The sequence below is a fragment of the Papio anubis genome, chromosome 7, assembly GCF_008728515.1.
Source record: "Papio anubis isolate 15944 chromosome 7, Panubis1.0, whole genome shotgun sequence".
In the NCBI taxonomy this organism is placed as follows: Eukaryota; Metazoa; Chordata; class Mammalia; order Primates; family Cercopithecidae; genus Papio; species Papio anubis.
Window position 1 is genome coordinate 113,747,793 of NC_044982.1, and position 61,708 is coordinate 113,809,500.

At 48.1% G+C, this 61,708-nt stretch overlaps 3 protein-coding genes across 16 annotated transcripts; 2 read left to right on the forward strand and 1 right to left on the reverse strand.

The window, feature by feature from the left end:
* The first annotated feature begins 9,981 nt into the window (after nucleotides 1-9,981).
* COX5A (cytochrome c oxidase subunit 5A) lies at nucleotides 9,982-29,588 on the forward strand. Of its 3 annotated transcripts, none has more exons than XM_009210650.1 (5): nucleotides 9,982-10,230; nucleotides 19,112-19,228; nucleotides 22,511-22,632; nucleotides 26,039-26,161; nucleotides 29,421-29,588. In XM_009210650.1, the coding sequence occupies exons 1-4, from the start codon at nucleotides 10,131-10,133 to the stop codon at nucleotides 26,150-26,152; spliced, it is 453 nt and encodes a 150-aa protein (XP_009208914.1). In that variant the 5' UTR covers nucleotides 9,982-10,130; the 3' UTR covers nucleotides 26,153-26,161; nucleotides 29,421-29,588. The 3 variants fall into 3 exon arrangements, with proteins under 3 accessions (XP_009208914.1, NP_001266444.1, XP_031523612.1); XM_031667752.1 differs by lacking the exon at nucleotides 9,982-10,230 and adding an exon at nucleotides 10,321-10,456; NM_001279515.1 differs by lacking the exon at nucleotides 29,421-29,588 and having other exon boundaries at nucleotides 10,131-10,230; nucleotides 26,039-26,152.
* Nucleotides 29,589-42,691: 13,103 nt separating this feature from the next.
* Nucleotides 42,692-52,307, forward strand: FAM219B (family with sequence similarity 219 member B). Of its 7 annotated transcripts, none has more exons than XR_004185092.1 (6): nucleotides 42,692-43,401; nucleotides 43,623-43,710; nucleotides 44,758-44,835; nucleotides 45,261-45,463; nucleotides 47,765-48,598; nucleotides 51,558-52,307. XR_004185092.1 is itself a non-coding variant. In XM_009210651.3 (5 exons), the coding sequence occupies exons 1-5, from the start codon at nucleotides 43,188-43,190 to the stop codon at nucleotides 47,818-47,820; spliced, it is 639 nt and encodes a 212-aa protein (XP_009208915.1). In that variant the 5' UTR covers nucleotides 42,692-43,187; the 3' UTR covers nucleotides 47,821-50,501. The 7 variants fall into 7 exon arrangements, 5 of the variants coding, with proteins under 5 accessions (XP_009208915.1, XP_003901266.1, XP_009208916.1 ...); XR_002523127.2 differs by lacking the exon at nucleotides 51,558-52,307 and adding an exon at nucleotides 49,893-50,512; XM_009210651.3 differs by lacking the exon at nucleotides 51,558-52,307 and having other exon boundaries at nucleotides 47,765-50,501.
* Nucleotides 52,251-60,714, reverse strand: MPI (mannose phosphate isomerase). 6 transcript variants are annotated; one of them, XM_003901215.3, is made up of 8 exons: nucleotides 60,624-60,714; nucleotides 60,057-60,184; nucleotides 59,118-59,318; nucleotides 57,914-58,055; nucleotides 57,393-57,575; nucleotides 54,125-54,298; nucleotides 53,233-53,441; nucleotides 52,251-52,940 (listed from the first exon to the last, which is right to left on the reverse strand). In XM_003901215.3, exons 1-8 carry the CDS (start codon nucleotides 60,643-60,645, stop codon nucleotides 52,722-52,724), a joined length of 1,278 nt encoding a protein of 425 aa, XP_003901264.1. In that variant the 5' UTR covers nucleotides 60,646-60,714; the 3' UTR covers nucleotides 52,251-52,721. The 6 variants fall into 6 exon arrangements, with proteins under 6 accessions (XP_003901264.1, XP_031524327.1, XP_009208911.1 ...); XM_031668467.1 differs by having other exon boundaries at nucleotides 59,118-59,334; XM_009210647.1 differs by having other exon boundaries at nucleotides 60,057-60,272; nucleotides 60,624-60,666.
* Between the last annotated feature and the right edge of the window lie 994 nt (nucleotides 60,715-61,708).

A 61,708-nucleotide genomic window follows, 5' to 3' on the forward strand; every position in this document is an offset into this window, starting at 1 on the left:
TATAATCCCAGAACTTTGGGAGGCCAAAGTGGGCAGATCACTTGAGGTCAGGAGTTAGAGACCAACCTGGCCAACATGGCGAAACCCCGACTCTACTAAAAATAAAAATTAGCCGGGTGTGGTGGCAACCGCCTGTAGTCCCAGCTACTTGGGAGGTTGAGGCAGGAGAATCATTTGAACCTGGGAGGTGGAGGTTGCAGTGAGCAGAGATTGTGCCACCCTACTCCAGCCTGGGCAACAGAGGGAAACTCCATCTCAAAAACAAAACAAAACAAAACAACAACAAAAAAACAAAATGAAACAACAACAACAAAAAACAGATTACCTGGGCTAAACTCTAAACCAACAGGATCAGACTCTCCCAGGAGGGACCCGGGAATATACATTGTAATAAGATCTTCAGCTGATTTTGATGGTTCATCAACATTATCTCTGAGATGTTATGTAGCCACATTTATAGTGGTAAGATAGGCACAAAATTAAATCCCCTTCTCTTACTTTTCACCTTCAGTGATGGTTTGAACAATGTTTCTGGAGAGAAACACTGTTAAAGAACTGCCACAGGCCGGGCGCGGTGGCTCAAGCCTGTAATCCCAGCACTTTGGGAGGCCGAGACGGGTGGATCACGAGGTCAAGAGATCGAGACCATCCTGGCTAACACGGTGAAACCCTGTCTCTACTAAAAAATACAAAAAACTAGCCGGGTGAGGTGGCAGGCGCCTGTAGTCCCAGCTACTCGGGAGGCTGAGGCAGGAGAATGGCGTGAACCTGGGAGGCGGAGCTTGCAGTGAGCTGAGATCCGGCCACTGCACTCCAGCCTGGACGACAGAGCAAGACTCTGTCTCAAAAAAAAAAAAAAAAGAACTGCCACAGTCTGGGGTGGTGGCGCAACCTGTAGTCCCAGCTGCTGGGGAGACTGAGGCAGGAGGATCACTTGAGTCCAGGAGTTCAACACCAGCCTGGGCAAAATAGCCAGACCCAGTGTCTTAAAAAATAAAAAGCAAAACAAAACAAAACTGCTAGGAGCTGCCCACTAGAGGTGGTGCTGGGAAATAGAGCCTCTAGCTCTGGGCTCAGGTAGCTGGAAGGGAAAGGAGGGAGAACATTTTAGGAGAGCAATTAGTGGACTGCAAGCATAAAGCTACCCCACCCGAAGCCCTGGTTCTCAATGGAGATGAAGGAGGAAGGCTCAGCTCAAACAGCTACAAAGACGCATCTTGCTTTGTTAAGTATATATATATATGCTTAACAAATTCTGATAACGGGCCTTGGCAAACACCCCACATTCATCTTCCCTATTCCCACTGAAGGCTACGAGAACACCTATTGTATTAGAGTCCTAGCTGCCATAACAAAGTACCACAGGACGGGTGGCTTAAAACCCAGAGGGGGCCTGGCGCAGTGGCTAATGCCTGTAATCCCAGCACTTTGGGAGGCCAAGATAGGCGGATCACGAGGTCAGGAGATCAAGACCATCCTGGCTAACACAGTGAAACCCCATCTCTACTAAAAATACAAAAAAGTTGCTGGGCGTGGTGGCAGGAGCCTGTAGTCCCAGCTACTCAGGAGACTGAGACAGGAGAATGGCATGAACCCAGGAGGCGGAGGTTGCAGTAAGCCGAGATCGCGCCACTGCACTTCAGCTTGGGTGACAGAGTGAGACTCCATCGCCAAAAAAAAAAAAAAAAAAAAAAGAGGGCATTAGGATATAGGATACAGACACGTGTTCACATAGAGGAAAGACGATGTGAAAACAGGAAGAAGAAGATGACCATTTATAAGCCACTCACAAGAAACAACTGGGCTGGATGTGGTCCATAATCCCAGCACTTTGGGAGACTGAGGTGGGAGGATTGCTTGAGCCCAGAAGTTCAAGGTCGGCCTAGACAACATAGAGAAACACCCTCTCTACTAAAAATACAAAATTAGCTGGTCATGGTGGCAGGTGCCTGTAATCCCATCTACTTGGGAGGCTGAGCCAGGAGAATCGCTTGAACCCGGGAGGCGGAGGTTGCAGTGAGCCGAGGTTGAGCCATTGCACTCCAGCCTGGGGAAGAAGGGTAAAACTCCATCTCAAAAAAAAAAAAAAAAAAGAATGATTTGTTCATCAAGGGAGTGGGTTCACCCCCTCTTGCATTCTCTTTGCCATTCCACCATGTGATGCCTTCTGCCATGGGATGATGCAGCAAGAAGGCTCTCACAAGATGCCATTGATATTGGACTTCTCAGCCTCCAGAAATATGAGCCAATAAATTTCTGTTCATTATAAATTACCTGTACAAAAATTTGCTGGGCAAGGTGACACATGCCTGTGGTCCTAGCTACTCAGGAGGCTGAGATGGGAGCATTGCTTGAGCACAGGAGATCAAGGCTGCAGTGAGCCAAGATCACACCACTGCACTCCAGCCTGGGTGATCCTGTCTCAAAAAATAAATAAATAAATAAATTACCCGGTCTCAGGCATTCTGTTATGGTAGCACAAAACAGACTAAAATATCCCCATCTCACAACTTGCCCTGCCCCGCTACAATTTTACAACAAGAAAATGCTCTTTTAGAGAGCAACAGTAAGCATTTATTGAGCCGTTACTGTGTACCAGCCAGGACACAGTGTTTTATGTACATTTTCTGAGGTAATCTTCCCAACAATCTATTAACCTATTAGGTAGGTTCCATTATTATCCCATGTTTCATTCGTTTTGTTTTTTGTTTTTTTGGAGACGGAGTCTTGCTCTGTTGCCCAGGCTAGAGTACAATGACGCAATCTTGGCTCACCGCAACCTCCACCTCTCGGGTTCAAGCGATTCTCCTGCCTCAGCCTCCCCAGTAGCTGGGATTACAGGCATGCGCCATCACGCCCAGCTAATTTTTGTATTTTTAGTAGAGACAGGGTTCTCCATGTTGGTTAGACTGGTCTTGAACTCCCAACCTCAGGTGATCCGTCCGCCTCAGCCTCCCAAAGTGCTGGGATTACAGGGGTGAGTTGCCACGTCCAGCTATTCTCATTTTTTAGACAAGGAAACAGTGGTTCAGGGAATTGGAATAATTTGCCCAAGGGCATAAGGCAGAACTGTCGTTTAACAGCGATAAGGGTGTCATTCTCTTGGGTGCCTTTTTTCATTGTCTCAGTTTTCGAAGCAGTCTAGTATTGAGATCCCCTTCACTGGAGATGCTCAAGTAGGGGCCTGAGGAAATGGAAACAATGTAGACTTAGTAGACTAATGGCCTCAGGGGCCACCTTCAGTCTTAAAATGGTAGGATTCTTTTTTCCCCCCGCCCTCTTTTTCCTGAGCACAGGCTTAATTCCCACCAGAGAAAATAAGAGCTTTTCTAGTCTGGTGCGGTGGCTCATGCCTGTAATCCCAGCAATTTGAGGGACTGAGGAGGATTGCTTGAGGCTAGGAGTTTGACACCAGCCTGGGCAACAAAACAAGACCCTATCTCGACAAAAATTAGCCGGGAATGGTAGTGCGTACCTGTAGTCCCAGCTACTTGGGAGGCTGAGGTGGGGAGGATTGCTTGAGCCCAGGAGGTCAAGGCTGCAGTTAGCCATAATTCTGTCACTGCACTCTAGCCTGGGTGACAGCATGAGCCTATCTCAAAAAAAAAAAGAAAAACAAAAAAGAAAAAACAAAAAAAAAAGAGCTTTTCTTGCATGTGAACTTACTTTTACTAGAAATTCACATGGTGGAACAGTGTCTTTGTCCTCGCAAACTCCTCAGTAACGTCATTCCATCCTACACACATATCAGAGGGAATGCCTCATCACCACTTTTCCAGAATGAAGGCCCTGAGCTGTAGCAGAAAGTTGATACGCTGATCCACTGGTGATGATGACATTTCTGAGCCATTAAAAGTCCAGCTGTCGTGTTTTCAAAAAGAAGCAGCAGCTTCTCCAGAGGGACAGCGAAGGATTTCAGGGTAGGAAATGGCAGGAAGAGACAAAAGACCCTGAAGACCTTCGGTGAGAACCATGTATGTCTGCTCTGAGCCCATCAGGGAAGGTGTACCCTCCAGCAATGGGACGGGCTTCAACCTGTGGACAAATCTGGGGGCCCCCCTGCCTTAGTGATATGGTAGGCTGAATTCAAAGATAGCCCCGGGATTCATGCCCCCTGTGTACATGCCCTTGTATAATCTCCTCCTCTTGAGTAGGGGGCAGAATCTGTTTAGATATCATTCCCAAGACTAGTCTACTAGTCAGTCTACTTTGAGTGAATCAAAAAGTTACCCTGGTGGGCTTGACCTAACCAGGTGAGGTTCTCTCTTTTTTTTTTTTTTTTTTTACTGAGTCTTCTTCTGTCCCCCTGGCTGGAGTGCAATGGAGAGATCTCAACTCACTGCAACCTCTGCCTCCCGGGTTCAAGCAATTCTCCTGCCTCGGCCTCCCAAGTAGCTGAGATTACAGGTGCCCGCCACCATGCCCTGCTAATTTTTGTATTTTTAGTAGAGACGGGGTTTCACCATGTTGGCCAGGTTGGTCTCGAACTCCTGACCTCAAGTGATCCGCCAGCCTCGAGGTGAGGTCTTTAAAAGCAGGTGAAGTGTCAGAGAGACACTTTCCTGCTGCCTGGAATAAATAAGCTCCAAGATTGTAAGAAGGGTCTACGGAGGGAGCCATGTTGAGAGAGGATATCACGGCACTCTTTAGGAGTTGAGAGTGTCCTTGGCTGACAGCTACCGAGAAGAAATGAGGACCTTGTCCCACCACTGCAATGAAATCAATTCTGCCAACAACCTGAATGACCTCGGAAGAGGCCTCTGAGCTCCAGATGAGACCTCAAACCTGGCCGAGATCTTGATTTCAGTCTTGTGATAACCAGTAGAGAATCCAGTTATGCTATACGTGGACTTCTGACCTACAGAAACTGAGGGGTAATAATGAGTATTGTTTTAAGCTGCTTAATTTGTGATAAATTGTTATGAAGCAACAAAAAATTAACGCAGGCAATTAGGGCTGTGAACTGCTCTCAAGGTAGCAGAGAATTCAGAACTGACTGAAAGATAAGCAAAACCTACCTACAGTACTGATGGGGAAAGAACAATTTCTGGAGTCAGAAAAGTGGGGACTGAAACCTAAGTACCACTATTTGTTAGCTGTACGATTTTTGGCAAGTGTCCTTTAAATCTATTCCTTTATCAATAAATTAGGGATAGGCCAGGCGCAGTGGCTCACACCTATAATCCCAACATTTTGGGAGGCCAAGGTGAGAGGATCACCTGAGGTCAGGAGTTCAAGACCAGCCTGGCCAACATGGCAAAACACCGTCTCTACTAAAAATACCAAAATTAGACGGGCATGGTGGTGAGCACTGTAGTCCCAGCTACTCGGGAGGCTGACGCAGGAGAATAACTAGAACCTGGCAGGCAGAGGTTGCAGTAAGCCAAAATCACACCACTGCACTCCAGCCTGAGTGATAGACTTCACCTCAAAAAATAATAAAATAAAATAAACTTTAAAAATAAATTAGGGATAAAAACTTATCTCACAAAGTTGTTATGAGGCATAAATGGGATAATAGTTTGTGGCAGGTAGTGGCACATTGTAAATTATAGTCATAATTGTATTTTAAAAAGCAAAAAAATACACCAGTAGCCAATCTAAGTGACTGTAGGCAAAGTGGAGGGACTCTGACAGCAGGGAGACCAGTTGGGATTCGAATGCAATATACCCCAGTGCTTTCTTACTTGCTTTTCTTACTTTTCTTACTTTCTTACCCTGACCTCATCCTAAGCTTCCAGCACTTGGAGATTTGATGAACATTAACTGAACTGCAGGGAGGTCAAAGATTTCCCCGTTGCCTTTGGCCAGTGTAGGGGCAGAAAGGGGTGATCCTTTTCCTCCCCATCATAAGGGTCATGGCTGACACTCCCATAACGAAAGATAGGTTAACAAGAAAAAAACCATAACAAGTTTATTGATCATAGTTTTATGTGACATGGGAGGCTTCAGATTAAAGACCCATAGATAGAAGGAAAATCGTCCATTTTTATGCTTAGGTTCAATAAAACATACGTAGATTTGTGATTGGACAAAAAGGGTCCAAGCTAATGGAAATGGATTGAGTGGGAAAACCCAGCAAAGCCTGTCTGTTCAAATCCTTCTGGCCTCTCTTTTGTATCATTTCTTCCTCCCTGTCCTCCCTACTATGGGGTATGATCCCTCTGGAATGAGTGTCTTAATTTCTTTTCTTTTCTTTTCTTTTTTTTTTTTGGAGACAGAGTTTTGCTCTTGTTGCCCAAGCTGGAGTGCAGTGGCGCAATCTCGGCTCACTGCAACCTCTGCCTCCCAGGTTCAAGCAATTCTACTGCCTCAGCTTCCCAAGTAGCTCAGATTACAGGCATGTACCACCACGCCCGGCTGATTTTGTATTTTCAGTAGAGACGGGGTTTCTCTATGTTGGTCAGGCTGGTCTCAAACTCCAGACCTCAGGTGATCCACCTGCCTTGGCCTCCCAGAATGCTGGGATAACAGGTGAGCCACAGCCAACTTTAATTTCTTTTTCTTTTCTTTTTTTTTTTTTTTTTTTTTTTTTTTTTGAGGCGGGGTCTCGGCTGTCGCCCAGGCTGGGTGCAGTGGCGGGATCTCCCAGCTCACTGCAAGCTCCGCCTCCGGGTTCACGCCATTCTCCGGCCTCAGCCTCCCGGTAGCTGGGACTACAGGCTGCCACCTACAGCCCGGCTATTTTTTGTATTTCTTAGTAGAGGCGGGGTTTCACCGTGTTAGCCAGGATGGTCTCGATCTCTCCTGACCTCGTGATCCGGCCCATCTCGGCCTCCCAAAGTGCTGGGATTACAGGCTTGAGCACGGCACTTCCCGGCCCTTTTTTTTTGAGGCGGAGTCGCTCGCCACCAGGCTGGAGTGCAGTGGCGGGATCTCTGCTCACTGCAAGCTCCGCCTCCGGTTCGCCATTCTCCTGGCTCAGCCTCCCGAGTAGCTGGGGCTACAGGCTCGCCACCTCGCCCGGCTAGTTTTTGTACTTTTGAAGTAAGGGGCGGGGGTTTCACCGCGTGTTAGCCAGGATGGTCACCGATCCTGACCTCTCGTGATCCGCCCGATCTCGGCCTCTCCCAAAGTGCTAGGATTACAGGCTTGAGCCACCCAGCCCGGCCTTCTTTTTTTTTTTTGAGATGGAGTCGCACTCTGTCACCCAGGCTGGAGTGCAGTGGAGTGCGATCTTGGCTGACTGCAACCTCCACCTCCTGGGTCCAAGTGATTCTCCTGCCTCAGCCTTCGAGTAGCTGGGATTACAGGTGTGTGCCACCACACCCAGCTAATTTTTGTATTTTTCGTACCGATGAGGTTTAACCATGTTGGCCAGGATGGTCTCGAAATCCTGACCTCAGGTGATCTTCCTGCCTTGGCCTCCCAAAGTGCTCGGATTACAGGCATGAGCCGCCACACCTGGCCATGTTTCCTTTTCTCTTTTTTTTTTTTTTTTTTTTTTTTTTTTGAGACAGTCTGCCCCAGGCTGGAGTGCGGTGGTAGATCTCGGCTCACTGCAAGCTCGCTCAGGTTACGCCATTCTCCTGCCTCAGCCTCCGGTAGCTGGGACTACGAGGCAGCCCTGCCTTGGCCCAGTTTTTTTTTTTTGCATTTTTAGTAGAGCCGGGGTTTCACCATGGTGGCCCAGGATGGTCAGATCTCCTGACCTCGTGATCCCACCAGTCTCGGCCTCCCAAAGTGCTGGGATTACAGGCTTGAGCCACGCGCCCGGCCTTTTTTGAGGCCAGTCTGGCTCATCACCCAGGCACGGAGTGCAGTGGTGCGATCTTGCCTCACTGCAACCTCCACCTCCTGAGTTCAAGCGATTTCTGGCTAATGTTAGTAATTTTAGTAGAGATGGGGTTTCACCATGTTGGCCAGGCTGGTCTCGAACTCCTGACCTCAAATGATCTCCGGGCCTCTGCCGCTCAAAGTGCTAGGATTACAGGCGTGAGCCACCGTGCTCGGCCTTAATTCCTTTATGGCCAACTGTTACACAGAAAAGCAAAGAGGTTATAGCAATATTTGTAGGCTTTATGGCTGGCTTTGGGGCAAAGGGGTTCTACTTTCTATGACCCTCTCTTGGGGAGGAGGGCTTCTATTTTCTGTGGCATGCCTGGAGGGAGAGTAAGGGGCAAGAGACAAGAGGGCAGAAGGTCAGAGAGAAACTGCTTCCTAGGCCTTCACTTTGTGGCATTGTTTTCGAAGCCTCAACACTAGGTTGGTGGGAAAAGGTGAGGGCAGGTGCTTTGAAAACATTTTGAAAATCCTTTCCCAGCTAGCTTCCTACCCACTGAAACCCTGTGGGGGCCGGAAAAAGGGCAGATGCTGAAGCCCTGGAGAGTCGGCCTGAAGTGAGGAAGTGGCATGTGAATGTCCATCTTTTCTTTCCTCAGTGTGCCCAGGGATAGAGAATGGGAGACAGCAAGACAGAACAGAATGTCTCGTTAACTCTGGGCAGCATCCAGATACTTCAGGCCTGGAAGTATGACTGCCCATGAGAACATAAAGGTGGGATGTAGCTAGTGAGATCAGATGCAACAACCTTGGACCTTGATCGACCCTATTTCAGAGCCATCGTTGATTCAGGAGCCCTCCTGTAGGAGATGGGGCAGAAACATTCAGGTGAGAGTCCTCGGAACTGAGAATGTGGCGAGAATATCCTTGACTGTCAGCAGCAACCTAATTTCTGAGTCTCTTTCCTGATCTGTGAAATGAAGTAGTTGAACTCATTTTTTATGTAAGCTGGTTTGTGATATAAGAATATGGACATGCCGGGCGCGGTGGCTCACACCTGTAATCCCAGCACTTTGGGAGGCCGAGGCGGGTGGATCACGAGGTCAGATCGAGACCATCCTGGCGAACACGGTGAAACCTCGACTCTACTAAAAATACAAAAAAAATTAGCCGGGCGTGGTGGCGGGTGCCTGTAGTCCCAGCTTCTAGGGAGGCTGAGGCAGGAAAATGGCGTGAACCCGGGAGGTGGCAGAGCTTGCAGTGAGCGGAGATCACGCCGCGCCACTAATATATAATACTAATATATATTAGTACATATATATGTACTAATAAAGTCCCTTACATATAGGTTTTTTTTTTTTTTTTTTGAAATGCAGTTTCGATCTTGTTGCCCACGCTGGAGTGCAATGGTGCAATCTCAACTCACTGCAACCTCCACCTCCTGGGTTCCAGGAATTCTCCTGCCTCAGCCTCCCAAATAGCTGGGATTATAGGCATGCGCCACCACGCCGGGCTAATTTTGCATTTTTAGTAGAGACGGGGGTTTCTCCAGTTGGTCAGACTGGTCTCGAACTTCCGACCTCAGGTGATCCGCCCGCCTTGGGCTCCCAAAGTGCTAGGATTACAGGAGTGAGCAACCGCGTCCAGCAGCATTTTCTCCCCATTCGTTGTTTTATTTTATGCCACAACGAGAAGGCGGGGCTAAGCAAAGTAGGTTTTTGTTTTGTTTGGTTTTTTGGGATGGAGTTTCGCTTTTGTTGCCCAGGCTGGAGTGCAATGGCACCATCTTGGCTCACCGCAACGTCCGCTTCCTGGCTTTAAGCGATTCTCCTGACGCAGCCTCCCGAGTAGCTGGGATTACAGGCATGAGTTGCGCCACCACGCCTGGCTAATTTTGTATTTTTAGTAGAGACGGGGTTCCTCCATGTTGGCCAGGCTGGTCTTGAACTCCCTACTGCAGGTGATCCGCCCGCCTCGGCCTCCCAAAGTGCTGGGATTACAGGCGTGAGCCACCGCGCCCGGCCGCAAAGTAGGTATTTTTATTATAGTTTGTTGTTATTGCTGTCATTCCTATTTTGAGGTGATTAAGTGCCCTCCTGGGCCTGACTCGAAAAAGTGCACAGTCGGTTGCTCCTCCCTCGCCTCCATTCCTACTTCCAGGATGGCGGCTGCAGGTCACCTGACAAGAGACAAGGCGGGACGCCAGGCTAACAGTTTGTCCTCGGCGCGCCGCCGTAGCCCGCCGGCGGCCGCACGGTGGCCCTTCTCACCCACGCGCCAGAGTCGCAGTGGGCGGGCCTACGTGCTCCGCCCGCCGTGCGCCTGTCCGGCCCCCGCTAGCTCCGGAGTAACCCGCGAGCTCACACCGGCTTCTCTTTACCCTCAGCCTGCGCGCCGCCATCGCCGTCATGCTGGGCGCCGCTCTCCGCCGCTGCGCTGTGGCCGCCACCACCTGGGCCGGCCCTCGAGGCCTGCTGCACTCCGCCCGGACCCCCGGCCCCGCCGCGGGTAAGGTCCCTGCTTGCCACTGCCCGCGCCCTCGTGTCCTTGCGGTGACCTGGGCCCCCGCCGCCACTCCGGGGCGGGCTGTCCCCGGCCCAGCCCTTGCCTACAATGGTTACTGAACCCTGTGACCGCGGGCCGCCCTGGCCGCCGCTTCGAGTAGTGGAGGACCTGAGAGCGGTCCCCCGGGGCCTCCCTCCGGGCAACTTCCTGGCTCTGCCACCGCGGACAGGTCAGATGTGGACCTACTGTGAGCGCCGAGGAGGGGACGCAGCGCTCCCCTTCGGTTCCCGGGCCATGACCCTGCCCCGGCGCCGACCCTGCGGCCGCCTGACCGAGAGTGGCCGCCGCCGGCCTGCAGCGCCTCGGCGAAGGTGACATTGAGCCTTCGGGCGCGCCGCTCAGGGTCCGAGAATACAATATGCTTCCGTGAGGAACACAGAATTATACTTTTTAATCAGACATTTCTCGGTTAGCGTTTAGTGTGTCACCTTCACAGCCTTTTCTGTCATTTTTAGGGACTGCTGTGCCACGTTCTCATTCTTCCACGTTTAAAATAGATCGACGTGTGTGGTTGTTTCCTGATCTCCGGAAGTTTTGATAGGGCTTATGATAAAAATATCACTCTTTTGAAAATTGAATGCCACAGACTCGGGAATACTGGGTTTTGCAAGCATAGGAACGCTTCTTGTTTTTTCCCCTTTGGAATAGAAGCCTGATTGCTGGAGTATGAGACGTGCTGCTGATTCTTACTTTCTTTCCCCTTATATGTGTACTGGGAGATTTTGAGTCCACCACCGTAGAATAATTACAGTAATTGTACTTCGCTCTTGGTCCGTGATGATTATATAAGCTACATTTTGAAATTTAGCTCCGATGCATCCATATTATATTTTATTTTTGAACCCGCATCACTGGAAACTGTGCATGCATATTTAAACATAAGAACTCAGAAATTCATTTCAGGGTATGCTGAAGTTAATTTAAAAAAGAACTCGGCCGGGCGCAGTGGCTCATGCCTGTAATCCCAGCACTTTGGGAGGTCGAGGCGGGCGGATCACCTGAGGTCAGGAGTTCAAGACCAGCCTGGCCAACATGGAGAAACCCTGTCTCTACTAAAAATACAAAAAAATTTAGCTGGGTGTGGTGGTATGCCCCTGTAATCCCAGCTACTCGGGAGGCTGAGGCACAAGAATCGCTTGAACCTGAGAGGCGGAGGTGGCAGTGAGCCGAGATCGCGCCATTGCACTCCAGCCTGGGCGACAGAGCGAGACTCCATCTCCAAAAAGAAAAAAAAGAATTCAGAAACTCAAAACTAATAAGGTTGTTGCCTTGACTAAGTGTTTTAACACTTCAGAACCTAAATAATATGTTTTGCTTCATTCATTTTAGACTTTATCTTTTATCATTTGTCATAGAACCGTAAGGCTGGAGGGTACTTTATTTTTGTTTATTTTTAAAGTAGAGACGGAGTGTCCCTATGTTGAACTCCTGGGCTCAGGTGATCCTCCCACCTCAGCCTCCCAAAGTTTGGGGTTATAGGCATGAGCCACTGCAGCCAACCTAGAGTGTGCTTTAGAGATCGTGGAGACCATTTTATTGTATAGAAAAGGAAACCAAAATCCATCTTGGGAAACTGAATTCTTGTTTGTTTGTTTTTTTGGTTTTTTTTTTTTTTTTTTTTTGAGACGGAGTTTCGTTCTTGTTGCCCAAGCTGGAGTGCAATAGTGTGGTCTCAGCTCAAGCGATTCTCCTGCCTCAGCCTCCAGAGTAGCTGAGGTTACAGGCACCTGCCACCATGCCCGGCTAATTTTTGTGTTTTTAGTAGAGACGGGGTTTCACCGTGTTGGTCAGGCTGGTCTCGAACTCCTGACGTCAGGTGATCCACCTGCCTCAACCTCCCAAAGTGCTGGGATTACAGGCATGAGCCACCACGCCTGGCCGAAACTGACTCCTTTTTAATGGTGGAACCATTTTTGTTTCTTATAGTTATGTTTGGGCCATCCTGATGTTTGTTCAGATTTTGTGTTTTGCTAAAGTAACAGTACAATTTACATTTTTCATCCGGGCACAGTGGCTCATGCCTGTAATCCCAGCACTTTGGGAGATTGTGGTGGGTGGATCACCTGAGGTCAGGAGTTCGAGACCAGCCTGAACAGGGTGAAACCAGTCTCTACTAAAAATCCAAAAATTAGCCAGGTGCGGTGGCATGCACCTGTGGTCCCAGCTACTTGGGAGGCTAAGGCAGGAGAATTGCTTGAACCTGGGAGGCAGAGGTTGCAGCGAGCTGAGATTGCGCCACTGCACTCTAGTCTGTGCAACAGAGTGAGACGCCATCTCAAAAAAAAAATTTTTTTTTAATTAATTTTTTTTTTTCTGGAGATAGTTTCACTGTGTTGCCTAGGCTGGAGTGCAGTGGCACCATCACAGCTCACTGCAGCCTTGACCTCCTGGGACTTAACTCATCCTCCTGCCTCTGTCTCCCAAGTTGCTGGGACCACAAGGGTGCCCCACCAGTTTTATTTTTCATATTTTTCATAGAAACAGTATCTCCCTATGTTGCCCAGGCTGGTCTGGGAACTCCTGGGCTCAGGAGTGCCTCCAGCTTCCCAAAGTCCTGGGATTACTTTTTTTTGTTTTTTTTTTTGTTCTTTTTGTTTTTGAGACAGGGTCTCACTCTGTTATGCAGGCTACAGTGCAGTTGGCACAGCTCACTGCAGCCTTGACCTCCTGGGCTCAAGTCATCCTTCCACCTCAGCCTCCCAAAGTGCTGGGATTACAAGCGAGAGCCACTGTGGCTGGCCTCAATAACTCGTTAATGTGCCCTCATTCCTAGAGTTACCACCACCAAAATGTTCATTCTTTGGGCCTGTCTGGGTTGATTATGTATTAAATGGAAAACTATCCTATTTAACTAAATTTAAACCTGAAGGATTAATGAGCCCTTTTATTTTTCTATATATATTAGCCTTTTTTGTTTTTATTTATTTATTTGTTTTTTTGAGTCGGAGTCTCGCTCCGTCGCCCAGGCTGGAGTGCAGTGGCCAGATCTCAGCTCACTGCAAGCTCTGCCTCCCGGGTTTACGCCATTCTCCTGCCTCAGCCTCCTGAGTAGCTGGAACTACAGGCGCCTGCCACCTCGCCCGGCTAGTTTTTTGTATTTTTTAGTGGAGACGGGGTTTCACCATGTTAGCCAGGATGGTCTCGATCTCTTGACCTCGTGATCCGCCCATCTCGGCCTCCCAAAGTGCTGGGATTACAGGCTTGAGCCACCGCGCCTGGCCCGCCTTTTTTGTTTTTAAATGGAGTGCTTAACTGAATGCCAAAAAGCAGTGTTAGAAATAGCTTTTTAGAATGAAGCCCTAAAAATGTCCTCATTTTTCACAGCTGCTTCTTTTTTCTTTCTTTAGAACTTTCAGGTTACGTAAAAGCTCTGAGTAATTGTTTTCCAAAATAATTTGCCTTACAAGCTTCAATACTAGGTGGAGATCCTGTTCTTAAGTGGTGTGGGGTGTGTGGGGCAGAGAATGCTAGTATAGTTTACCTAAAAAAATATTAAGCATGTGGAGGATGTGTCCATAGCTAATAGAATAGATCCTGCTCTCCCCATGACTGGATTTAACAATATAATTTAAATCGTGTGGGGAGAGTCTGTTTTACCCCTTCAGAAAGAGATGTATGGGTTTTAAAATTTTTATTTATTTTAATTTATTTGATAGAGAGTATTGCTCTTTCACTTGGGCTGGAGTAGAGTGGTGCAGTCATAGCTCATTGCAGCTTTGTTGCCCTGGGCTCGAGGGATCCTCCTGCCTCAGCCTCCTGAGTAGGTGGGACCACCAAACCCCGCTAATTTTTAAAGTTTTTTGTAGAGAGTGGGGGTCTCTGTTGCCCAAGCTGGTCTCTCAGTCCTGGCATCAAGCGATCCTGCCTTGGCCTCTCAAAGTTCTGGGATTACAGGCGTGATCCACCGTGCCTGGTCTGTTTTATAAAAGAGTTTTTGTAATAGAACCAGTTTGTAATTTGGCTTCCAGAAGACATGTGATCAAATCCTTGAAGGTGGTGATCTCCTTGATTTGGAGTTGCTGTTGCTGGTCATCTTATTCACAGTTAGGAAACAAAGAATTGCACTCATGTAGTCAAATCCATGCCCAGCAGTGAACAAAAGGAATTGCGCTTATCATGAAGCAGTGTTCTGGATAGGACAGGTAATTACCTCTAGGGAAGGAGTACGTAGACCTTTTATTGGGTAAATACTTAGAAGTGGAATTACTGTGTTATATGGTAGGTTTGTGTTTAACTTGATAAGAAACTGCTTAAACAGTCTTCCAAAGTGATTGTATCATTTTATATTTGCATTTTAAGTATTCAGTTAAGGCTAGCTTTAGCTTTTGAAAAAGGTAGCTCATACATTTTTTTTTGAGACAGGGTCTCACTCTGTCTCCCAGGCTAGTGCCGCTGCTTCTGGCCCTAAGTTCTTGATAGTAGTGTGTTAGACGGTTGTTCTAATCTGTGTGTGTGTGTGTGTGTGTGTATATATATATATATTTTTTTTTTGAGCCACCGCACCTGGCCTTGTTTTCTGATATATTAAATTTGTATATTAGTCTTGTGAGACTTATTCAGTATTCATGTAGTTTTGATTAAATGTTCGCACTTACCAGATATATTTAGGTGTGGAGATCCATTTTTGTTGTAGAAATTAAGGCCGGGTACGGTGGCTCATGCCTGCAATCCCAGCACTTTGGGAGGCTGAGGCAGGCAGATCATGAGGTCAAGAGTTCGAGACCAGCCTGACCAACATGGTGAAACCTCGTCTCTACTAAAGTTACAAAAAATTATCCTGATGTGGTGGCACATGCCTATAATCCCAGCTACTCGGGAGGCTAAGGCAGGAGAATCACTTGAACCTGGAGGTTGAGGTTGCAGTGAGCCAAAATTGTGCCATTGCACTCCAGCCTGGGCAACAGGGTGAGACTCTGTCTCAAAAAAAAAAAAAAAAAAAAAAAAGAAATTAAAACGTATTCACTTCTAGTCCATTTATGTACATATTCCACTTCATTCTGGGCTTGGATTATGTAGGTAATTTAGGTCTCTGGGAAGATCTTTTCTGCTTTGGTTTTTTTCCTACTCTTCCTCCTGCCCGTTACTGCATTAAAGATATGTAGGATATTACTAACATTTAAATTTCAGAATATTCTTAGAACAACAATGTTGAGAGGTTTCTGGGTGAAGTTTAAAAAAAAAACTATATATATATATATATATATATATATATATATGTTAAAGCTGGGCACGGTAGCTCACGCCTGTAATTCTAGTACTTTGGGAGGCCGAAGTGGTAGGATTCCTTGAGGCTAGGAGTTCAAGACCAGCCTGGGCAACATATCAAGACCCCCATCTCTAAAAGTAAATAAGTGAAAATACTTTAAGTCTTAACTAGAAGTTACACCACACATATCTAAAACAGATAGTAGGAAATGTGATTTGAGATAGGTTTCATTTCTTTAAGTTATGATTTCTATAAATAGACAATCAACAAAGACATTTTTAGATAAGGATTAGTTTATAGCTACCATTTGTTTAATACTTACTGGTGCATAGTGTTAACCTACTTGTTTTCACATTTAATCTTTATAATCTGCTAAGGCGGGTAGTGTCCCCATTTTACAGATAAGGAAAATGAAACTTCAGTTAATTTTCCAGGGTCAAACAGTGAGAGTGAAGAGCCTAGAGGTATCTGGGCTCTAGGCTGTGCTGCATCCAATACCCCAAGATAAAATTTTCTGCCTCCTCTTATCCCCCTACCTGTTGCAGAGGCTGTTCAGAAGGAATTCAGATTTCCAAACTCAATTCAGTGTCCATTTGACAAGAGGAAAGAAAAAATGGAGCCGGGTGCAGTGGCTCACGTCTGTAATCCCAGCATTTTGGGAGGCTGAGGTGGGCAGATCACTGGAGGTCAGGAGTTCGAGACCAGCTTGGGCAACATGGTCAAATCCCGTCTCTACTCAAAATACAAAAATTAGCCAGGCGTGGTGGCACACACCTGTAGTCTTAGCTACTCAGAAGGCTGAGGCAGGAGAATAACCTGAATCCAGGAGGCAGAGGTTGCAGTGAACTGAGATTGTTCCACTGCATGTCAGCCTGGGTTACAGAATGAGACTCTCGATCTCCAAAAAAAAAAAAAGGAAATGATTTTCATACCATACTGTAAAGGATGTATTGATTGGGAGTCTCTCCTAGCCTTCAGAATGCTGCAGGCAAAAAAACACATGAAAATAGTTGTGTATCCTGTTTTCTTGACAGTGTTACATTTAAAATATTTCTCTTTTTCTTTGAGACGGAGTCTTGCTGTGTCGCCCAGGCTGAAGTACAATGGCGTGATCTCAGCTCACCTCAACCTCCGCCTCCCGGGTTCGAGCGATTCTCCTGCCTCAGTCTCCCGCATAGCTGAGATTACAGGCGCCTGTCATCATGCCCAGCTAATTTTTGTATTTTTAGTAGAGACAGGGCTTCACCATGTTGATCAGGCTGGCCACAAACTCCTGACCTCAGGTGATCCACCCGTCTCAGCCTCCCAAAGTGCTGGGATTACAGGTGTGAGCCGCTGCGCCCAGCCCAACATATCATTCCTTATAAAACAGCTATTTTGTATTAGGTATAGATTAGAGTGTATATTCCCTTAGGGGATTTATCAGAATCTTTAGGGAAGGGACTATCAAATAGTTTGATAAAGCAATTTGTATGTGTAATTTGTTAGGATGTGTAATTTATTTTGGAATATAATAACATGAAATTTTTTTTTTGTAATGTGTCAATGAAGTATATACGTTTGTTTAAGAACTTGAATGGGGCCAGGGCTGGTGGCTCACACCTGTAATCTCAGCACTTTGGGAGGCAAGGGTGGAAGGAATGCTTGAGCTCAAAGCGTTTGAGGCTGCAGTGAGCTGTGATTGCACCACTGCACTCCAGCCTGGGCATCAACAGAAGCGAGAGCCTGTCTCAAAAAAAAGAACTTGAACGGACATTAGCATTATTCTTAGTTTTTTGTTGTTGTTGTTGCTTTTTGTGTTTTTGTTTTGTTTTGTTTTGTTTCTTTTTTTTTTTTTTTTGAGGCAGGTCTCGGCTCTGTATGCCAGGCTGGAGTGCTGTGGCCGGGTCTCAGCTCACTGCAAGCTCCGCCTCCCGGGTTCCCGCCATTCTCCTGCCTCAGCCTCCCGAGTAGCTGGGACCACAGGCGCCGCCACCTCGCCCGGCTAGTTTTTTGTATTTTTTTAGTAGAGACGGGGTTTCACCGTGTTAGCCAGGATGGTCTCGATCTCCTGACCTCGTGATCCGCCTGTCTCGGCCTCCCAAAGTGCTGGGATTACAGGCTTGAGCCACCGCGCCCGGCCTTTTTTTTTTTTTTAAGGCAGAGTCTCGCTCTGTCACCAGGCTGGAGAGCAGTAACGTGATCTCGGCTCACTGAACCTATGCCTCCCGAGTTCAAGCAATGCCCCTGCTTTAGCCTACCAAGTTGCTGGAACTGCAGGCATGTGCCACCACACCCAACTAATGTTTGCACTTTTAAAAGAGATGGGGTTTCACCATGTTGGCCAGGATAGTCTTGATCTCATGACCTCGTGATCTGCCCGCCTCGGCCTCCCAAAGTGCTGGGATTACAGGTGTAAGCCACTGCGCCCAGACTATTCTTAGTTTTTTGTTTTTGTTTTTGTTTTTTTTGAGACAGAGTCTCGCTCTGTCGCCCAGGCCGGAGTGCAGTGATGCGATCTCGGCTCACTGCAACCTCCGCCTCCCAGGTTCACGCCATTCTCCTGCCTCAGCCTCCCGAGTAGCTGGGACTACAGGCGCCCGCCACCACGTCCGGCTGATTTTTTGTATTTTTAATAGAGACGGGATTTCACCATGTTAGCCAGGATGGTCTCGAACTCCTGACCTCATGGTCCGCCCACCTCAGCCTCCCAAAGTGCTGGGATTAAGGGCGTGAGCCACCGCGCCCGGCCCTATTCTTACTTTCTAGAGGTGGAGTGTCGCTGTGTTGCCAAGGCTGGAATGCAATAGCTGTTTTCTCAGGTGCTGTCATATTGTTAGCACCCTACAACATTGAACTCCTGGGCTTGGGCAATCTTCCTGCCTCAGCCTCTGAGTAGCTGGGACTACAGATGTGTGCCCCACTATGCCCACCTGGGACCTTTTTTTGTTGTTGTTGTTGTTGTTGTTGAGACGGAGTCTCGCTCTGTCGCCCAGGCTGGAGTGCAGTGGCGCGATCTCAGCTCACTGCAAGCTCCGCCTCCTGGGTTCACGCCATTCTCCTGCCTCAGCCTCCCGAGTAGCTGGGACTACAGGCGCCCGCCAACTCGCCCGGCTAGTTTTTTGTATTTTTTAGTAGAGATGGGGTTTCATCATGTTAGCCAGGATGGTCTCGATCTCCTGACCTCGTGATCCGCCCGTCTCGGCCTCCCAAAGTGCTGGGATTACAGGCTTGAGCCACCGCGCCCGGCCACCTGGGACATTTTTACTTAGGGATTAATACTCTGGTTACGTGTAAAAATTCAAACAATATGGAAGTATATAAAGTAGTTTTTACCTCTCACAGATAATCACTGTTAATTTAAAATCAGAGGGAACCACTGTTAATAATTTCAAGCTAGTATTATACATAAGGGAGAAAAGTATAAACATGCCTATGTAATACTTTTTGTTCTACTTGGTTTTATTTGCTTAATTTTAAAGATATCTTTCTATATCAATGTATAAGATGTACTTCCTTTGACCTGTTGAATATTTTATCTGCCACAACATATATAGTCGACTCAAAATTTAATGCATTAAACAAGATATATCAAGTACTGTTTGTGTACATTGAAGTTATGGTTCTTTCACATTGTAGCTATCCAGTCAGTTCGCTGCTATTCTCATGGGTCATATGAGACAGATGAGGAGTTTGATGCTCGCTGGGTAACATACTTCAACAAGCCAGATATAGATGCCTGGGAATTGCGTAAAGGTAATTGGAACATAAACATATTTGTCTATTTTTGTGTGTAAATATGAACTGCTTCTGCCCCTTTATTGAGAGCAACTGTTTTGAAAACATGCATCATTTAAACTAGTTACTCCATGCAACTTTCAGTTAGGAAAGTTACCTACAAAGCAGGATTTTAAGGCAGCACTATTGACATTTTGGGCCAGATAATTCTTTGTTGTAGGGGACTGTCCTTTATACTGTAGGATGTTTAGCATCACCTTTGGCCTCTACCTGCTAGAAGCCAGTACGTACACACTCATACCATGTGACCACCAAAAATGTCTCTAGACATTACCCAGTGTCTCCTGAAAACCACTGCTATAGCAATAAGGCTAGATGAGCAAAAGGTAACAGTTTTGTACATTTCAAAGAATTTACGGCCGGGCGCGGTGGCTCAAGCCTGTAATCCCAGCACTTTGGGAGGCCGAGACGGGTGGATCACGAGGTCAGGAGATCGAGACCATCCTGGCTAACACGGTGAAACCCCGTCTCTACTAAAAAATACAAAAAAACTAGCCGGGCGAAGTGGCGGGCGCCTGTGGTCCCAGCTACTCGGGAGGCTGAGGCAGGAGAATGGCGTAAACCCGGGAGGCGGAGCTTGCAGTGAGCTGAGATCCGGCCACTGCACTCCAGCCTGGGCGACAGAGCCAGACTAGTCTCAAAAAAAAAAAAAAAAAAAAAGAATTTACACAGGCCAGGCGTGGTGGCTCACGCCTGTAATCCCAGCACCTTGGGAGGCCGAGGCAGGCGGATCACGAGGTCAGGAGATTGAGACCATCCAGGCTAACACAGTGAAACCATGTCTCTACTAAAAATACAAAACAATTAGCCGGGCGTGGTGGCGGGCGCCTGTAGTCCCAGCTATTTGGGAGGCTGAAGCAGGAGAATGGCGTGAACCCAGGAGGCAGAGCTTGCAGTGAGCTGAGATCGTGCTACTGCACTCCAGCCTGGACGACAGAGTGAGACTCCGTCTCAAAAAAAAAAAAGATTAGGCCGGGCACGGTGGCTCAAGCCTATAATCCCAGCACTTTGGGATTTTGGGAGGCCAAGACGGGTGGATCACGAGGTCAGGAGATCAAGACCATCCTGGCTAACACGGTGAAACCCCGTCTCTACTAAAAAAATGCAAAAACCTAGCCGGGCGTGGTGGTGGGCACCTGTAGTCCCAGCTACTCGGGAGGCTGAGGCAGGAGAATGGCGTAAACCCGGGAGGTGGAGCTTGCAGTGAGCTGAGATCCGGCCACTGCACTCCACTGGGCGACAGAGCGAGACTCCGTCTCAAAAAAAAAAAAAATTTACACAAAGCAGTCATTTGGTTCCCTTCCCCTTTGGGTGATGGTTTAGGTTTTTTATTATTTTTGCATTGTTTTGCCCTGAATAAGTAAGTAAGTTAGAACTTGTGTTTCCTCAATTTGCAGATGCACACTTAGCATGAGTAAATTGTATTAAGTGTAGGGTAATTTATCTCAGACCAAAAATTCAATCTCAATGACTGCATCATATTCACTGGTATCCTTTGTTTAAGTATTTTAAAGTAATAAAAGCAAGAAACCTAAATGCTTTAAACTTCTCTGCAGAAATGTAATGATTCCCTTTTGCTACAACCAGTAGAATTCTTACTGAACAATCTGGAGTAGAAATAATAAAAAGAACAATTATGTGTTCCCATTAAAAGAATCTTAAATTTTATGATGTGTCATTTTGTGCAGATCTGAAAGTAATCATGCCCAGTCATTTTCTGGTTGAATGTTTATGAGTCTGTATACTAATGTTTCTCTATAATATCTCCTTAATGTCCTCATTTAGGCTTCATTAACTCTCCTTACTCATTTATCTGCCTGTTTTTAGGCTATTTTCCAGTTGAATCTCTTTTATTTTGGTTTTTTGTTTGTTTGTTTTGTGTGAGACTGAGTTTCTCTTATTGCCCAGGCTAGAGTGCAATGGCACGATCTCAGCTCACTGCAACCTCCACCTCCCGGGTTCAAGTGATTCTCCTGCCTCAGCCTCGCGAGTAGCTGGGATTACAAGCATGCACCACCACGCCCGGCTAATTCTGTATCTCTAATAGAGATAGGTTTCTCCATGTTGGCCAGGCTGGTCTTGAACTCCAAACCTCAGGTGATCTGCCCACCTCAGCCTCCCAAAGTGCTGGGATTACAGGCATGCGCCACCACGCCTGGCTAATTCTGTATCTTTAATAGAGATGGGTTTCTCCATGTTGGTCAGGCTGGTCTTGAACTCCAAACCTCAGGTGAGCTACTGGGCCCAGACTTGAAGCTCTTTTAAAGCATCCAAAACGTGTTCATTGTACTAAGAGCTAAAGATAGGAGGGCTGGGTGGGGTGACTTACACCTGTAATCCCAGCACTTTGGGAGGCCAGCGCAGGTGGATCACGAGGTCAGGAGTTCAAGACCAGCTGGGTCAAGATGCTGAAACCCCGTCTCTACTAAAAATACGAAAATTAACTGGGCGTGGTGGCACCCGCCTGTAATCCCAGCTACTTCGTAGGCTGAGGCAGGATAATCGCTTGAACCTGGGTGGCAGAGGTTGCAGTGAGCTGAGGTGGAGCCACTGAACTCCATCCTGGGCGAAAGAGCAAGACTCCGTCTCCAGAAAGAAAGTTAGGAGTTGAAAATGACTCTCTTGTTTGAAAAGAAACCAGCTAATTATTATGAAAATAGTGTTTGCATTTAAGAAAACTCTTAGGGTTTTTTATGGCCAGGAGCTGTGGCTCACGCCTGTAATCACAACATTTTGGGAGGCCAAGGCAGGCAGATCACCTGAGGTCGGGAGTTTGAGACCAGCCTGACCAACATGGAGAAACGCCTGTTCTATTAAAAATACAAAATTAGCTGGGCGTGGTGGCACACACCTGTAATCCCAGCTACTCAGGAGGCTGAGACAGGAGAATCGCTTGAACCCGGGAGGCAGAGGTTGTGGTGAGCTGAGATCACGCCATCGCACTCCAGCCTGGGCAGCAAAAGCAAAACTTGGTCTCAAAGAAGGAAAAAAAAACTCAGGGTTTTTTCCTTCAATCTGCATGCTGTTGCGTGCTTTCTTTCCATTAATTCACTTAGGGAGATCCACTGTGATCTTATTATCTAGAATTTGTTAAAGGTAGATTTCTCTCATTTTATAGATAAGAGAATGGAGACCCAGACACATAAGATCATACGTCAGTGATTCAGTAAAAATGTAAATAACTTATAGTTTAAGTGAGGCTCTTTGAGGTTGACATGGCCCTTCTTTTTAATTTTGCAGGGATAAACACACTTGCTACCTATGATCTGGTTCCAGAGCCCAAAATCATTGATGCTGCTTTGCGGGCATGCAGACGGTTAAATGATTTTGCTAGTACAGTTCGTATCCTAGAGGCTGTTAAGGTCAGTGAAATAATAATGCTAAAATTGTTCTGTAAATGAGTGGGCTATTGCTGAGGTATCAGCATATTCTATATTTTTGAATTGGTTAAAATGCCTAAAATGAGTCTTTATATAACTAGAAGGAATGTACATTGCAGTTAAAATCTTTCTAGAGGCTACTTTGGCAGCATTTATTCAAGGCCTTACAAATTGTACATGACACACTTTTGTTCAGCAATTCCATTTAAGAATTTATCTTTTTTCTTTTCTCTCTCTCTTTTTCTTTTTCTTTTTTTTTTTTTTTTTTTTTTTTTTAGAATTTATCTTGGCCGTGTATGGTGGTTCACGCCTGTAATCCCAGTACTTTGGGAGGCTGAGGCGGGTGGATCACCTGACGTCAGGAGTTTGAGACCAGCCTGGCCAACATGGAGAAACCTATCTCTATTAGAGATACAGAATTAGCCGGGCGTGGTGGTGCATGCTTGTAATCCCAGCTACTCGCGAGGCTGAGGCAGGAGAATCACTTGAACCCGGGAGGCGGAGGTAGCAGTGAGCTGAGATCGCGCCATTGCACTCCAGCCTGGGCAACAAGAGAGAAACTCCGTCTCTTAAAAAAAAAAAGAATTTATCAAGGAACAATTAAGGGTATATAAAGATTTAACTACAAAGTGTATTCATCTTCTTGCTATTTGTCATAAGAAATGTTAGAAATTCTTAAGAGGTAACTTCCCAGAACTGGTTATACTACACAACTATTGATACTGTAGAAATGTGTTTGACTTTAAACATATTTGCGTCTGCTGGGCGCGGTGGCTCATGCCTGTAATCCCAGCAATTTTGGGAGATGGAGGTGGGTGGATCCCCTGAGGTCAGGAGTTCGAGACCAGCCTGACCAACATGGAGAAACCCCATCTCTACTGAAAATAAAAAGTTAGCCGGGCATGGTGGTACATGCCTATAATCCCAGCAACTCGGGAGGCTGAAGAAGGAGAATTGCTTGAACTCAGGAGGCAGAGGTTACAGTGAGCCAAGATGGCACCATTGCACTCCAGCCTGGGCAACAAGAAAGAAAAACTCCGTCTCGGCCGGGTGCAGTGACTCACGCCTGTAATCCCAGCACTTTGGGAGGCCGAGGCGGGCGGATCATGAGGTCAGGAGATCGAGACCATCCTGGCCAACATGGTGAAACCCCGTCTCTACAAAAAGAAATACAAAAAATTAGCTAGGCATGGTGGCAGGCGCCTGAGGCAGGAGAATGGCATGAACCCAGGAAGCGGAGCTTGCAGAGATTGTGCCACTACACTCCAGCCTGGGCGACAGAGCCAGACTCTTGTCTCAGAAAAAAAATAAAAATGAGAGAAACTCCATCTCAAAAAAATACATATACATTATATTAAAACATAGGAGGATATATACCAATTTTCCTCCCTCTTATTTGGTTATAATTTCTGAGTTTATATATTTTTTTGAGACAGAGTCTTGCTCTGTCGCCCGGTCTAGAGTGTAGTGGCGTGATCTTAGCTCACTGCCATGTCTGTCTCCTGGGTTCAAGTGATTCTTCTGCCTCAACCTCCCGAATAGCTGGGATTACAGGCACCCGCCACCACGCCCAGCTAGTTTTTTTTATTTTTTAATAGAGATGGGGTTTCACCAGGTTGGTCAGGCTGATCTTGAACTCCTGACCTCAGGTGATCCACCACCTCAGCCTCCCAAAGTGGTGGGATTACAGGCGTGAGCCACGCTGCCCGGCTGAGTTTTTTTGTAATAAATACATTGCATTTTTAAAAATACAATTTTAAAAAGTACAATTAAGGAGCTCTAGAGTTTTTTGAAGGCAGAAGAAGAGCAACTTGGCACTTTTTTTTGTTTTTTTGAGACAGAGTTTCACTCTTGTTGCCCAGGCTGGAGTGCAATGGCGTGATCTTGGCTCTCTGCAACCACCACCTACCAAGTTCAAGCGATTCTCCTGCCTCAGCCTCCCGTGTACCTGGGATTACAGACAAATTTTACCACGCCTGGCTAATTTTGTATTTTTAAGAGACGGGGTTTCTCCATGTTGGTCAGGCTGGTCTCAAACTCCCAACCTCAGTTGATCCGCCCACCTCAGCCTCCCAAAGTGCTGGGATTAGTCATGAGCCACCACGCCCGGCCGACACTTTCTTAGTTCTTTTGACTTTTTATTAATTTCTGAGGAATCTTGTGACAGCACAGGTGTAACTATAACAGTGAATAGTCTCCAGCCCTGGATATATGTATTCTCAAAGTACAGCTTTCCATGAAAAGATACTATGGTCTGTAAAAAAAGAAACTCAAGGTCTGTTAACTACGAAAGTGTGACATTACTTTATCTATAATGGGTAAGATAATTAAGGGTTCTGTAGGCTATCAATCCATTCAACACTGGTAGTTAATTCAGTTAGGGTCTCAAATTGGAAGCAAATGAAAAAACTTTTCCCGTGTTAACTTAATTATTCGTGTTGCCTGCTGGGCATGTCTAATTGCCTTCACAAATTTCTGTCATCACTACCTTCTTTTCCAGTAATTCTAGACTTTAAGATGTTTTTTCTGGATTTAGTCCAATTGCAGTTATTCTCAAGGTATCTCAAAAACCTCCCTTGAACAGTACATATATAAGTTGCCCTCTTTATTTTTATTTATTTATTTATTTATTTAATTTTTTATTTTTTTGAGACGGAGTCTTGCTCTGTCACCCAGGCTGGAGTGCAGTGCCACGATCTCAGCTCACTCCAACCTCTGCCTCCCTGGTTCAAGCAATCCCAAGTAGCTGGGATTACAGGGGCATGCCACCACACCCGGCAAATTTTTGTATTTTTAGTAGAGACCGGGTTTCACCATGTTGGTCAGGATGGTCTCAAACTCCTGACCTTGTGATCCACCTGCGTCGGCCTCCCAAAGTGCTGGAATTACAGGCATGAGCCACAGCACCCAGCAAGTTGCCCTATTTATTGAACAAATGTGTTAACTTAAAAGTAGATGACCTTTTTTTTTTTTTTTTGAGACAGTCTTGTTCGGTCACCCAGCCTGGAGTGCAGTGGCGTGATCTCGACCCACTGCAACCTCTGCCTCCCAGGTTCAAGCCGATTCTCCTGTCTCAGCCTCCCAAGTAGCTGAGGTTACAGGCATGTGCCACTACACCTGGCTGATTTTTGTATTTTTAGTAGAGATGGGGTTTCACCATGTTGGCCAGGCTGGTCTCAAACTCCTGACCTCAAGTGATCCACCTGCCTCGGCCTCCCAAAGTGCTGGGATTATAGGCATGAGCCACTGCGCCCAGCTGATGACCTGTATTATTAATTCTGCCCTGCTTGCCTCTGCATATGTAATTAAAAGCATTTTTTAAGTTCATTTCATGAATTAATAGACATGGCTTTTGAGAGTTAAATGTGAATATTCTTTTTGCCATCAGGACAAAGCAGGACCTCATAAGGAAATCTACCCCTATGTCATCCAGGAACTTAGACCAACTTTAAATGAACTGGGAATCTCCACTCCGGAGGAACTGGGCCTTGACAAAGTGTAAACCCCATGGGTAAGCGAGAAACCACTGAAGAAGGCAGGAAGACAATCCAGAGAGGTGTGGGTGGATGACATTTAAGTGTGCTGTGGTAAGACCTTTCAGTGTTCTTGTTAGGGACTACAGGATGCATGCCACCTCACCTGGCTAGTTTTTGTATTTTTTAGTAGAGACAGGGTTTCACCATGTTGGCCAAGCTGGTCTCAAACCCCTGACCTCGTGATCTGCCTGCCTTGGCCTCCCAAAGTGCTGGGATTACAGGCTTGAGCCACTGTGCCTGGCATCATTGTTTTCTTACGGGTATAAAGGCAAAAGCCACCTTAATTAAAGAAAAATCTTTATAAAATATTTTAGCCATAAACAGTAGCATAGTACAGGGAGTCTGTGTACACATATCCAGATTTTCAGATACTTTTATTGTTGCCACATTTGCTTTGGTGTTTTTAAAGTATTTCTGTTTGGGGTGGGCACTGTGGCTCACGCCTGTAATCGCAGCTTTTTGGGAGGCCAAGGCGGGCAGATCACAAGGTGAGGAGTTCAAGACCAGCATGGTGAAACCTTGTCTCTACTAAAAATACAAAATTTAGCCGAGTGTGGTGGCATGCGCCTTTAGTCCTAGCTACTCGGGAGGCCAAGGCAGGAGAATCGCTTGAACCCAGGAGGCAGAGGTTGCAGTGAGCCGAGACTGCGCCATTGTACTCCAGCCTGGGTGACAAGAGTAAGACTGTGTCTCCAAAAAAAAAAGAAGAACTTGGCTGGCAACAATGGCTCATGACTGTAAGCTCAGCATTTTGGGAGGCTAAGGTGGGAGGATTGCTTGAGTTGAGGAGTTTGAGACCGGCCTGAGCAACATAGTGAGACCCTGTCTCTGTTAGTTAATTAAATACATACATACATACATACATACGTACATACTACAAACAAAAATACTCAGAATTCAAGGAATTTTTATATTCAGTCTTCCTGTTGAGAAACTGAACAGAAAATGCCTAAAACTTTGTCATCTACTTTTAGGATTTTTTTTTTTTTTTTTTGAGACAGAGTCTCACTCTGTCACCCAGGCTGGAGTGCAGGGGCACGATCTTGGCTCACTGAACCTCCGCCTCCCAGGTTCAAACTGATTCTTGTACCTCAGCCTCCTAAGTAGCTGAGCTTACAGGCATGAGCCACCATGCCTGGCTAATTTTTGTATTTTTAGTAGAGACTGGGTTTCACCATGTTGGCCAGGCTGGTCTTGAAATCCTGACCTCAGGTGATCCACCCACCTTAGCCTCCCAAAGTGCTGGGATTACAGGTGTGAGCCACCGTGCCCAGCTGGGATCTCGTTTTAAAGCTTGCTTTTTTTTTTTTTTTTTTTTTTTTTGAGACGGAGTCTCGCTCTGTCGCCCAGGCTGGAGTGCAGTGGCGCGATCTCGGCTCACTGCAAGCTCCGCCTCCCGGGTTCACGCCATTCTCCTGCCTCAGCCTCCTGAGTAGCTGGGACTACAGGCGCCCGCCACCGCGCCCGGCTAATTTTTTGTATTTTTAGTAGAGACGGGGTTTCACCGTGGTCTCGATCTCCTGACCTTGTGATCCGCCCGCCTCGGCCTCCCAAAGTGCTGGGATTACAGGCGTGAGCCACCGCGCCCGGCTAAAGCTTGCTTTAAAGGAGTGGTATTTTTGTTTGCTTTTATTTAATTAATTTATTTATTTTTAATTTTGTTATAGAGACAGGGTCTCACAATGTTGCCCAGGCTGTTCTCAAACTCCTGGGCTCAAGTGATCCCTCCACCTTGGCCTTCCAAATTATTTGGGTTTCAGGTGTGAGCCAAAAGCAATGGTCTTTTCATTTTATCTTTGTCCCCCTCCTCACCAGCACAGCCTCCCTGAAGTAGCTCATCTTTATAATATATGCAATGGTTTTGACTTCTATGAGTACTTACAGAAAACTAGTTGTGCAGAATGGAAATTTTCCTAGTTATACTTTTGAAGCTCTTGCTTGCTTGTTTTGTTGTTGTTGTTTTGAGACGGAGTCTCACTCTGTCATCCAGGCTGGAGTGTAGTGGCACGACCTCTGCTCACTGCAACCTCTGCCTCTCAGGTTCAAACAATTCTCATGCGTCAGCCTCCCTAGTAGCTGGGATTACAAGTGCCCACCACCATGCCCGGTTCATTTTTGTATTTTTATTAGAGACCGGGTTTCGCCATGTTGGCCAGTCTGGTCTTGAACTCCTGACTTCAGGTGATCCGCCTGCCTCAGCATCCCAAAGTGCTGGGATTATAGGTGTGAGCCACCGTGTCTGGCCCTGTGGTTCATATTCTATAATAGACTCCTAAAAGTTTGTTTTAGTTTTATTTAGTATTATTCCGAGGGGTCTAGGAGATCTTTTTTATGTAAGATATATTCTAGCTATACTGACTTTTTCTTTTTCTTTTTTTTTTTCTTTTTTTTTGGAGACAGAGTCTTGCTCTGTTGTCCATGCTAGAGTGCAATGAAGCGATCTTGGCCCATTGCAACCTCCGCCTCCCGGTTGAAGCGATTCTTGTGCCTTAGCCTCCCGAGTAGCTGGGACCACAGGCGTGGGCCACTACACCAGGCTAATTTTTTGTATTTTAGTAGAGACGGGGTTTCACCGTGTTGCCCAGAGTGGTCTCGAACTGCTAAGCTCAAGCAATCTACTCGCCTCGTCTTCCCAAAGTGCTGGCATTACAGGCGTGAGCCACTGTGTCTGGCCCAAAAAAAAATATTTTTGAAAAATGGCAGGCCGGGCACGGTGGCTCAAGCCTGTAATCCCAGCACTTTGGGAGGCCGAGACGGGCGAATCACGAGGTCAGGAGATCGAGACCATCCTGGCTAACATGGTGAAACCCCGTTTCTACTAAAAAATACAAAAAACTAGCCAGGCGAGGTGGCGGGTGCCTGTAGTCCCAGCTACTCGGGAGGCTGAGGCAGGAGAATGGCGTAAACCCAGGAGGCGGAGCTTGCAGTGAGCTGAGATCTGGCCACTGCACTCCAGCCTGGACGACAGAGCCAGACTCCGTCTCAAAAAAAAAAGAGAAAAATGGCAACTACTGAGTGCTTTTCTGATTGGGAAGGAAGTACCAATGGTATAAACAACAAAAAAACCACAAAGCTAGTCCCTTGTGGGTTGACAGTAGGCAGGATTAAGTAAGAGCAGTAAAGGGTACAGAGAGACGGTAATTTCCCTGGTTGTAGCGCTAATGGTTATTTTTAAAAGATTTCTACCTTTTCTTTATTCTTTTCCCGGCTAATTCTTTGTGTTTTCTCTTACAGATGGGCTTCCCCACGGATTTATTGACACTGCTACTTGAGTGTGAACAGTTACCTGGAAATACTGATGATAACATATTACCTTATTTGAACAAGTTTTCCTTTATTGAGTACCAAGCCATGTAATGGTAACTTGGACTTTAATAAAAGGGAAATGAGTTTGAACTGAAATTAGGTATTTGTTTCATGTGTTTGCATTAATAAGCAGAAAATTAAGTGCCGTATTGGTTTCATGGTTTTGTTGGCCTCTCACATGCTGAGAGAACTGTGTTAATTCTCTGGAAATCATCTGACATGAAAATCAGTTTCATTAATATGTTTGGGTGCCCTAGCTGGTAAAGTAGCTGAAAGCCAGAAGTCGTTTATATAGAATTTTCTTGTTGACACCCTAGACTTAGGGGACTGGTTGTCTGTGGGGATGGATCAAATTGTGTACCTTTCCAAAACAGGTTTTAATGATGTTTAAAAGTGGTCACTGAGATAGTCTTGAGGATGTGCTATGCAGTAGCCAAGCCCTCTTATGGTGTGTTCCTCTCTTAGTGCTCCTTTCCTTCCCTACCTGTTCTTCCCTTGCAGTGGTGTATTAGCCTTGGATATTAAAACATTTGCTTTGTAAATTTGGAGGCATTCTGATTAAACAGCTGAGTAAAACAAATCCTGCTTGTGTTAGAAGCACCATAATACTAGAACTAGTTGCTGGATAAAGAGGTTCTAGATCTGGGTCACTTCCAGTATAGCCAGTCCAGACTGCAGTGTCAGGGAAATCGGATTAATATTAGCTTGAAATTCAGATGTCTGGCCAGGCGTGGTGGCTCATGCCTGTAATCCCAGCACTTTGGGAGGCCCAGGCAGGCGGATCATGAGGTCAGGATACTGAGACCATCCTGGCTAACACGGTGAAACCCCGTCTCTAGTAAAAATACAAAAAATTAGCTGGGCGTGGTGGCAGGTGCCTGTAGTCCCAGCTACTCGGGAGGCTGAGGCAGGAGAATGGCATGAACCTGGGAGGCGGAGCTTGCACTGAGCCAAGATCGCACCACTGCACTCCAGACTGGGTGACAGAGCAAGACTCTGTCTCAAGAAAAAAAAAAATTCAGATATCTTCTCTCCTAGAGCCATGTAAGGGACTGTAATTAAAATCAGTTTTGGTGAAGTTCTAATACTTTGAGACCTTTTATAAAACCCCCCTGCCCAGTTTTTAAGAAGTAGAAATGTGAAATAAACTAAAATGGCACATACGTTTAATGTATAGTTGGTAGGCTGTGGTTCTTAGGTTTGGTCCCACTGTGGGCCAGTGCTTTCTTCCTCACTGCAAAATGAGTAAAAATGGTCTCTGTTCCTCATGTCATGGGAGGAGCAAAGGAAGGAACATAGGTTCACAGTTATCTATGAGGGTGAGATAAATGCTGTGATGGTCTTCATGCTACAAAAATTTATCGAACACCTACTGTATAACAAACATGCCAGGCACTGAAGGTAAAGCAGTGAACAGGAGAGACAGTGAATATTGGAACCTGGAGACACTGGAGGTAGGGATAAAACTTAGGCACAGTGTAGTTATAACTTAATGGGGATTTTGAATTAGGGTAGTAGCCATAGGAATGGAAAGGGATGAATTTTGAGAATCACATTATTGAGGGTTGTTGATAACTAATTTGATGAGGGGAAATGAGAACTCTGGGAAGGCCATCTTGAGATTTGAGTGGTGGTACCATTCATACAGGAGTCAGCAAAAGGAGGAGCTTGATGCAGAGTGGAGAATTTGCTACATGTGATTCTGGATCTGTTAAATTTCAGACATCAATGCGCAAGTTACGCCAAGAGCTCTGAAAAGAGACTGAGACTAGAGAAAAGAATTTAAGGTTTGAAACAGCAAAAATTAAGACTTCCAAGGAGACTGGTTGGAGTCAGATGTGAACTAGGTTGAAGACTGAAATTGTGGGAGCAGGTACATTTAGAGTGAAAGAAGAGAGCAACATTAGTAAGGTATAACTTATATGCAGCCAAGTATGCAATTTTTTTTTTTTTTTGAGACGGAGTATGGCTCTGTTGCCCAGGCTGGAGTGCAGTGGCGGGATCTTGGCTCACTACAAGCTCCGCCTCCCAGGTTCACGCCATTTTCCTGCCTCAGCCTCCCGAGTAGCTAGGATTACAGGCGCCAGCCACCACGCCCAGCTATTTTTTTGTATGTTTAGTAGAGATGGGGTTTCACCATCTTAGCCAGGATGGTCCCAATCTCCTGATGTCGTGATTCGGCCTCCCAAAATGCTGGGATTACAGGCATGAGCCACCACGCCTGGTGTAAATCTTAAAGTATGTAGCTTGAGATTTTACATGTGTATACCTGTGAAATGCTGAATGGAGCCATTTTTGTGAGGATTAAATGACACTAAATGAAGCTAGTAAGCAAATACCGATGCTCAACAATTTTTTTTTTTTTAAAGACAGAGTGTCGCCGGGCGCGGTGGCTCAAGCCTGTAATCCCAGCACTTTGGGAGGCCGAGGCGGGTGGATCACGAGGTCAGGAGATCGAGACCGTCCTGGCTAACATGGTGAAACCCCGTCTCTACTAAATATACAAAAAAACTAGCCGGGCGCGGTGGCGGGCGCCTGTAGTCCCAGCTACTCGGAGGCTGAGGCGGGAGAATGGCGTGAACCGGGAGGCGGAGCTTGCAGTGAGCCGAGATCGCGCCACTGCACTCCAGCCTGGACTACACAGCCAGACTCCGTCTCAAAAAAAAAAAAAAAAAAGACAGAGTGTCACTCTGTTGCCCAGGTTGGAGTGCAGTGGCATGATTTTGGCTCACTACAACGTCCCCCTCCTGGGTTCAAGCGATTCTTGTGCCTCAGCCTCCCAAGTAGCTGGGATTACAGGCATGCACCACCATGCACTGCTAATTTTTGTAATTGTAGTAGAGATGGGATTTCACCATGTTGGCCAGGCTGGTGTCGAACTCCTGACCTCAGGTGATCCACCTGCCTCGGCCTCCCAAAGTGTTGGGATTACAGGCATGAGCCATCGCACCCGGCCAGATGCTCAAGAAATTTTAATTTATTGGCCATGTTTTTGTGGGCGGTTGAGGCCAAATTGCAGGAGGCGAAGGAGTGATCTTAGGCAATGAGGGTGATTTGAAAGATGGTGAGGGTTGAGGCATTGGCCTTTTACAAGCAGAAGATTTAGTATGTAGCTGGATAGAACTAGTAGATGGAAAGTGTTCTTGTTGCCTTTGCCTTTTTTTAAAATGTGTTTTTGTTTCGTTTTGAGATGGTCTTGCTCTGACACAGGCTGGAGTGCAGTGATGCGATCATGGCTTAATGTAGCCTCGACTTCCTGGGCTCCAACAATCCTTCCATCTTAGCCTCCAGAGTAGCTGGGACCACAGGCATGCACCACCACACCCGGCTGATTTTTGTGGTTCTGGTCTCATGTTGCCCAGGCTGGCGTCAAATTCCTGAGTACAAGCTCTCTGCCTGCCTTGGCTTCCCAGAGTGCTAGGATTACAGGTGTGAGCCACCACAGCCGGCCTCCTTTGTATCTTAGGTAAGGTTGAGATTTCAATGTTTTGTTTTACCTGATTCACTCATCTATACCCTTAGAAGGAAACAGGTACTCTGGTAAGGGGTTTTTTTTTTGTTTTTTGTTTTTTTGAGACGGAGTCTTGCTCTGGCACCCAGGCTGGAGTGCAGTGGCACGATCTTGGCTCACTGCAACCTCTGCCTCCCAGGTTCAAGCGATTCTCCTGCCTCAGCCTCCCAAGTAGCTGGGATTACGGGCATGTGCCACCACGCCTGGCTAATTTATTACAGCTTTGGTAGAGACGGGGTTTCACCATGTTGGCTGGACTGATCTTGAACTCCTAGCCTCAAGTGATACGACCCACCTCACCCTCCAAAGTGCTGGGATTACAAGCGTGAGCTACTGTGCCTGGCCTGCTCTAGGAATTTTTTACTTTTTTTTTTTTTTTTTTTTTTATTGAGACGGAGTCTCACTCTGTCGCCCAGGCTGGAGCACGGTGGTGCGATATCAGCTCACTACAACCTCCACCTCCTGGGCTCAAGCAGTCCTCCTATCTCAGCCTCTGAGGAGCTGGTACTACAGATGCATGCTACCACGCCCAGCTAATTTTTGTTATTTTTTTGTAAATCATGTTGCCCAGGCTGGTATGGATTGGGTTTTTTTTGTTTTGTTTTGTTTTGTTTTGTTTTTGAGACAGAGTTTCGCTCTGTCGCCCAGGCTAGAGTGCAGTGGCGCGATCTCTGCTCACTGTAAGCTCCACCTCCTGGGTTCACACCATTTTCCTGCCTCAGCCTCCTGAGTAGCTGGGACTACAGGCGCCTGCCACCTGGTGTATTTTTAAATGGTTGAAAAATCAATGAAAAGTATTTTGGCCAGGCGCAGTGGCTCATGCCTGTAATCCCAGCACTTTGGGAGGCCGAGGTGGGTGGATCATGACATCAGGAGTTCGAGACCAGCCTGGCCGGTATGTTGAAACCCTGTCTCTACTAAAAATACAGAAATTAGCTGGGCATAGTGGCGCGCACCTGTAGTCACAGCTACTCGGGAGGCTGAGGCAGAAGAATCGTTTGAACCCGAGAGGTGGAGGTTGCAGTGAGCCGAGATTGTGCCACTGTACTCCAGGCTGGGCAACAGAGTGAGACTCCGACTCAAAAAAAAAATTTTTTTTCATAATATATAAAAATTGTATGAAATTCAGAATATGAGCCGGGCGCGGTGGCTCACACCTGTAATCCCAGCACTCTGGGAGGCTGAGGCGGGCGGATCACAAGGAGAGGAGGTCGAGACCATCCTGGCTAACTTGGTGAAACCCCCGTCTCTACTAAAAATATAAAAAATTAGCTGGGCGTGATGTCCAGTGCCTGTGGTCCCAGCTACTCGGGAGGCTGAGGCAGAAGAATCGTGTGAACCTGGAAGGCGGAGGTTGCAGTGAGCCGAGATTGCGCCACTGCACTCCAGCGTGGGCAACAGGGCGAGACTCCGTCTCAAAAAAAAAAAAAAAAAAAAAAAAAAAAAGAAATTCAGAATATGGTGTCCGTAAATAAGGTTTTATTGGAACACAGTCACACTCCCTGTTCATTTACATATTATCTGTGGCTTCTTTTTTTTGCTTTTTAGTAAATTATGGTAAGATCATACATAAAATTTGCCATCTTGATGAATTTTTAGTTTGTAGTTCAGTGGCATTAGGTACATTCACATTGTGCCTTATGCATGGCTGCTTTTGCATTAAAATGACATAGTGTAATTGGACCAGTGAGTACTTACTATTTGCCTGTTTACAGAAAGTTTGCCCACCCTTAATCTAAAATAATAGAAATAATTTTCACAAGAAGCAAACTTACAAAAATCACAAGGCATGTTACTAGGAGGCAAAAGTGACTAGATAAATTCAATCTACTGGTGATTTTGTCTCATCAGACTTTCTTCACACACATACCCATCAGGCAAATTGAATCAACTCCTTTGCTGTGCTGGAGAAAGTAGGTACATCTTGGCCAGGCACAGTGGCTAACGCCTGTAATCCCAGCACTTTTGGAGGCTGAGGCAAGTGGATCACCTGAGGTCCGAGGTTTGAGACCAGCCAGCCAACATGGTGAAACGCCATCTCTACTAAAAATACAAAAAATTAGCTGGGTGTGGTGGTGAGCACCTATAATCCCAGCTACTCGGGAGGCTAAGGCAGGAGAATCGCTTGAACCTGGGAGGCAGAGGTTGCAGTGAGCCGAGATCATGCCATTGCACTCCAGCCTGGGTAACAAGAGTGAAACTCCATCTCAAAAAAAAAAAAAAAAGTAGGTACATCTAGTAGGTGGATCCTAGCTCTACCTAAAGAAGCAGATGGGCCAGGTGCAGTGGCTCATGCCTGTAATCCCAGCACTTTGGGAGGCTGCGGCGGGTGGATCATGAGGTCAGGAGTTCAAGACCAGCCTGCCCAACATGGTGAAACCCCATCTCTACAAAAATACAAAATTAGCTGGGCGTGGTGATGCACGCCTGTAGTCCCAGCCACTCGGGAGGCTGAGGCAGGAGAACTGTTTGAACCTGGGAGGCAGAGGTTGCAGTGAGCCGAGATCGTGCGACTGCACTCCAGCCTGGCGAGAGAGCGAGACTCTGTCTCAAACAAAGAAGTAGATGATAAATATGAGGATCCTTCCACAGCTTGACTTGGATGGACAGGGCTTCTACCCTAGATGGGGTCTCTAGCCTTTTTCTTTCCTACACTTTGTTTTAGTAAATTTCAAAGCAATTAATAGTTTGTCACATTTGTTTATATGTTATATATCTACAGACGTTACTTCACCCCTGAATACTTCAGCAAAAATCTGAGAAAAAGGACTTTTGCCTCCTACATAAACACAATTCCGTTCTATTCTAAGAAGTTTAGCATCAGGCTGGGCACAGTGGGTCACGCCTATAACCCCAGCACTTTGGGAGGCCGAGGCGGGTGGATCACTTGAGGTCGGGAGTTCGAGACCAGGCTGACCAACATGGAGACACCCCGTCTCTACCAAAACTACAAAAATTAGCTGGGCGTGGTAGCTCATGCCTGTAATCCCAGCTACTCGGGAGGCTGAGGCAGGAGAATCGCTTGAACCCGGAAGGCGGAGGTTGCAGTGAGCCGAGATCGTGCCATTGCACTCCAGCCTGGGCAACAAGAGTGAAACTCTATCTAAAAAAAAAAAAAAAATTTAGCTTCAAATACATACAGTCCACATTTCTGAAGAGTCCAGGCTACTTGTAGAATGTCCTGTAATCTGCCTGTGTCTGTTTCCTAATTATTCAAATCCAGCTAAACATTTTTGGCAAAAATACTATGTGAAATTCCAATTGTATCCCCTCAGGAGGGACATGATGTCAGTTTGTCCCCATGTCTTTTTATTACATACACCTACCAGCTGATGGAAGGCAGCATAATGTAGCAGTAAGATGAGAAAATGGGGTTTGGATTCAGACTTGTGTTCAAATCCTAGTCTACTGTATAACAGCCATATGGCTGTATAAGTTGCCCACCTTTCCCGTCCTTTGGTTTCCTTATCTAAAAATGGGAGCCACCTCACAGGGATATAACAAGAATGAAAAGTGAGCAGATTATATCCTATTTGTTATAATCATTTTTTTGGTCGTGCTTGGGAAAATGGCTTAAGCCCAGTCATTTTCTCCTAAGCTTTGTTAACTATCACTTCAGTTTTTCCTGTCTGTTTGTTTAATTGGATGCCAGAGAGCTTGTCCTTAGCAGCACAGTCTATTAGTCTATAGTCACATTTTGTGGTAGTATTGTTTAGTTTGCCATTTTCCTGCATTGGAGAAGTTTAGTTGAACGCCAAGTGAGATGACTGTGCTGGGCTTGGCCTTTGTCTTAAACGGGTTTAGTGTTTAGTAGGTGTTTAGTGTATTGCTGTAAAGGGATACCTGAGGCTAGGTAATTTATAAAGGGGCCAGGCACAGTAGCTCATGCCTGTAATCCCAGTGCCTTGGGAGGCCAAGGCAGGAGGATTACTTGAGGCCAGGAGTTCAAGACCAGGCTGGGCCACATAGTGAGATCTCCATCTCTACAAAAAAAATTTAAAAACCAGGTACAGTGGTATGTACCTATAGTCCCAGCTACTCAGAAAGGTGAGATGGGATGATTGCTTGGGCCCAGGAGTTCAAGGATTCACTAAGCTATGATCATAGCACTGTACTCCAGCTTGGGCAACAGGGCAAGACCCCATCTCTTAACAAAAAAAGTTTATTAGGCCGGGCGCAGTGGCTCACGCCTGTAATCCCAACACTTTGGGAGGCCGAGGTGGGCGGATCACCTGAGGTCAGGAGTTCAAGACCAGCCTGACCAACATGGAGAAACCCCATTTCTACTAAAAATACAAAATTAGCTGGGCATGGTGGTGCATGCCTGTAATCCCAGCTACTCGGGGGGCTGAGCCAGGAGAATCGCCTGAACCGAGGAAGTGGAGGTTGGGGTGAGCCGAGATCCTGCCATTGCACTCCAGCCTGGGCAACAGGAGTGAAACTTGATCTTAAAAAAAAAAAAAAGTTTATTAACTCACAGTTCTTTTGGTTTTACAAGAAGCATGGAACTGGCATCTACTTAGCTTCTGGTGAGGGCCTCAGGCTGCTTCCACTCATGGCTGAAAGCAGAGGGGAGCAGACTTGAGCAGAAATCACTTGGTGAGAGAGGAAGCAAGAGGAAGGGGAGATACTAGTCTCTTTAATATCCAGCTCTCTTGAGATGATGGGGCCACCTTTTCCTGGCCAGTTTATCCTGACCTATTCTGAATCCACCAAGGTCCTGAATCTCAGCTACATCTCCTCCTCTGCCTCCTTCTGTACCCCACAGACAAAGTGTTCATTCCTTTCTGAAGAACAGGCTGAGACCTTTCTGAGACCTGCTCTTTCTGGAGCCTCTGATGTTCCCTGTATGGTTCTCCACATGCCTCCTTCCTGGCTCTTTTCCCTATTGAGGAATCAGCTTCAATGTGTGATCTTCACTGATGACACAGCTCAGCACAGACCTGCCTGCTTCTCATCTATCTCAAGTAATTAACCAACCTACACCACGTGGCTGAATTCCCTCTCTCTGCGTGTGTGTGTGTGTGTGTGTGGTCGTACCATCTTAAGTGACATCAATACCTAGTTATATATCTATACAGATAATATATATTTACACATAAATATATATCTAAGACTATCCCTATAACTAGTAAATTGTGCTGTTTTTGTTTTTTGTCTCCTCAGCTAAATCCACACTTCAAGAAAGGAGAGATAGTTTTTGTTTGTTTGTTTGTTTTGAGACAGTCTCGCTCTGTTGTCCAGGCTGGAATGCAGTGGCACAATCTCGGCGCCCTGCAACCTCTGCCTCCCAGGTTCAAGCAATTCTCCTGCCTCAGCCTCCTGAGTAGCTAGAATTACAGGCGCACGCCACCATGCCCAGCTAATTTTGTATTTTTAGTAGAGACGAGGTTTCAACATGTTGGTCAGGCTGGTCTCGAACTCTTGACCTCATGATCTGCCTGCCTCGGCCTCCCAAAGTGCTGGGATTACAGGCGTGAGCCACTGAGTCCGGCCACAGAGATAGTTTTTATGGCCCACTATACATATATAATCGATATTCTTTTAAAAACCCCAGCTTTCTCAGGAACTTATAGAACTCTAAGAACTTACTACCTTCAGAGAGGAAATTAATGTATTTGTGAGGGATCCACCCCCATGACCCAGATACCTCCTATTAGGCGCCCCCTCCAACACCGGGGATCAAATGTAAACATCAGGTTTGGTAGAGACAAACCACAGCAGCCCTCCACAGCTGTGGCCATACCTTTGCATATAACTGTGAGGACAATGGTGGGGCTGGTTCCCTAAAGACCTGCAGATTCATCGGTCCTATCTAGTTATCTGTACTCTACCAATAATGAGAGAAGTTCCTTGGGCTAGAGGCCACAACCTGGTGAGACAGTGGCTTCTGAGATAGGAAGAGAGCCTGAAAGGGAAGCCGGACGCGGTGGCTCACGCCTGTAACCCCAACACTTTGGGAGGCCAAGGCGGGTGGATTGTGAGGTTAGGAGTTCAAGACCAGCCTGGCCAACATGGTGAAACCCCTTCTCTACTAACAAAAAAAAATACAAAAATTACCTGGAAATGGTGGCGGGTGCCTGTAATCCCAGCTACTTGGGAGGCTGAGGCAGAGAACTGCTTGAACCCAGGACGTGGAGGTTGCAGTGAGCCGAGATCACACCATGCCCTCCAGCCTGGGCAGCAGAGCAAGACTCTATCTCAAAAAAAACGAGAGCTTGAAAGGGAAATGGCAGGATAAAAAGAAAATCTCTGGCTGGGCGCGGTGGCTCAAGCCTGTAATCCCAGCACTTTGGGAGGCTGAGGCAGGCGGATCACGAGGTCAGGAGATCGAGACCAGCTTGGCTAACACGGTGAAACCCCATCTCTACTAAAAATACAAAAACTTAGCCAGGCGTGGTGGTGGTCACCTATAGTCCCAGCTGCTTGGGAGGCTGAGGCAGGAGAATAGCATGAACACGGGAGGCAGAGCTTGCAGTGAGCTGAGATGGCGCCACTGCACTCCAGCCTGGGCAACAGAGCAAGACTCCGTCTCAAAAAAAAAAAAATCTGTCCTCCATCTCTTTTAATGTTTAACCTCAGATACTTGCCTGTATGAAGGAATCAGCTCCAGTCAACAGCAGAACGAGAATTCTCAACTGATGATGGATCCACATCTGTTCCAGGACCAAGGAAGTTTAGAGAATAACTTAGATTTAGAGCCAGGGATAAAGAATAACTGCCCAATGAGGGTTCCAAAAGCCAAGGTAGTAGTCCTTGCTCCTAACAGCCAATAAACTGTCCCCAAGGATTCACTATCCCCCAATACAAAGAAACAAGACTGGGAACTGGGAGATACCTTATTTGTCATCATTAGGTTTACAGGACCCAGCATAGCACCTGTGACACAGTAGGAGATGAATAAAGCTATGCTGAGTTGAGGAGCCCTAGGTCCAGCAGGGCAGCCAGCACAAGCACTGGGTTAAGGTCTGAGTAGCAGGGGCAAGGAAGGGAACTGGGAGATACCTTATTTGTCATCATTAGGTTTACAGGACCCAGCATAGCACCTGTGACACAGTAGGAGATGAATAAAGCTATGCTGAGTTGAGGAGCCCTAGGCCCAGCAGGGCAGCCAGCACAAGCACTCGGTTAAGGTCTGAGTAGCCGGGGCAAGGAAGCAGGGTTTTGTGCCCTTTCTGCTGTGGCAATTCTTGCTCTGGAACCTCATCCCCTTACAACCTAGAGTTGGTTGGGGGCATTTTTGGTGGTGGGGTGGGTATTTATTTTTCTTAGATTCCTAGTGAACATAATTTCTTTTGTTAAATTGTAAGTTATTTATTTTTTGAGACAGGATCTCACTGTCATCTAGGCTGGAGTGCAGTGGTGCCATCACAGCTCACTGCAGCTCCACCTCCTGTCAGATCAACCTCAACCGCCTGGGCTCAGGTGATCCTCCCACCTCAGACTCCCAAGTAGCTGAGACCACAGGCACACACCACCATGCCCAGCTAATTTTTCTTTTTTGTGTGTGGAGACGGGGCTTTGCCATGTTGCCCAGGCTGCTCTTGAACTCCTGGCCTCAAGCAATCCACTTGTCTTGGCCTCTCAAAGTGCTGGGATGACAGGCGTGAGCCCTAGTGGACATAATTTCTTAAGTGGAAAAGGGAACTGCCCACATCCAGGCCAGGATCATTGAGCACAACTATCACAAGATCACAGTTTCTTCATTAATAATGACTTTAAATTATATAATCTCTAAGATCTCTTCCAGCCCCGAAGTTCTATGATACTAGTTAACCAAAAGAGCAGAAATAGGATATTAATTCCACAAATATTTATTACTATAACCTTATGCTAAAAAGTGAATAAGGCAGTCTGCCCTTGGGGAGTGTAAAGTCAAATGAGAGAATGAACACTAAATCCTTGTAATGCTGTTGTGTAAAGGGTTGTGTAAATAATAGCATATATTTCTTGAACACTTACTATATGCCAGGTGTCATTCTAAACACTTTACAACTGAACTTCACAATTCCACTTCCATTAGATGGGTTCTGTTATCTCCACTTAGCTAAAGAAACTGAGACATAAAGAGGTTTAATAATTTGCCAGTAGGTGACAGCAAATAATTTGGCTTCAGGGTCTATGTTGAGTCACTCAGCAGTTAAGAGCATTATTGATGGAAGATTGGGAAGAGCGTGCATGAAGGCTCTCACAGTTTTGTTACAAGTTCCTAGTGATTTTGTGACATTAAGTGGGTTTAGGTCAGGGTTCCCAAGCCCCAGGCCATGGATGGATACTGGTCCATGAGTGAGCAAAGCTTAATCTGTATTTACAGCAGCTCCCCATTGCTCACATTACCACCTGAGCTCCGTCACCTGTCAGATTAGCGGTGGTATTAGAGTCTCATAGCAGCATGAACCCTATTGTGAACCGCACATGCAAGGGATCTAGATTGTGGGCTCCTTATGAGAATCTAATGCCTGATGATCTGTCGTCGTTTCCCATCACCCCCAGATGGGACCGTCTAGTTGCAGGAAAACAAGCTTGGGGCTCCCACTGATTCTAAGTTGAGTTGTACAATTATTTCGTTATATATTGTAATGTAATAATAAAGTGCACAATAAATGTGCTTGAATCATCCCAAAACCAGCTTTTTTCTACCCCATTTCCACCCCATGGAAAAACTGTCTTCCACAAAACCAACCCCTAGTGCCAAAAAGGTTGGAGACTGCTGGTTTAAATCATATTTGGCTCTTGGTGAAGTCTCCATCAGCATAACCAGAAGAAAACCACTTCTTTGTTGTTGGTTTTTGGGGGGGGGGGGGGGGTTTGTTTTTGAGACAGCGTCTCTGTTGCTTAGGCTGGAGTGCAGTGGCCCGATCTTGGCTCACTTTTCACCATGTTGCCCAAGCTGGTCTTGAACTCCCTACCTCCGGTAATCCGCCTGCCTCAGCCTCCCAAAGTGCTGGGATTACAGATGTGAGCCACTGTGCCCCGCCAGAAAACTACTTCTTTGGAGTCCACAGGGAGCTGGGTACAAATTCCAGGTTTATCACTTAACTGGTAAACTTCACCAAGTTTAAGCTTCATTTGTTTAACAAGAATAACTATTGGCTTCACTGGGAGGTTATAATGATTAAATACTAAGTTGAGCTATATGAACCTGCTGTTTCTGGAGGCAAAAACAGTCTAACATCATGGGGAGTGGGGAGAATCTACCAAAATGGTAAGGATTCCTTTGTGCTTCTGATTTTTGAAAACTTCAGCCCTAAATTCTTCCTTTTTACCTCTCTTGCCCAAGGCATAGTGCCACCCAACGGTCTGCGTGTCCCTGTGAGCTCGGAGGTTGCACACTGTTGACCTGCCCTACTGAGACCAGTAAATTAGTCAAGGGACAGCCTCATGAGATTTGGGAGTTCCACAAGGATCTGGAGTTTCTTTCCAGCCAGTCACAAGCATATCCCTTGGGGGCTAGAGAATTCAAGAGCCCTGACACATAGCCTACCACACACAGACTCAGAGTGCACTTTCACCCGCCTTTTCAACGCCTATTTGCCTCACTGTACAATGAGTAGTGACACCGGCTCTATTTTTAAATGTGGAAACTGAGGCCTAGAGAGGGTCAGGTCTTGTCCAAGGTCACAGGCACCTCTTGGTGTTGTTAAGAAGGTGGGGTTTGGCGTCAGATGGATCAGCGCAATTACTGCCTCTAGGTGTGTCACCTTCACAAGGTTCTTTAACCTCTGGGGCCTCTTTCTTTTGCTAGAAAAGGTCGCTGATAACGCTTGTCCTCATGTCTCTTCAACTCAAGTCTGCTCTCTGGCAGCTCCATATGTGGGGAGACCCCCAAGGAGACGCTGCGAGAAGTACAGAGTGCGGCGCGCCAGGACTCAAACTGTGGGCGCCCCACCGACGCACACGCGCAGCCCCACAACAATATCAGTATTTAATGTCCACTAGAGGCAGAACTGAGCCTAACCATCACCAGGCTCAAGCCCCAAGAGCGAGAACGGAACTGCCCGGCCTCCCGGAAAGAAGGGCGGAATATTTGCGCCAAATACCCGGACTACCGAACTGGAGAGCTCCGGAAGAGGACGACCTGCGCCTGCGCACCGCTCTTGCTAAAAGACAGCCCGCCTCTCCCTCGGCCGTCCGCTTGTTTGCCACGGGCGGGGCTGCATCATCCGGCAGGGCGGAGCCCGGCCATGGCGACCGCGGAGCTCAGCGGGCGCGCGGTGCGGTTGTCTACCCCGGGACCCCGGCCTAGCGGGGCTCGGGACCGCGCGCCGGGAGCTGCGGGGCCACCCTCCGGGCAGATTGGTAATAGAGCCCTCCGTCTGGGGGAGCGCACCCCCGCGGCCGTGGAGAAGCGGGGGCCATACATGGTGACGCGCGCACCCTCCATTCAAGCCAAGCTGCGTGAGTGTGGCCCGATGGTCGGGGGAGGTCTGTCCCTGGGCGGGCGGCCGCGTCCCCAGGGCGGGCTCCGGAGCTTCGCTGGGCCTCGGCCCCGGAGGGAAGGGGTTAGCTGCAGCCTGCTCCCGCCCCTTAAAATCCGTTCGGAAAGAGCGGCCTCCCAGCCTTCGGGAGACGCTGCGGAGTGGGGAAGACCCGGCTGACCCGGGCCCTTTAACTTCCAGAGAAGCACCGGGACCTGGCCAAGGCCGTTCTGCGGAGAAAAGGCATGCTGGGGGCCTCGCCGAACCGCCCAGACTCTTCAGGGAAAAGGTCTCAGCAGGCGCCACACCTCCTCTGTGCCAGCAGTTTTAGAGAAGGCTTTAATCCCCAGGACGGGAGACAGGGTGCTCTGGTTTAAGGCCGAGCTAGCGATTCCCCTGGTGCAACCTGTCAGGTTCACTATCTTTAAAATGGGAAGAGGAACAATCTCTTTTCCTTTAAGGATGTGACGGGATCAGAGAAAGAGCTTCGGAATAAGGGAGTTCTGTGAGTGCACGGGCTCATTCACTATCCTTCTCCTCCTCTGTTAGGGAGGAGAATGGTGGCTGGAGTCCCCAGGAATGAGGACGAAGAGCAGTGTGGGAACGGCTAGACCTGTTTTTGTTTGTTTGTTTTCAACAGAATAGTAAACTCTCAGCTGAATAGAACCTTATTCAATGCCTCCTTTTACAGATGAGGGTTGAAACTCGGAGAAGTGAAGGTTAACCCTAACCCTTTACCCAAAGGCTTGCAGTTTTTGTGTCCTCTGATTAAATAAGTGGGGAGAGGGTGCTTTTCCTAGTTCAGGCAAGGGGAGGTGTGCTTTTTTCCAAGACCTATAGGAGGAGTAGAATACAGGCCGGGCGTGGTGGCTCACGACTGTAATTCCAGCACTTTGGGAAGCCGAGGCGAGTGGATCACTTGAGGTCAGGAGTTCGAGACCAGCCTAGCCAACATGGCGAAACCCTGTTTCTATTAAAAATACAAAATTAGCTGGGCACGCCTGTAGTCCCAACTACTCGGGAGGCTGAGACAGGAAAATCATTTGAACACAGTAGGTGGAGATTACAGTGAGCCAAGATGGCGCCATTGCACTCCAGCCTGGGTGACAGGGCCAGACTCTGTCTCCAAAAAAAAAAAAAAAGAATGAGAACGTACACATTCTGAGGCACTGTAGCCAGGTACATGGAGCTGCAGGTGGTGGTGGCTGTGACCAGGGAGAAGGCAAGTCAGTAGTGCAGTCAATTCTTTCTCCTTCAGGGCAAGGACTCTGGCTATCCCTGTGAAATGCCTATGCTTTCATCTATGCTTGGTCTCTTCTCCCCCATCTCCCCTCAGGTCAGTGAAGTTTAACAAGGGCTATACTGCTCTTAGCCAGAGTCCAGATGAAAACCTGGTGTCCCTCGACTCTGACAGGTGAGTGCTCCCCTTGGAAATACCCCCTTGGGAAGCAGCTTGGCTGGAACTGAAGATCGCTTGATGCCTTTGCTTGTTCCCTGTCTCCTCCAAGGCCCTTCATGTATATTCCAGGGCTGTTCTCTTCTGAACAATATCCCTTCCCAGGATGGCTTGGTTAGAAGACTCATAGGTAATCATGCTGCTCTAGAATTCGGAGCACCAATGTCCAGTGGATCATCCTGCCCTGTTACGTCTGCGTTGTTAGTGAGAGTGACCCTGTTCCTGCCAGAACCATTGAGGGAACCCTATTCGGGCTTGAGTTCTGTTGTATAAGGCCTTTGCTTCACAAGTTTTCCAGATGCCCTTGCATGCTCTCCACCTTATGATTTATAGTCATGTGCCACAGGTGCCTCCCTGAACTGACTGTTTTCCTCTTCTCCTAGTGATGGGGAGCTGGAATCCAGATACTCCTCCGGGTATTCCTCTGCAGAGGCAAGTCCAGAGCACCTTTCTGCGCAGGGCCAGGCTGCAGGCAGCATTACCACCACTGTCAAATGCTTGTTTGGTGCCCGCTGTCAGCACAGCACTGTGCCAGACTTCTGGTCTGTTCTACAGTCTTCTACTCTGCCCTCTTCTCCCCGTGGAGGTATAGGTGACCAAGGAGGGCTGTTGAGAATCGAGGAGACCATATAGACTCAGGGCTAGAAATGATCTCAGAAGTCATGTAAGCTGGGTATGGTGGTACATGCCTGTAGTCTCAGCTACCAGGGAGGCTGAGGCAGGAGGATTGCTTGAGTCTAGAAGTTCCAAGACCAGCCTGGACAATATAGCAAGACCCTGTCTCTAAAATAAGACTCTAAAATAAAGTATTCTAGGCCACAGCTTAGAAAAGGAATCCTTTTGATAGATCCCAGCTAAGTGTTTACTAGTCTGTGCTTACTTGAATGCTTTTTGTAATTGGGTACTCACCACCTCCAAGGAGCCTTGCTACCCACCCTTCCCTCAACACACACACAATTTTTTGTTTGAGTAGCTCTTAGATACATCTTCCTTAATCTGAATGGGTCCACTGGTCCTTGACCTGCTTTCTAATGTCACACAGCCACTCTAGTCTCTCTAAGATCAGCATTTCTGTCTCTCCCCTGCCCATCTTCTACCAAGCTTGCTTTCTTCCAGACCAAACAACTTCTGTTTCTTCATTTGTTCCATCTATGAAAACTCAGGCTAGGCTGGGTGCGGTGGCTCATGCCTGTAATCCCAGCACAGAAGCCGAGGCGGGCGGATCACGAGGTCAGGAGATCAAGACCGCGGTGAAACCCCGTCTCTACTAAAAATACAAAAAATTAGCCGGGCGTGGTGGTGGGCGCCTGTATTCCCAGCTACTCGGCAGGCTGAGGCAGGAGAATGGCGTGAACCCAGGAGGTGGAGCTTGCAGTGAACCACTGCACTCCAGCCTGGGCGATACAGTGAGACTCTGTCTCAAAAAAAAAAAAAAAAAGAAAACTCAGGCTAAAACACTCCTGGGATAGCCATGTGGACGTTCTTCCAGAGTGACTGTCCCAGATAGAAACACAGGGATGTAAAATCCTGGCATTTGCAGCTCATTCCCTTTGACAGGTGAAGTGCTGGGGACCTGACTCTACACCACTGGCTTTTCTTACTCTCCTGGAAGTCTTGGCTAATCTCTGAGTTTCTGCCACAGAATAGAGCAGTTTGCAAATTGTGTCGTCCTTAAATGTCTGAGTGTCAAAGATTGTGTCTAAGAGGAAGTCTTACACTTTCCCCAGCCTCATGTCTTTTTCTTTTTCTTTTTCTTTTTTTTTTTTTGAGACGGAGTCTTGCTCTGTTGCCCAAGCTGGAGTGCAGTGGTGTGATCTGAGCTCACTGCAAGCTCCACCTCCCGGGTTCACGCCATTCTCTTGCCTTAGCCTCCCGAGTAGCTGGGACTACAAGCGCCCACCACCACACCCGGCTAATTTTTTTTTGTATTTTTAATAGAGACGGGGTTTCACCGCGTTAGCCAGGATAGTCTCGATCTCCTGACCTAGTGGTCCACCCGCCTTGGCCTCCCAAAGTGCTGGGATTACAGGCATGAGCCACTGTGCCCAGCCTTCTTTTTTTTTTTTTGAGATGGAGTCTCGCTCTGTTGCCCAGGCTGGAGTGCAGTGGTGTGATCTCAGCTCACCACAAGCTCCGCCTCCCAGGTTAACGCCATTCTCCTGCCTCAGCCTCCCGAGTAGCTGAGACTACAGGCGCCCGCCACCACACCCAGCTAATTTTTTCTGTTTTTTAATAGAGACGTGGTTTCACCGTGTTAGGGTAGTCTCGATCTCCTGACCTTGCGATCCACCCTCCTCGGCCTCCCAAAGTGCTGGGATTATAGGCATGAGCCACTGTACACCCAGCCTTATTTTTCTTATGCTCAGTGAACTGATGAAACCAACCAACAGATTCCACTTTTGTAGGGACCCAGCTCTGCTGGCATCAAAGGATAAGAAGTCTAACTGGCAGTGTGTAGAAAAAGCTGCTCACCAACCCCTTCCGCTGTAACCCATGTTCTGCTACGGTAGCCCATTGTTCTGTTATCATTATCCCATATTTTTCAGCCTTGATAGGGACTAGTCTGGGTTCCCAGTGGGAACAGTCAGAGCATTGATTTCAAACATAATTGGGAACTTGATATTTTTATGAATGCCTCAGGATTTAGTGAGAACAGATCCCCTGGGGGTCAGTGACAGTGAAGCTTGGACAGTACTAAGGCTTACTGCTGACTGAGGCACAAGTAGGAGAAGGTGGCACTTCCTCCTGTAGTCCTGGGATGTGTGGGGTTGGCCTGGGATGGGACATGGACAGGAAGCCCTGGTAAGGGAATGTGGGCCTATCTTTTGAGTAGCAGTTATTTCTGCTTTGCATCTTGGCCTATAGTTCCCTCCTCTCCTTCTCTTAGCAGGTGAACCAGGATGTGAGCCGGCAGCTGCTTCAGGATGGGTATCACCTGGATGAGATTCCAGATGACGAGGACTTGGACCTCATCCCCCCTAAGCCCATGGCCTCTTCAGCGTGCTCCTGCTGCTGGTGCTGTCTTGGGGACTCTTCCTCCTGTACCCTCCAGTAGACATTACCCTCCAAGATAGGCCCTGCTCACCACGAGGCCTACAGAGCCCTGTTGGCCACTCATAGCTCACAGAGTGCAGTGAGCACTGGAGTCGCTGACCCCTAGAAAGTGACCTGCAGGTAGCCCTTACCTGTTGCTTCTCAGGCCAGAGGCCCCCATCTACGCTGTGGACTGATAGGTGGAATTCTGCAGTTTTCCTCTGCTGTTGGAGCAGAGTTTGGAGAAGTCACTTTAATAAGGGCAGGACAGAGGAATCCTGGTTCTTACGGTGGGTGACAAAGGTGGCCAAGGAAAACACTTGAAGACAGCTTGGCTGGTATTTGTCATAGTGCTTCAGGGAGGCAAAAAGGGAGCTCTTGTGCCCAGGCTGTGCTAGATAGTGTTGTATGGAGGCAGAAAATAGCACTTTATGGTTTATTATAGCTGGCAATCCAAAAAAGAATTTAACTGTTTGAGACTAGTTCGAGAAATTCCATTTGCTGTATTTCTAGCTCTAAGATGGCTTGCAGGCTTGTCCTTCAAGAGAGCATAAAGTTAGTCCTTTTGTCCCTCTTCAGGTTGCACCTGTCTAACTATGATGGATCATAGGTTGCTTAATGACACAGCAGGATCCTGGCTTCCAGAATCCTCGGACCTGGGGTATCCCCAACTGGTCCAACTGTCTGGGTGAGTTTAGTGATTCTGGTTCGCCCTTCCCTAGTTAGGAGAAAAACTGTTCCGACATGTTCATATTTATTTATTTGTATTTGCTTGGTCTTGGTGAGTTTCTTCACCCAGTCTTTGAGCTAAAGATTGGGTCAGAGGTACTGGGGCTGGCCCCAGAAGCCTGCAGTTTTTATTATTACCAGCAGAGGGAGCTACAGGGAGCAGTCTGGTGCCTTCCTGTTTAGCTTTTAAACTTTTGAGAAGCAGCAATGGGTGAGAGTGGGTATACAGCTGTGTGGGCTTTGTCCTACACTGAGGCTTACAGACAGGAAGGGTAGGAGAGACCTAAGCCAGTTCCTAGACCCTCGCCTGAGGAAATCAGTCCACCAGTGTAGAGGGCCTCCCTTCACTGCGGTATGGACCATTCTATTGCCAGATTCTTCTGGTCACAGCATGGGCCTCACTGGATACTCAGGATTGGGCTTTAAGCAGACCTCTGAGTGTAACACAGCCTCTTTCAGCCCCCAGCCCAAACAGCAGGAACAGGCATAATTTCGCTGTACCAAGCCTCTTTCTAGAATTTTTCCAACAGGTTTTTTGTTTTTTTTTTTGGCTTCACTCAGAACCATGGTGAGCATTCTGTTTTGTTGGAGACAGGGTCTCTGTCACCCAGGCTGGAGTGCAGTGGTGCATTCACAGCTCACTGCAGCCTCAACCTCCCAGGCCCAAGCAATCCTCCCACAAGGTGAGCTTTGAATGGGCATAGACAGGGTTCCCAGCCCAATAGTTGGGATTGGGGTATAGGTTCTACATGGAAAAGTATCCAGTCTCTTTCCCTAGTGGTCCTGTGACCACTAGAGGCATATGAGGGACAACACACTCTTTTTGCTTTACCACAAGGGGTGACTGGAAGATGAGAAAGTCTAATAAAAAGATACAGCCTTATTTGTTATTTGTCTGACAACTGTCCTCACAATGGTAATCCTGTGAGTGCTTGATGGACATCTATCTTTGTGTTTTTCTCAAACCATGGAAGGTTGAGAGGAATATACAGTATCTAGGGGCTGACTTACTCTACCAGCTAGCAGCATCACAGCAGGGAGATAGGACAGAGACAAGAGTCATGCCAGCTTGGGGTCTTGGGAAGAGAGGAGGCAGATGGTTACTGTGTTCTGGAATGGGACTCTGCAGCTCTACGCAGGTGGCCAACATTCTGAGCACTTTGTGCAAATGCCTGTAGAGAGCAAAAACATCTCCATCCAGAACCCCTTCCCCATCTGCAGAGACCATGTTCAGGCCTTTCTTGTGTCTGCAGAGGTGAAGTGCACATGTGGAAAGGGATCAAATGTAGCACAGTGTAAAGAAAGACATCGGCGCGGGTAGAGGGACCCCAGTGCGTGCTGGGAGGTGGCTGTGGAAGGTAAGTATAGACCCACATCTCTGTCAGGGAGGTGGTCAGGGCAGAGTGGCCTGGGTGTTTAGCAGCTGCTAGGGGTGAGGGTGGTAGGACCCCAAAACCAAGGCCCTCTTCATTGTTGTTGTAATAATCAACTCTGGCATATTCAGCAGCAGCCGTCCCTGAAGAAGAGGTTTCTGAGCTGGCTGACCCCATGTAGGAGGGTGTTACCTTGTAGAAGCAGCTGGACGGACCTGGTGGGAGAGTACAGTGAGGCAGGGTAGAAATGGTCAGTTGTTTAGGGCCAGTGGCCACATACCAAAATACCACCAATGTGCCCAGGGCCAAACTGCCTTAATTCTGAGTGCTGGGTGTTCTGCAGGTGACAGTTTCCTGGGGAGAAGGGTGTATCCAGGCTTACCTCCCAGCAGGAGTGGTACCATATGGTGTTTATGGACTACTCTGCAGAACTCTTGGCTTGTACTTCTACAGCTCTGTACCTTTATAAGAATAAATGCAGTCACACTAGTTGAGCTGTGTCTGTGTTGCAGCAGGATTTTAAAGAAAGGCCTTGGCCGAGCACGATGGCTCATGCCTGTAATCCCAGCACTTTCGGAGGCCGAGGCAGGCAAATCATGAGGTCAGGAATTTGAGACCAGCCTGACCTGACCTGCAATCGTAGATCCTGTCACCCCGTCTCTACTGAAACCCCATCTCTACTAAAAATACAAAAAATTAGCTGGGCGTGGTGGCAGGCGCCTGTAGTCCCAGCTACTCGGGAGGCTGAGGCAGGATAATCGCTTGAACCCAGTAGGCAGAGGTTGCAGTGAGCTGAGATCGTGCCACTGCACTCCAGCCCGGGAGACAGTGCGAGACTCCGTCTCAAAAAATAAAAATAAAAAAAAAAGAATATCCTGGATATCGTGAAATGAAGAAATAGCTTAATTAGCTGACTGCAGCAATTCTTTCTGGAAACTCCCTCCCCTTTCTGCTGTTCCCAGTGGGTACAACTTTCAGGCCTCTTTCATTGGACAGCATGAGTGAAATAGGCCCTTGCAAGTCACTTCTATAGAATGGGTTCCCTTTAGCAGAACCTTTCTTTCCAGCTCATATTTATTATTCTTTAGCTGAAGAAAATTTGGAGGCAAAAAAACCCAGTTTTTTGTTTTTGTTTTTTGTTTTTTTTTTGGAAAAGAGTTCCACTCTGTTGCCCAGACTGGAGTGCAGTGGCGTGATCTTGGCTCACTGCAAGCTCCGCCTCCCGGGTTCACACCATTCTCCTGTCTCAGCCTCCTGAGTAGCTGGGACTACAGGCAGCCGCCACCACGCCCGGCTAATTTTTTTGTATTTTTAGTAGACACGGGGTTTCACCATTTTAGTCAGGATGGTCTTGATCTCGTGACCTCGTGATCCGCCCGCCTCGGCCTCCCAAAGTGCTGGGATTACAGGCGTGAGCCACCGCGCCCGGCCAAAACCCAGGAGATTTTTGAAGGTGGTTTCCTGGGACTCTATTGTATAGGGACTCTAGTGTGGGCAGAAGCCCAGAAAGATTCTTTTGTATGAATTTAAACCTTTATCCCACAGGAAGGAGCCAGTGGACTAAGTGATTAGCCTGTTGTGACAGGATCTATGATTGCACGTCAGAAACCTCAGCAGCAGCAGACAGCTGACAGCTTCTTGCAGGTGTGTCCCACCCCTGGAGCAGGGCATTGAGAGAGATTTCCCTCCTTCGCACTTCCTGCCAGTTTAGGAAAGCTAACTGGGCTTCTCCTCACCGTGAAAATTGTCTAATTCGGTTCCTGAGTCCCTGTAATCTGCAACAGTTGAGTATGTTCTAGAGAAGTGGTTGACGATCAATAGTTTCAGCTTTGCAGGCTGTATAGTCCAGTGCAACTCTTCAACTTTGCCACTGTAGCTTGAAAGCAGCCAGACCATATGGAAATGAACAGGTATGGCCAGAACTGGCCTGCCTGCCTGGTTTGCTGACCCCTTCTCTAGGGCCAATTGAAAAACAGGAGCAAAGAGTCTTGCACTGGTGACTGGTGTATCCTTTGAGCCACCTCTGTGTAGGGCTGCTTGCAAGCTGTGCCTCTGAGGCCAAAGCTGGCTTCCTCTCCCACTCCTTCCCATACCAGCGTTCTGGAGTGTAGCCTGCCCACCCCCAGGAAGCTGTATGAAGTAGGAATAAAGCAAAAACTGGGGCATCATGCAGGGAGGGCTCTTTTGGCCCACTTTAGAACAGGTACCCCAAAGGCTGAGTGCTCATTACTCCACAGCCTCGACACAAGTGACCTTTAATTGCTTTGACAGAATAAAAGGATGTAAACAGTGTTAGTCCACAGGCCTACCCTTTCCCTTTCCTCCTCTGCAGCTGAGGAAATGGGCAGTCCCAGCACTAGAACCCTGTTCTTAGAAATTACCCGGCTGGGTCACATATTTTACCAGCTAGCCTAAAGCCATAGGCTGGAACAGAGTTGGCAAGAGCCTGGCTCAGGTGTAGTGAGGAGTAGAGAGGGAAGACAAAGGGAGTATCAGACCCCTTACACAGGCCTTTCATCCCCAAAGATGATGGTTCTACCTGGGTATGTTCAGGAGTCACTATCTTCACGCTCCCTCCTCCACCCCAGCTCTTCTAGGATATACCTAAGGAGTCCAGAGCAAGGAAGGGGGCTTGAGCTGGGCCTCAGGAGGCAAGGCTGGCTGGAATTTAGGGTGGCTGGCAGAGGAGAGCTAGGGAGGCTGCAGCCTCTACAGCAGACAGCAGGCACGGAATATCAGCAGGTCCTTCGGCTCAGTAAGCTTCAGTGAGACACTCTCATTGGCCCCAATGAAGAGCACGCCACCACGCTGCAGAGGGATTGGTGTCTGGGTTGTGGGTGTGCTGGCTATCACTGTCCCCTGTACCACCAGGAGGATACTGGCAGAGTCCAGTGCCAAGACCTTGTATTCAGTGACAGAGCCAGGGACCTAGGCAGGAAGAAACGATAAGGCAATGCAGCTCAGACTCTGCTCTCATCAGCTCATGGGCCCAGGACAGTCCCCAAGGCACAAAGGAGAGCTCTGCCACCTTCTCCCACAACCCAGGCTCAGTCAGCATAGAGGCCTGGTCGTTGGTATAGGGAGGAATGGGCAGGCCCTGGGGCCATCCTCCACCAAGTGGGCTTGACAGGAAACCCAGCCCCAGGTGTCCTCTACATCGTGACCCTTGCCAGAGATTTTCATGGCACACGAAGGACACCCATCATGGCCCCTCACTCACCTCCATCTTCATAATGGCGAAGTCTGGTACAGGGGGGTCATAGATTGAGAGGTAGGGGTCTTCCTGACTCCGTGTCGGGAGAAAGAGCCTGTCCTTGCTGGAGCTAGGGGTATAGCTGAGCATTTCACACAGGGTTGGCACATCAATGAACTTGGGTGTCAGGCCAGCACGAACTGTGTTGTCTGAACACGCCATGCACTCCACGCAGTCTGGAGAGACAGTCGTCATGTGCTAAGCTGATGAAGTATGCCTTGGCTCTCCAGCTGTGGGCCTCCTAACCTGAGCTCCATGAATCCCATGCCAAGTTAGGCAAAAATTTCCATGAATTGTATTATCTGGGAGAATGGGGCTGAGATATCAAATACCAAAAACAGGTGACAGGTCACCCGTTACTGTCAGAGGGGAGCCATGTTAACCCCTGGGGGTTGGGAAGCCCCAACTCTGTAGTCTCCCACTTCTACGACAGGATCCTGTGCATGAGGCATGTGTGGATAAGCAGCCAACGGTCAAAAGGTGGCATCCTTCTGTGGCAACATGCATATTTTAGTGTAAAAATCCCTGGGTAGATAGGACAGACATACAAAGGCTGTGACATAGAACAACAGCTTTGATTCAGTATAGTCTATGTTCAAATCATGGTTCCCACACTGACTGGCAGGGCTTAAAATCAGTAGCATGGCATCATAGGCTTGGTGGCAGGATTCAAGGCGTGTTCAATGCTAAATGCATTCAACATCCCTACCAGCTGTTGCTTGCTGAGCCCAGGAACCCTCAGAGGTCAGAGCTGCAAGGTCCTTAGGGGTCTCCTTGACCACCCTTCTCCTTTTGTCCAGACAGGGAAACAGGGCCCAGCAGGGATGGCAGTGGGGCTCACTGCTGAAATGTGGCTTACCTCCTTTCAGGTAGGCATGGGGCACATTGGCCTCCAGAAACATGGCCTCCCCAGGCTTCAGATTAAGCAGGTTCAGGAAGTAGATGGCAAAGCAGCCGATATCACCTGGGTATTGCTGGTGCAGCTGCAGCAAAAGCTCCCCAAAGATGTCTTCCATGTTGTTTCCAGCAGCCACTGAGGGTCACAGAGCACCCCAAGGTCACTTAGGGGCATACTCAGTGCTGTTCATAGCCCCACATTGGCCAGGGAGTCCTAGGAAAAGGTCCCTGCCACAGGAATCCAGAAGCCAAAGTGGCCCTGTCCTGGCCATGCCTCCAGCCCTTTGGGGGTCCAGCCTTGCTTGATACTCCAGTCCATACAAATACCATCTTTCATCATATCTTGACTGTTCACATGCCTAGGACTATACTAGCCACTAAAAGGGCTAGAGTATGGTCCTTTCAGGATGGGATTTCTCAGCCTTGGTGCTACTGACATTTGGGCTAGGTAATTCTTTATTGTGGGGGCTGTCCTGTGTACTGATGGATGTTTAGCAGCTTCCCTGGCCTCCACTCACAGGATGCCACTAGCAACCCCATCTAGGTTTTGACGATCAAAAATGCCTCCAGATGACAGCCAAATGTCCCCTGGTTGAGAACCACTGCTCTCGGAGCTCAAAATCTAGGGAGATAACTCAAAAGTTTCATGAAGGGTAAACAACATGCCTGAACTTTCCTTTTTTTTTTTGAGACAGGGTCTCACTGTCACCCAGGCTGGAGTGCAGTGGCACGATCATAGCTCACTGCAGCCTCAACTGTCCAGGCTCAAGCAATCTTCCTACCTCAGCCTCCTGAGTAGTGAGAACCACAGGTGCATACCACCATGCCCAGCTAAGTTTTTTTTTAATTTGCAGAGACAGGGTGTCGCTATGTTGCCCAGGCTGGTCTCGAACTCCTGGGTTCAAGTGATCCTCCCACTTAGGCCTCCCAAAGTGCTGGGATTACAGGTGTGAGCCACCACACCCGGCGACTTTCTAGTTTTTAACACTGAAAGTTCTATGTCTTGGACGGGCGCGGTGGCTCATGCCTGTAATCCCAACACTTTGGGAGGCCGAGGCGGGCGGATCACAAGGTCAGGAGTTTGAGACCAGTCTGACCAACATGGTGAAACCCTATCTCTACTAAAAATACAAAAAAAAAAAAAAAAAGCCAGGCGTGGTGGCACGTGCCTATAATCTCAACTACTCGGGAGGCTGAGGCAGGAGAGTCTCTTAAACCCAGGAGACGGAAGTTGCAGTGAGCCGAGATTGTGCCACTGCACTCCAGCCTGGGCAACAGAGCGAGACTCCGTCTCAAAAAAAGAAAGTTCTGTGTCTCAGAGAATCTCTCTCAGTCCACTACTCCAGATAGCATAAGGCAGAATGTGCCGAGGGCCAAGATGTGTCCTGGAGACGACGGGAAAATGAGCTCAGCCTGGGTAGAGTGGCAAGGTTGGACTTCTTTAATTTTAAATTTTTTTTCTTTTTTTTGAGACGGAGTCTTGCTCTGTCTCCCAGGCTGGAGTGCAGTGGTGCGATCTAGACTCATTGCAACCTCCACCTCCTGGGTTCAAGTGATTCTCATGCCTCAGCCTCCTGAGTAGCTGGGATTACAGGCACACACCACCATGCCCAGCTTTTTTTTTTTTTTTTTTTTTTGAGACAGAGCCTCGCTCTTATCGTCCCGGCTGAAGTGCAGTGGCACGATCTAGGCTTGCCGCAACCTCTGCCTTGCCCGGCTAATTTTTGTATCTTCAGTAGAGATGGGGTTTCACCATGTTGGCCAGGCTGGTCTCGACCTCCTGACCTCAAGTGATATGCCCACCTCAACCTCCCAAAGTGTTGGGATTACAGGCATGAGCCACCACGCCCAGCCAAGCTTCTTTAAAGTGAGGCAAGGGGCCCAGCATAGTGGCTCACGCCTGTAATCCTAGCTGTCTCTACTAAAATATACAAACTTAGCCAGACGTGGTGGCACACACATGTAATCCGAGCTACTCAGGAGGCTGAGGCAGGAGAATTGGTTGAACCCGGGAGGCGGAGGCTGCATTGAGCCAAGATCGCGTCACTGCACTCCAGCCTGGGGCAACAGAGACCTCAAAACACACACACACACACACACACACACACACACGCGCGCGTCACTGCACTCCAGCCTGGGGCAACAGAGACCTCAAAACACACACACGCACACACTCTCTCTCTCTCTCTCTCTCTCTCACACACACACACACACACACACACTCTCTCTCTCTCTTTCTCTCTCTCTCTGAACAAAATATGCTTGGGTAAAATAAATAGTCCCCTAAGGCTCAAAGGTAACGGGAAACCTGTAGAGGTAAAATAGAGAGCGAGCTCTGGGCCAACTAGAGATGGGGCTGTGGCACCAGGCACGGTGGCTCACGCCTGTAATCCCAGCACTTTGGGAGGCCGAGGCGGGTGGATCATGAGGTCAGGAGTTTGAGCCCAGCCTGGCCAAGATGGTGAAACCCTGTCTCTACTAAAAATACAAAAATTAACTGGGTGTAGTGGCGGACGCCTGTAATCCCAGCTACTCAGGAGGCTGAGTCAGGGAACTGCTTGAACCTGGGAGGTGGAGGTTGCAGTGAGCCGAGATCGCACCACTGCACTCCAGCCTTGGTGTGGGCTGTGGCTGCCAGGCTAAGAATCTTGAGAACTTATTGCCTGCACCACATAAGCTCATTGCTGCGAGTCTGTTATGTTTCGTGTTTCTTACTGCTTGTGTTGACTCCCCATCTTTGGGGTGACACGACCACACCTGTCACAGTTACTTCTTGAACTCTTCTTAGCACAAGATTGGGCACACAGCAGGTAAAGGAAAGATCAAATGACCGAGTGCTGGAGGCATCAGGCCTTTCCAGGAGACGGAGGATGCTCTTGTCCCCTTCCTGCCTCTTTAGCCCCAAGATACAAGTCCATCCATAGAGGGCAGCTGCAGGGCTGGGGAAAATCTCAGAATGCCTAGTGGAAGGCATCCTAAGAGTCTTGTATGCCAGTCTGCCTCCAACCATCTGGAGAAGATGACCAGTTGGGAAGCAGCACTCAACTAAGAAGGGCCCTGCTCCACAAAGACTAGGAAAGCAATGCTAAGTTGCCAACAGGTCATCTAAGTTGGGCCCCTTTTAGTGTTCCACTTGGGCAAGGGGGTTGAGAACTGTCCCTAGAGTCTGGTGTCTGCCGGGGAGCCCAGGCCAGAGCATTGCACCCAACCAAGAATATAACCATGCCCACCTTGCTGGGAGATCCGCTTCACCAACAGGTTGAGCTGTTCCGCCACCACCTTCTTCTCACTCTTCATCAGGTGGGAGAAACAGCTCTGCAGAGCAGAGGCCACAGCCTGGGAGTCATGGCTCATGGTCTGTTTCAGGTGTGTTGCTGCCTCATCTCCAATCAGGAACTGAAACTCAGGCACCTCTACAGGAAGGCCAGGCCCAGGGCCCATATCAGGAATGGTAAGATGGAACCCACACAAGTGGGGAGTTGGAGGACGCCTTCCCATCCCAGCCCTAACCAAAGAGCCAGCAATGCTAAGTAAACTTTGCAGTAGAAACCAATCACTCCATCACCAGCCCTTGGCAACCACACCTGAGCCTGGTCTCACTGGCCTGGCCCACTGGCTCCAAAAACTGCTTCATGAGGCCCTTCAGTGGCTGTGACATGTGACCCCTGTTCTCAGCCACTGTTCCTATCATCTTGCTTTCCCAGATATCCCTGGCCCAATACGCATGCCTTCAGCATTCTGCCCAACTTACTCTTCAGAAAGGTTACAATCTCCTCAACTGGCCGGAAGCCACACAAGCCCTGGAAGGGGGTGAGGGCAATGGCCATCTCTGGCTTGTGGTTGGCATCGGGGTAGTGCTGTGGAGCCTGGAGGTGCAGCTTCTCTGCCAGCTCCTGTGGGGTGGCCAGGGGAAGAGGAGGATGGTGAGGGTACAGCCATTACCTAGCAGGAACACCAGTGCCACCTAGCCCCTGCTGTCCGCCCTCCCCAGTCGCAGGATGGCAGTGGCTACCTACCTCTGGCAAGGAGCCCAGTCAAAGCATGATGCAGAAACTTGGGGTTCAGCCAACCCAGGGCAGGGAAATGGGGCAAATCCAAGGAAAAGCAGGGGCAGACTTTAAGAGGCTTGGTCTGTAAATCAGGAAACCCAAACACCAGGCTAAGCTCTGACACTAACAAGCTGTGTGGCTTTGGGTAAATCCCTCCCTTCTCTGGGTCTTACTTGGTGTATCCAGAAATAAGGAGTTTTGGCTGGGCACAGTGGCTCACACCTGTAATCCCAGCACTTTGGGAGGCTGAGGTGGGTAGATTACAAGGGCACGAGTTCAAGACCAGCCTGGCCAACATGGTGAAACCCCATCTCTACTAAAAATACAAAAATTAGCCAGGTGTGGTGGCACGTGCCTGTAGTCTCAGCTATTTGGGAGGCTGAGGGAGGAGAATTGCTTGAACCAGGAGGAGGAGGTTGCAGTGAGCTGAGATCGTGCCACTGCACTCCAGCCTGGGCGACAGAGCAAGATTCCGTCTCAGAGAAAAAAAGAAGGAAGGAGTTTTGATCCACAATTGCTTAGAATGGGACTCACGCTTGTGTAGGAAGACTCCAAGGGGGTGGAGCTGAGGGTACCTGCCCTGCCCTGCCCTGCAAGTTGAACTCTTCCTGAAAGCAGGTTAGTAAATGGCAGATATGAATAGATCTGGGTTGGGTGAGGGAAGACCAGGAACAAGCCCCTTGGAATGAGCTTAGAGAAACTCCCCTGGCACAGGCCGGTCAGCTGTTTGCTTAGACTTAGTTGCTGCATGTGGCTTTGCAGAGCTAAATTGGGAGTTGTCAGCCTGGATTTGGCCTTGGGCAGGAGCCTGGCATGGGTGAGGTAAAAGTGGCAGTAAAAGTAATGGGAGGGCGTTAGCATAAGCCCTTCTGTACCCTGACTTCTGCACCACACTCTGTCCTTTACCTTGTTAGGGTGTGCCTGGATGGACAGGGGTGTTTCAACTGAGAGCACTTTGAAGAGGAAGGGCAGATTGCCATTAAAGGTGTCCTTGACCTTTGAGCCCAAGCTGTCCTGGTTCTCAGCAATCCACTGGCCTAGGGTCTTCTGTGAGATGCGGTTGTCAAAGATCTTGGCATCCCCTCGGGGGTGAGTCCCCATCCACAACTGGAAAGACAGGAAACTTGGGAGGGGAAGGGGGAGAAACCTGGCACCCTGAGTTGGCCTGTCCCAATCCGTTACGCTGTGCTCCCCAGAGGGCAACTGAGTCCTGGGAAAGGCCTCTCAGGTCTGGATACAAATGTTCATGCCATCATGGACATACAGGGAGGCAGCACACCCAGGCCCTTGTCCAGACTCTGCCTCTAGCCATCTGTGGAGCCTTGGACTAGTTATTTTCCTTCTTTAGATGTAGCTTCTTTGTCCAAAGAGGAGAATGACACCTGCACTGTCAAGGTAGCAGAAAAACTATAACTCTTAAATGATTCTTTCAGGGTTAACATACATCTTCCAGTTTCAGAAGCAGAGGCGAAAGCCTTCCTATGCTTTGGCTTTTTCTTCATTAAATAGGCAGGAGAAATATTTTAGGTTAATAAAAATGCAAAAAAAAAAATAGTCAAAGTAAAAAAACTGAATTGTCAAAGAGGGCTGAATTAAAATTCACTAAGTGCTAAGAGTGGTTGGGGGAAGGAGAGTGCTGGAAATCCCAGCCTGTTATGACAAAACCTCTCATTTTTGGTAACACTCTTCTTTTTGGTAACACTATCTAGTCCATTAGCCTGAAGAGCCAAGTGGGCCTCCTCCCTCCTTGCTGCCTCACCCTTCCCAGCTGATTCTTATGACTTGCCTCAGGCCCTTTCTCCTGACCTGCGGGTAAAGTAGGCTGAAATACAGCCCGGGACTCACCTCTGCATAGGGCTTGTCCTCTGCGATCTGGGCCAGTGGGTCACTGCTGGCCAACAGCCGCGCCACTTCGCTGTTGGAACCCATCTTCCCCCAGGCATACTGCTGCACCGCACAGGAAAGTGGGAATACTAGGGGCACAGACAGGGTCACTGCCACTCCACTCCTCAGGCCTCACCCTAGTGTCCCGGGAAACCAGGCAAGAGCTGGGGGTGCTCACTGGCGACAGAGTAAATAAGGGGTTTGTAGGCTGTTGGATGAGACCCCCCTCAGCTGCAGGCCTCGATGTTCCCAACTGTCAGATGGGCAGCAGTAAAGACCCTGTGCTGATCTGAGGCGGGGTGGCGGGGAGGGAGCAGGAGGTACCTACCTATCCCACGGCACGACGTCTAGAAGGGCACCCTCCCCTCGAAGGTCAGTCCCCATCGCAGGTGGCCCCACCTCTACCCGGCACCCACCCATCTTTCCGCGGAGCGCCAGGAGCGGACTCAACCTGGCCGATCATGCCGGGAGTCGTCCCCAGGACGCGCGCCACCAACACACTCGCCAACACCCCGGCCAACGGCTCACCTCGCGGAGCCGCCATGCTCATCCCCTGCACCGGGCTTAAGCACGTATGTCCTTCCCGGCAGCCCCCGCGGCCCTCTGCGCCCAGAGCTTCACGGGAAATGTAGTTCCCTGAGGGTTCCGCCAGGCCCCGGGGCACCAGCGCCCAGAGGCTTACAGTCGCGATCTTCGGTCTTAGTGTTCATTCATTCTTTCTATCGCCGGGCACAGATGTACTGAAAGCCTACTAAGTACCACGGACTGTTCTAAGGGCTGGAGGATACATCAGAGAGCAAGACAGTCTTCCCTCTGCCTTTGTAGAGCACTTACATTCTGGTGAAGGCAAGACAGACAAATAATCATGTAGTATGTTGAAAGGTCAAGGCCACAAAAAGTAAGGGGGCAGGTGGGAGTGGGAGGCAGTTTGCAGAATTTAAAAGGCTGTCTGGGCAAGCCTCATGGAGGAGGTGAGGTTGGAACCCAGACTTGGCGATGAGGAAGACAGGAGTGTTCTTCGGGGAGGAAAACAGCCACAGCGAAAGCCAGGGCAAGGCGGGAATGTGGGACTGTGCCGGGCGTGTTCGGGAGGGAACAGCAAGGAGGCCACTGTGGCTGGAGCAGAGTGAGTAAGACAAGGGCAGTGAGGAGGTCAGAGAAGAGAGGCGAGGGGGCAGAGCTTTGCAGGCTATTGCTATTGTGAGGACTTTGGGTTTTACTCCGAGTCTCTTAGCAATTAGAGATTTGAGCAAAGAATTGCTGTGATGTGAGTAGGGACATACTAGTGGTGATGATAGTAAATGTCACATGCAAGGACCTTCACTTCTGTGAGCTTTATAGAATAGGGTGAATAATGCCAGCCTGACACCTTTGTTGAACGGTCAGATGGGATGATGTGGGACACCTACAAGGCAGTCAGCACTCTGTGCTCCTCTGATCCTTCCTGTCCCAGGTGCTGTAGAAAGTCAGAACCCCAACTCCTACTCCAGGCTGAGCTGCTTACAAGTTGCACACAGAGAAGTCAGGGGAGTTAGCAAGAGCTGTGCATGAGGAAGGATGGCCTTGGGCCTTGACTCTGCAGTAATCTTGCTATATCCTGTGGTGAAAGGCTT

Excerpts from the sequence above, each read along its gene's own strand:
- COX5A (XM_031667752.1), top strand. The coding sequence starts at position 10,336 with ATGGTTACTGAACCCTGTGACCGCGGGCCGCCCTGGCCGCCGCTTCGA. Across the intron at positions 19,229-22,510 it reads TGCCTGGGAATTGCGTAAAG|GGATAAACACACTTGCTACC; the intron begins GTAATTGGAACA and ends TTAATTTTGCAG. Across the intron at positions 22,633-26,038 it reads GTATCCTAGAGGCTGTTAAG|GACAAAGCAGGACCTCATAA; the intron begins GTCAGTGAAATA and ends TTTTGCCATCAG.
- FAM219B (XM_009210651.3), top strand. The coding sequence starts at position 43,188 with ATGGCGACCGCGGAGCTCAGCGGGCGCGCGGTGCGGTTGTCTACCCCG. Across the intron at positions 43,711-44,757 it reads CCAGACTCTTCAGGGAAAAG|GTCAGTGAAGTTTAACAAGG; the intron begins GTCTCAGCAGGC and ends ATCTCCCCTCAG. Across the intron at positions 45,464-47,764 it reads GCCCTCTTCTCCCCGTGGAG|CAGGTGAACCAGGATGTGAG; the intron begins GTATAGGTGACC and ends TCCTTCTCTTAG.
- MPI (XM_003901215.3), bottom strand. The coding sequence starts at position 60,645 with ATGAGCATGGCGGCTCCGCGAG. Across the intron at positions 60,185-60,623 it reads GAGCATGGCGGCTCCGCGAG|TATTCCCACTTTCCTGTGCG; the intron begins GTGAGCCGTTGG and ends CTGTGCCCCTAG. Across the intron at positions 52,941-53,232 it reads TCGCCATTATGAAGATGGAG|GTCCCTGGCTCTGTCACTGA; the intron begins GTGAGTGAGGGG and ends CTTCCTGCCTAG.